A 72,089-nucleotide genomic window follows, 5' to 3' on the forward strand; every position below is an offset into this window, starting at 1 on the left:
GGCTGGATCATATGGTAGGTGTACATTTGACTTTCTTAAAACAATTTGTTCTAGTAGCTGTTTTGTAGATTCCCTCGAGTTTTCTGCGCAGGCAATTATGCTGGCTGTTAATAAAGATAAATTCGCTTCTTCCTCTCCAAACTGTATGGCTTTTGTTCCTTCTACATGCCATATTGCATTGGCTGGAACCTCTACTTCAATATTAAATAATAAGTGGTGAGAGCCAAAACTCTTCCCCTATTTCCCAAACTAAGGAGAAAGCATTTAAGCTTTTATCATCAAGCATGACATTTGATGGAAGTTTTCAGTTGAGCCCTTTTTTCACTGAGGAAATTCCCTTCAATTCCTTATTCGCTAGGAGTTTCTCTCGGGAATGGATCTGGATTTTGTCAAATGCTTTTTCTGTACCTATTGAGATACCCTCATAAATTGCTCATCTGCTATTTGTCAATCACTTCGGATATATTACTGAAAAACTGTCACAACAAAATATTAAAGAAGATATCACTCTCCAAATTTACAAATAATAAAGCAAGCTCAAAAATATCAAGAACTTGTTGGCAGAGCTAATACTTTTGAACACAGAGATGGATGATAGCAAAAACCTGTTCCCTGTTTTTGCCACTATTGTTGTTGACAGAAAAATTGAGAGAGAGATTGGAAAGAAAGATTGGACTTCTTCCCAAACCTTTGAAATATTTTAAGACACTCTTTAACAGGTTCTTTATTATACAAATGGAACTAATAAAGAGATTCAAAAAAGTGCAGGTTTTGCCCCTTTACCAAAGTTGGAAAGAAAATATAATAGATACCCAAACTGCTATTCAGGAGCTGACCACTGGGGAGCGGCTTCACCATTCCATTCAGGCCAGTTATTAACAACTGATTTATGCAATGCAAAGTAGCAAAAGTGGCAAACTCTTCTAGGATTTTGTGATTCACCAATATTGGAGCTCCATTCATGACTAGTGGTCACTCTGTTCCTTGAAACTTGCTTGTGATAACCCAGTCTGGAGCATAGTTGTTCCAGTTAACAAGTATAAATATTTCTCAAAAATTTAGAAATAGAATTGCCTTATGACCCAGCAATCCACTTGTGGTATATACTCAAAAATGGGAAGAATTTGTCTCTATACCCATAATATTGAGATGTTTATGAGTTCCTGTTTCTACCAAAAGGTGGAAAGAACCCAAAAGTCCATCAACAGATAGGAATGGATAAACAAAATGGGATGTGACATACACTGGAATACTATTCAGCTTTGAAAAGCAAAGAAATTCTGTCACATGTTGCAACAAGGAAGAACCCCGAGGACATTATGTCAAATGAAATGTCACAAAATGACCAATACTGTATAATTGACTTCTACAACGTATCTAAAGTAGTTAAACTTGTGGAAAGAGGAAGCATAATGGAACTTCCCAAGGACTGGAGGGATGAAGTAATGGAGAATTATTGTTTAATGAGTACAAATATTTAGTTTTTCAAGATGAAAAGAATTCTAGAAATCGATGGTGTTACTGTTTGAACAACAATGTAAATGTATTTAATATCATGGAACTGTACACACAAAAAATGTTAAAATGGTAAAAATGAATGTGAAAATGGTAAAATTTTATAATAAAAAACAATTTGAGGAGGGGCACCAGGGTGGCTAAGTCAGTTAAGCATCTGCCTTCTGCTCAGGTCATGATCCCAGGGTCCTCATATTCAGCCTGGTGTCAGGCACCCTGCTCAAAATGGAGTCAGTTTCTCCCTCTCCCTCTGCCCTTCCTCCTTGCTCATATTCTCTCTCACTCTCAAATAAGTAAATAAAATCTTTAACAAAAATTATGGGGAGATTCTTGTCAAGATTTTTACTCTACACATCTGCCTTCCAAGCAAATACAAGAGGATGATACAATGCAAGACCAATTATCAACCGTCAATGACCATATGAATTTTAAGGCACTGTGGGAATGAGGTTAGAGGTGGAAGGAGGGAAATGCAGAGAATGAGCATTTGAAGTGTGGAACATTAAACAAACAAAGAGTGCTGGGAAGTGTGCAAACTGAGCCACGTGTTGGCAAAAAGTGATTTTGAAGGAGTTCTGAAATGAAGGGCAGGAAGAGACAAAGGGGAAAATTCACACTCTGCTCCTTCACAGTGTCCCCTTAAGCGCTCCTAATTATGAGCATTTGTGAATAAGACTGGTGAGAAGCAGGTAAACCTCCAGTAGGCACACTGAGCACACCTATGCTAGAGGTGTTAATAAGAAGGAATGAACACTAGTACATACTACATCAGAGAGCAGGCCCCTTAGAAACTAAATGTGAATACAGTTGACTCACAGCAAACAAACCTAATTACACTAAACACTACACACAGCACTCAGTCCGTCACCCATACATCATCCCACCCTGTGGCCTGCCACCAGTGCCCTCAGGCGGGCAACAAGAGTGAGCTTCTGTAAGCGGCTAGTGAGCGTGCGCAGAGAGCAGCCCCACTCTCCCAATTGGGAGAAATCACACAAATGCAGTCAGCACTGTCCTAGAGAAAGCAAACAAAAGAGGAACTGGAGAGGATTATGCTAAGTGAAATAAGTCAAGCAGAGAAAGACAATTTCATATGGTTTCACTCATCTGTGGAACATAAGGAAGAGCATGGAGGACATTAGGAGAAGGAAAGGAAAACTGAAGGGGGGACGTCAGAGAGGGAGATGAACCGTGAGAGACTATGAAATCCAGGAAACAATCTGAGGGTTTCAGAGGGGAGGGAGTGGGGGGATGGGTTAGCCCGGTGATGGGTATTAAGGAGGGCACGTGTTGTCATGAGCACTGAGTGTTATATGCAAACAATGAACCATGGAACACTACATCAAAAACTAATGGTGTGATGTATGGTGACTAACATAACATAATAAAAAAAAAAAAAAGATGCCACATGAGCATCACTGTATTTCAGCAAATACAAAAACAAACAAAAAAAAGAGAGACTCTTCAGCACCCAGTCTGGCTTCACAGGATCAAGAGAAGGCCTTAAAGTTTGTACCACATTGTCCCAGGAAGTAGGAAACAAATAGCCAACCATGCTGAAGGTTTAAAGCCTGAATGTGTCTGGATCTGAGCTATGTACTCACTGCACACTCTGGATAAAACACTTGTTAACTTCCACTGCATCAATTCTCACCTGAGTGTGTACAAGCATTCAAACCTGTAGGAACTGCGCCCTCTCTGCCACTTCTAACTTGATTTAAGAAGAAATAAACTAATAATAGAGAAACATGCTTCCTTCTGATTCCATCATCAGGCTTGGAGGAAATGGACCAATCAAGAGTTGCCTTCCTTCTACTGCACAGGAGCTATGTAAGGAGGGAAAGAATCAAGCCCATTGAGGTGTTGGGCTACAGTCCTAACCTCCTTTGTTCTAAGTGATAAACTGAATTTATTTACCATTGGGGCAACATGGAGACTAAGTTCACTACACTAAACATGCTCTGTGCTCTATTCAGCCCTCCTGTTCCCCTCAACCTTTGGCAACCACAATCTTTTACTCCCGCCAAGTTTGCCTATTCCAGAAAGTCACAGAATCTGAATCATACCTTAGGTAGCCTTTTCAGATTAGCTGTATTCAGTTAGTAAAATACATGTAAGTTTCCCCTATCTCTTCATGACTTTATACCTCCTTTCTTTTTAGCAGAATATCATGTTCCATTGTTTGGATGTAACACCATTATATGTCCCTTCACTTATTGAAGGAATACTGTTTACTTCAGAGCTTTGGAAAACGTGAATACAACTGCTATAAAACACCTGTGTACAGGTGTGTGTGGACATAAGTTTTCAAACCCTTTGGGTAAATACAAAGACCACTGCTGGATCATATCATAAGAGTGTGTTTCGTTGTGTAAGAAACGGCCAAACCACTTAATTGAAATGTCCGTGTATGCACTTTCATTTCGTAGTAATTTCCTGACAATATTTACTACACCCTTTGCTGCCTGTCAAAGCCCCAGCTAGTCCAAAGCAGGCACAGGTACCACAGGTAGCCCTGCCAACTGCTCAGCTCACAGATGTGACCCAGAGCCTGCGCCTCCATGTGTCCCTGCCTGTGTCCTGCTGCCCCGCGTATCTCTCTGCTCAGGCACGTGCTCCTCCCAACTATGGGACTCACTTATACAAGACAAGTACAAAGATAACATTAATATTAATTTCAAGACAGTGATGTCACAGCATTAAACCAAAGGCAGGGTTCCTTGGGAGAGCGGGGGGCTGTGTAACTGCACAGGTCACATGCTCAAGAATCTAGCTCTGCTCCCAGCTTCAGGTAGTCTGTGCATTTAGCTCCATCTGAATTTTCAGGGGCCCAGTCCTTCCTATTAATGCCCTTTCATCAACACAAAAACCAGTGCAGGCTGGAATTCAATTTGTGTTGTAATCCTTACACATGCAAGTTTCAAATTATGGTTTGGGGTCAGCAGTTTTTGTCTCTGGCTACAACAGAGAAGGGGATCATTTAGGGTAGTCCTGGAAGCTTTCTGCTCCCTTTCTCAAACTGGGCATGATGTTATAAAATCATGAGTAATAGATTCATTCAAAATGCAAGGAAAAGCAATGATTTTCATGGAACAGAATGAAAATTTCCATGAGCTCCTCCACACAAGGTGCTATTTAGAAATGACTGAAATGGATACTTTTCTCAGTGATATATGTCAACACATTGTACAAATTGACAATAGAAATCATTCAGATTTTGTGATTCTATAGGGTCTCTATATCAGGTATTCAGAGGATAAGTTCTCATGTCACCTCAGGTTCACTAACTTTGGAATAATATGAGCTCCACCAAGTCATTTATGCTCTAAAATCCTCCCTTTATTCCTGCATAAAATAAAAGTGCCTATTTACTGGGTATTATCTTACTGAAATAGAAAATAAATGTATGAAGATAATTTAAGTGCCTGACCTTCAATAAATTTATTTTATTATATTTGTATTTCCAGGAGTAAAAAGCTGAATACAGACTTAAAAAATATCCTACACATTCTCTTACATTTCTTGGAAAAAGAACCACCTACAGGTAACAAAAAAATATACTCATCTCTTTCTATTTATCTATTTTTTTCGAGACTTCTCCATTTGAATGAGTTACATAAATTTATAGGCTAACTGCCAGGGGATCTGTTTTCCCGGGGTATTGGATGTGGGCATCTCATAAGCCAGCATCACTCAATGTATTTGCCACTACTTTTACAATAACTTCTGATATCATCCATACTTTATACATTGAAAAAAAACTGGTGGTTATTATCAAAAACACAAAATGCAGGTGTTGTCGAGGATATGAAGAGATTGGAATACTTGCAAACTGTTGGAGGCAATGCAAAATGCTGTAACCATGGAAAACAGTATAGAGATTATTCAAAAAGTTTAAAACAGAACTACCATATGATCCAGTAATCCCACTTCTGGGTATATAGCAGTAAGAATTGAAATCAGGATCTCCAAGAGATACTAAGCACTCCTATGTTCATTGCAGCACTGTTCACAATAGCCAAGATGCGGAAACTACTTGAATGTCCAATAACAGATGAATGGATAAAGAAAGTGTGCTATATATATAAGTGGAGTATTATTAAGCCTTAAAAAGAAAAAAAAAGGATATCCTACAATATGAAACCACATAGATGAATCTTGAAGACATTATGCTAACTGAAATAAGCCAGTCACAGTAAGACAAATAATGCATGATTCCACTTAAATGTGGTATCTAAAATAGTCAAATGCAAAGATTCAAAGAGTGAATCAAAGAAGAGGTTGCCATGGGCTCTGGGGAGAGGGTATTGGGGAGTTACTGATCCATGAGCAAGGTGAAAGAATAGACAATTGCTGTACAACTTTGTACCCATAGCCAACAGTCATGTATTGCACACTTAAAATTTTAAGAGTCTCTATCTCAAGGTAAGTGTTCTTTACATGATACAAACTAAATTTAAAAAAAAAAAAGTAAGATACCACAACACTAACACCACCAAATGCTTGTGTGAAAACCTTAGAAATAGCCAAGTCAATCCAATGAATTTCACCAAAGTGTTAATTGGTAAAAGTGTCATGTGGACACCCCAAAAAGACAGTTCATGAACTAGGAGCACTCAAACCAAAATACGGAATGAGGCTCAGTAGTATATTGTTAGAAAGCTGCTGACAGTAAGACAGTGAGTGTCTATTCACACAGTGATTGGTTATAATATCAGAAATGCTGTAAATGATATCAGAAATTGCTCAGTGGGTACCTCATACCAAACTTCAGAAACATTTCAAGTTTCGTTAATGATTTTCAGAGGCACAGCAAAAATGAACATGGTTGAGACTGGAGGAGATTATGCTAAGTGAAATAAGTCAAGCAGAGAAAGTCAATTATCATATGGTTTCACTTATTTATAGAACATAAGGAATAGCATGGAGGACATTAGAAGGAAGGGAAAAATAAAGGAGGGGCATTTGGAGGGAAAGGCAAACCATGAGAGACTATGGACTCCGAGAAACAAACTGAGGGTTCTAGAGGGGAGGGTGGTGGGGGCATGGGTGATCCTGGTGATGGGTATTAAGGAGGGCACGTACTGCATGGAGCACTCGGTGTTATACGAAAACAATGAATCATGGATCACTACATCAAAAACTAATGATGTACTGTATGGTGACTAATATAACATAATAAAATAAAATAAAATTTTTAAAAAATGATGCAGGTCAAGGTAGTCTGGCAAAATAAACTAAATTAAGCTTTAGTTCTAGAAGTAAACTTGTTTTGTCTGCCCAGGGAATTTTCAGTGCTGGTCTCTCTTTTTTTTTTAACACTGGCAAGGATGTCCCACAACAGGAAAACTCAACATGGCTGACGGGAATGCCCAATGGTACAGCCACATTGGAACACAAGCATATTTTCTTACAAACCTATAGAGACTCCTACTGTATGATCTAGCAATGGCAATCCTTGGTATTTACCCAAATGGCTGGAAAACTTCTGTATACACAGCAACTTGAACAAAAATATTTACAGCAACTTTATTCATGATTGACGAAACAGGAAAGCAACAAAGATGTCCTCAGTAGAAGAAAGGGTAAGTAAACTATGGGACAGCCAGAAAAAAAATCTGATTCAGTGCTAAAAAGAAACGAACTGTCAAGCCATGGAGAGACATGGAGGAAAATTACATGCATATTTCTAAGTGAAAGAAGCCAAACTGAAAAGCTGCATTCTGTTTGATACCCACTATATGACATTCTGGAAAAGGCAAAAGTATGGAGACACTAAAAAGATCTGTGGTTGCTGGGGGTTAGAGGGAGGAATTGAAGCACTTCTTTAACTAAAGTAAAGTTGAAATGGTGAGCAAAAATCAAAAAGCTTAGTAATACACAAGATTTGGGGGGAAAATTTTATGTGCTATTTTCAATTCCTCAAAGACCAACATCCAATTTTCTGCTGGGTTTAGAAGTAAGTGATCATTGCTTCTTATAAAGGGCCATGGATGCATGGCTGTTCTATGACTTAGAAATTTTCTCATTCAGCCCACTTATTTTACTGCCTTCCACATCAAAACGCTCAACACACTCACACATGCACACAAGGGAACTCACACACACACACACGCATGCACCAACACTGGCAACACCACCTTCCCCAATTATCCAAAAGTATGTGGTGCTTCTTTCCCTGACCCTTTCCGGAGAGCACAGCACACACTACTGCTTCCGCAGTAGGCCAGAGTTTCTTTTAAGCTAGTCTTTCATGCAAGTTTGCCCCTGTCCACATACAGCTCATTTTCTAAAATTGGTTGGTGTTACTGTCGGCTGAGAGCTTTTTTCCTGTTTCTCTTTCTGTTTGCAGCTTTCTACTCTTTGGGATGTTTTTACTATCTTTTAAATAGAGCTTTAGAGAAATCAAGAGATAAACTTGTATTATTCATCTAGCAAGGGTATTTTTTAAGAGATCTTATTTTTAAGGAATCTCAACACACAACATCTTGCTCAAACTTACAACTCTGTGATCCAGAGCTGCAGCTCTACTGAAAAAGCCAGCCAGGCCCCACTAGTTTACCACATTTATCCAAATATATGAGAAAAATACTTACTATACACCCTTTTGAATTGTTTAAAGCACATTTTGACATGCATTTAAATTTAGAGAATTTTTTAAAAATTATTTTTAACCAATTAAATAAAAAATTAATTTAAATGAATATATAATAAATATATAGAGAAATGTATTAATATTCTGATCATAGCTCATTCATAAAATCTACTGATAAGGGGATAATAATTAAAGATCACAGGGCACCTGGGTGGCTTAGTCAGTTCAGTGACTGGCTCTCGGTTTCAGCTCAGGTAGGACCTCAGGGTCCTGAGATCTAGCTTCATGTCAGGCTCTGCACTCAGCGAAGAGTCTGTAGCACACTCTCACTCTCTCACACTCTCACATTTAAAAAATAAATAAATAAATAAGTCCTTAAAATATTTAAAACATTAAGAAGATTGCAACAATATTGGCAAAAATTCTGACAGTGCAATACAAACATTGCTTTTTCTATTATTTTTTGCCCAACTTTACTTACTCCCATGCATTCTCCAATCCCATGATTTGTGGCTCTCTGTGAGAGGCTGCAAAATGGGAGTTAGAGAAATCTATAAGACTTCCTTCCCAGTGTCACCTATCTATCTATATTGTTAGGAAACATCAGTGCGAGAGCATTTTCTTCCACCATATTTCCTGGGCACTGAGAACGATCTCATTTGAGTTCCTACTGTCAGAAAGCCAACTGATCTATTTAACTGGCCCATGAGCCCCTTCCTCCATTCTGTTTCTGCCCACACCCCTTCATGTTTCATATCAGCCTGAGTCGCCACCTGATTCACTAGAAAAGAAAGCAGGGCAGAGGTCGCTGGCCTCTCTTTTCCTTGCTCAGGTTCATGTGTTCCTCCTCCTTTCTTCCCATCCCTTCTTTTTCTGCTAAAACCTGGTTTGGGACTGAAGCTCTCCCATCACCTCTCCTGTCATACTCTGTCAGCAAGACATTGGGCATCACCACCTTCTCAGGCACACCGTGTGTCTCTAAAACTGTCATAAAGACACAGCAATACCCACCAGGGTGCCCTGAATAACTTGTGGGGCTGGACGTTCACTGTAAGGATGAGCAGGAGACAACTTCATTGTTATGTGATTTTACTTTGAAATTACTTATGCCCTGGCTGAGGAACTCTTGGCATCAAACTGTTCTCAATGTCACTAAGGAACAGCTGGGGTTGGGGGATGTTACTTCTGGTTCCTATGCTCTGATCCTTTGTATGATTTTGTATCAAGCAGACACTGAGGGACAAACAACCACAGACTGTGCTGGAACCAGAGTGGATCAGGCAGACACGCTCAGCATCCAAGCCCTTGTTCTGCTCAGAGTTTGTGCTCAGCTCCCCCTGCAGTCCCCGTCACTGTGTCACTCATGGCACAGTAGTACACAGCGGAATCTGACGCTTGCACTGAGCCTTTCTCCAAGTGGAAGGATTTGGAATCTCTGTCATAGGTGGCTTCAAATCCTTTCTTGCTTCCCTTCTCCTTGTCCCTCAAGGCCTTCAGGAGGAGTTCTGGACCTTCCCCTGGATACTGGACATACCAGAAAAGAGTGGGGGACCCCGTTGTTGAATAAGTACAGTTTATAGTCAGGGAATCCTCTTCTAAGAGGGTCACTTGGCCCTCCGTCTGGGTCACTGAGTTTCCATGGGTTTGTCCTGAGGAAAAAGAAAAGAGAGTTTGTCACCTTGGGCATATAGATCTTGGATAAAATGATAGTTAAACGTTTTGCACACACAATAAAAAAAAGAATCCAAATTTTAAGAGGCATTTTACTTACCAAGCATCAAGAGAACCACAGTCACGAAGACTGGAGAACACTTCATCTCTGGAGTGTCACCTAAATAATGTTCTTCATTCTTACCATGAAGAAAGGTTGGAGTGACAGAGAAATGATCAGTGCAAACCCACATTCCACACAGGAAATGTGATTGTGGTAGGAAGCTGCACCCCCTGGTGGACAGGGACTGAAATGCATGCATGTTGGCCAAAGTCCCCCCCAAAGTCAGCCATCTGTGTCATCCCTGACTTCATGAGTCACATGTCAGTCTTCAGGTGGCCCTTGGAAGTCTGAACAACAACAATCCTCACTTCTCAGGTCTATTTGTTCTTAAGACACTACCTGATGTGGAAGTTCTTTAACACAGCATCCCAGGGCATTTCTGTAGCTGGGAAGATAACAATCTTCTAAAGCATTTTACTACAGTACTTCATATTGTTGTGTCCATGTGGGCCAGTCTCTAACCCACTGGTTGCCAGAAAAGGGGCTAGAAGTTGAATATGGAAAAAGTAATAAGTCAATTCATTGCTGAGTGATTCTGTGTTTTTCTACACTGTACACTGATATTAAGAACAATGACTGTCATTTTTTATATACTCACTAAATATTTGTTATTTAACAAAAATAATGAATAAATGGTCTTTACTTGAAATACAGTATTTCTGTGGTCCTAAAATAATACCAGTCATAAGGAATACTATCTTTTTGATAAAAGCTTTTCAGAAAAAAGTCACAGTATTTGATAGTCAAATATTTTAATAGTCAAATATTCTTAATTTTCAGAATCATTAAAAAGTGAATAATAGCAATTATAGACATAGAAACACCATACATGAAATTGTCAAATCCCTATAGAATGATCTGAGATTCCTATCTTATGTTCTCACTGTTTTGTTGATTCCAACATAAGATGACTAGTGTATTGTGAATCAGCCAACAAATACTAATGCTATACCCTTAACAGGTTTTAGCCTCAAGGATGCTTTCCATTATCATGCCTCGGTCACATTTTGCTGCCAAGATTTAATAAAAAAATTATCTGCACAAAATAAGAAATCAGGATTATCAGGATAAAGTTTTGGAGAGGGACACTTCTTCTGTAAAGCCCTGTAAACATTTATCTCTAGACACATAGCTGGAAACTAGCTCAAGCTGCTTCCTGGAGGCGACTCTCCACAGATTCAGATCAAGGAGTTTTATGAGTCCAGAGCCAACACGGAAACGTTTTCCCAGACACAGAGTTAAGTAAGTAATTCAGTTGTTAGATACTGTTTGGGTTCATGTATCCCATCCCTTCCCTTCCCCACCATCTTCAAATCACATTGTCAGTCCTGCCACAAAACTATGCTAAAAGGAATTTGGGACAAGCCCCTATAAATCTGTATTCAGATATGCAGGAAGAATCCCAAAGAGGTTGGGATGGTGCTGGTTGAAATTAAAGAGGGGGCAACTGGGAGGCTCAGTCGGTTGAGCTTCAGGCTCTTGGTTTTGTCTGGGGTCATGAGATCAGGATTGTTGGTTGAGCCCAGCATGGGGCTCTGCACCCATCAGGAGTCCGCTCCAGATTCTCTCCCTCTCCCTTTCCCTCCCTCTCTGCCCCTCTCTCCACTTGTGCCTGCTCTCTCTCTCTATCACTCTCTCTAAAATAAGTAAATAAATAAAATCTTTTAAGAAAAGAAAAAAGAAAATAAACAATATAGCACATGGTTGCAGAAAGTCATTATCCATAACCTTAAAAACAACCTTCAGACCAATGAAGGCCTACAGGAGAAATATTTTTAATTTTGGGTCGCACAAGAAGACTTGCACAACGTCAAGGAAGATACCACATAGTAAGTTTGGATATTTAATGGCTTTTCTTAATGCATAATTTACATTGTTTAATTTGGTAATTAATTAATTTTAAATTAAACAATTCTATAAGGTTTGTCTCATGTATATATGTGTGAAGCCCTCACCACATTCGAGATAATGAACATATGCATCACCCCAAATGTTACCTTATGTCTCCTTATAATCCTTCTCTCAACCCTTACCACTCTCATTTCCAGGGAACACTTCTGTCATGAATGAGTTTGCATAATTTATAATTTTGAATTATGGAATCATATGTACTCTTTTGTCTGGCTTCTTTCAGCATAATTATTTGAGATTCTTCCATTGTCATAATTATTAAGACATTGTTTCTTTTTGTTGCTGAGTAGTATCCCATCATGTGGCTATAAAACAGTTTGTCTCTTCACCTGTTGATGCCCATACTCTCACAGTGGGGCTCTCAAATATAAAGCTGCTATGAACATTTGCATATGAGATAATTTATACACATATGCTTTCATTTCTCTTGGGTCCATATCTGGGAGTAGAATGGCTGGATCATATGGTAGGAGTACATTTGATTTTCTTAAAACAATTTGTTCTAGTAGCTTCTTTTTTTATAGGTACCCTTGCATTTTCTGCTCAAATATGTTCTCTGTTAACAAAGACAAATTCACTTCTTCCTTTCCAAACTGTATGGCATTTGTTTCTTCTACTTGCCTTATTACATTGGCTCAAACCTCTACTTCAATATTAAATACAACTGACGAGAGCCAAAACTCTTCCCCTGTTTTCCAAACTAAGGAGAAAGCAATTAAGCTTTCACCATCAAGTATGACATTTGGTGTAGACTTTTTGTAAAGCCCTTTTTTAAGGCAACGAAATTCCCTTCAATTCTATGTAATTTGCTGGGAGTTTTAATCAGGAATGGATCTGAATTTTGTCAAATGCTTTTTCTGGACCTATTAAAATTACCCTCCTAAACTGCTCATCTGCTACTTGTCAATCTCTCTGGGTATATTATCGATAAATTGTCACAACAAAATACTAAAGAAGATACCACTCTCCCATTTTACCAATAATGAAACAAAGCTCAAAAGTATCCAGAAAGTTCACAGCAGAGCTAATAGTTTAGAACACAGAGCTGGATGATACCAAAAGCCTGTTCCCTCTTTCTGACACTATAGATTGTCAAATTTGAGAGAGAGACTAGCTGGTAGCAAAGGACTTCTTCCTAAGCCTTTGAGATATTTTAAGAGTGTTTTTCATAGGTTCTTTCTTTATGTAAATGGAACTAATAAAGAAGAATTAAATAATTTCAAGTGTGGCCCTTTTACCAAAAAAGGAAAGAAAAGATATTATAATGGGAACTCAAACTGCTATTCAGGGGCTGACCAGTGGTAGTGGCTTTACCATTCCAACCTGACCAATTATTCACACCTGAAATAAGCAATGCACTGTAGCAAGAGGGCCAAACTCTTCCAGGATTTTGTGATTCACCAATATACTGGAGCTCCTTTCATGACTAGTGATCACTGTTTCTCCGTTCCTTGAAACTTGCTTGTGATAACATAGTCTAGAGCATAGCTGTTCCAATTAACCAGTATAAATGTGTCTAAATTTTTTAAAAATAGAATTACCTTATGACCCAGCCATCCACTTCTGATATATACTCAAAAACTGAAAGAATTTGGATATTTGCCATAAATATTGAGATGTTTTTGAATTCCAGTTTCTACTGAAAGTAGGAAGCAACCCAAAAGTCTATCAATAGATAGATATTGATAAACAAAACATGGTATGACATACACTGGAATATCATTCAACCTTAAAAAGCAAAGAAATTCTGACACATGATGCAAGTGCCTGCATCCTGAGGACATTATGTCAAGTATCAAAAAATGACCAATACCGCATTATTCCACTTCTATGAGGTTTAAAGTAGTTAAAATCATGAAAGGAGAGGCAAAATAGTAGTTCTGAAGAATTAGAGGAATGGAGTGAAGAAGAGTTATTATTTCATGAGTACAAATATTCAGTTTTTCAAGATGACAAGAATTTTAGAAATGGAAGGTGGTGCTTATTGAAAAACAATATAAATGTATTTCATGACACTGAACTGTACACTCAAAAAATCTAAATGCTCAAATGGTAAAAATGAATGTGAAAATGGTAACATTTTGGGGCACCTGAGTGGCTTAGTCGTTAAGTGTCTGCCTTCGGCTCAGGTCATGATCCCAGGGTCCTGGGATCGAGCCACACATCGGGCTCCCTGCTCAGCGGGAAGTCTGCTTCTCCCTCTCCCACTCCCTCTGCTTGTGTTTCCTCTCTCACTGTGTCTCTCTCTGTCAAATAAAATCTTTTAAAAATGTTAAAATTTTATCATTAAAAAAATTTGAGGAGATACTTAAGATTTCTACTCTACAAATCTGCCGTCCAAACAAATATATAAGAGGGTATTAAAATGCAAAACCAATTATCAACCATCCATTACCATCCAATTTTAAGGCTTTGGGGAAATGGAGTTAGAGATGGAAGGAGGAAAATGGAGAGAATGAGGATTTTGGAGTGAGGAACATTGCTCAAAAAGGGGGGCTCAGAAGTGTGCAAACTGAGCCACATGTTGGCAAAAAATGCCTTTGACGGAGTGTAGAAGTCAAGGGCACAAGCAGACAAAGGGGAAAATTCACACTTTGCTCCTTCACAGTGTCCCCTTAGAGCCCCTAATTATGATCATTTGCAGATAAGACTGGTGGGAAGGAGGTAAACCTCCTGAATGCAAACAGAGCACCTCTATGCTGGAGGTGTTAATAAGATGGATGAACACAGAGCAGACCCTTAGAAACTAAATGCAAGTACAGATGACTCACAGCAAACAAACCTAATTACACTAAACACTACACACAGCACTCAGTCCGTCACCCATACATTATCCCATCCTGCGGGCTACCACCATCACACACCGGGGGCAACAACAGTGAGCATGTGCAGAAAGCAGACCCTCTCTGCCACATTGGGAGAAATCACACAAAATCAGTCAGCACCATCCTAGAGAAAGCAAACAAAAGGGAGACTCTCAGCAGTCTGGCTACAGGATCAAGGGCAGGCCTTAAAGTTTGTCCTATCTTTTCCCAGGCAGTAGGAAACAAATATACCAAGCATGGTGAAGGTTTAAAACCTGAGTGTGTCTGGATCTGAGCTATGTACTCACTGCACACTCTGGATAAAACACTTGTTTTCTTCCACTGCATCAATTCTCACCTAAGTATGATCAAGCAGTCAAACCTGTAGCAATGGCACCCTCTCTCTCACTTTTAACTTGACTTAAGAAGAAATAAACTAATAATAGAGAAGCATGCTTCCTTCTGACTCCATCATCAGACTTGGAGGAAATGGACCAATCAAGAGTCGCCTTCCTTCTGCTGCACAGGAGCTCTATAAGGAGGGAAAGAATCAAGCCCATTGAGGTGTTGGGCTACACTCCTAACCGCCTTTGTTCTAAGTGATAAACTGAATTTAATCTGATGCGTTTCCCAATAAGAAAAAGTAGTTGGCAAATAACTCATAACCATAGCTCAGCTAAGAGAAACCACTCTCACCATGACAATTGCCAATTATATCCATCATTAGTTAGGAAGACATCGAGGGACTTGAAAGGAGTCTACCCTTGAGCAGAGGTGGGAGAATGATAGAATTAAATATTTACACAACTTCTTTCACTCCATTGATGTCTCTTCAACACTAGAGAAATAAGGTTTTTTTAAATACTTATTTTTTATTATGTTCACTTAGCCAGCATGTAGTACATCATAAGTTTTTGTTGAGAAATAACTTTTTAAAAAGAAGGTTGTTGTTAGTAATGATTAATTCAGTGAAATGTGAACACGTGGCAGGGAGGCTGGTAGCATGTTATCTCTACATTAGTCATTAGTCCAAATGTCTTCCCGCAATCTACTAAAAATAGTAAGGTGGCTGATACATGCATATAAAAGTTTTCCCATATATCTCAGAAAGAAAGGTTTTCATTATAATCATAACAAAAAATTACAAGCCCTGCAAATAATTGAATTACCTTCAAACAACAGAGCTTTATTAAGAGAGACATATAAATGGAATGAAAGAGTATGTTCTAAAACAATCAAATAATCAGATATATATATTAAGGTCTTTTGTTTTTCACAAATCAATTTATAAACTTAATTCAAACATAAAACTTAAATTAAAACTATGAGTAAGTGGCAGAATTGACCTTTCCTTCTTTCTTTAACAAACATCTACTGATAATTATGTGAAAAAGTTTATGCTAGGTACTGTAAATATAACAGTGAATGGGATGCAGAATTCTGTCTCCTAAGTTGTATGAAAGAGTCATTGCAAATAGATATTTACAGAATTTTGTAAACAAGAATAGATTTCTGAGTTTTATCTGAAGCTCACATTGTCAAATCACTTTCTATCTTAATTTCCCTAAACGCACAAATAGTACATACCGCCCTAGGCTCTAAAGGAAAACCTGTGATACAATTTCTGAACAAGAAAAGGATCAAAGTACATAGAAATGTCTGTCAAATTATGCCCCATTTATGAAGGAAGAAAATTAATATGAAAATGTAATTAATTAAATACCTCACAAAGGTATTATAATGCACTAATTAAATGAAAACTTAAACATGAAATTAAAACAATGCTGGTTTGATGTAAAGAATTGATGAAGTGTGGAATGCTCAAATCAAAATCCATAAAGTGAAAAATTCATGAATCTGATTAAATAAAAACATTTAGAGACCAAAAGAATATTAGCAACATTATATATTACAGAATTATCACTTTCATATTTGTACTTTCCATATTTCTATATTTGGCATGAAATATTTTAGATCACAAAAATTAAAAATGCTACTTTTGAAACACAATATTTAAGTGCCCATCCATAAAAAGGACTGTATATTGGTACCGGGGGTTATTTATAGGACAGGAATCTCAATGGCAAATGTATAGTTCTTTAAAATCTGAATTTCAAAATAAAACATTACTAGCTCCATTCAAGAATCCATTAAACAACAGTCTTCCAACAAAATGTTCTAACCCTGTCTGGGTCATCTCCATCCTAATAGTCTTATTATATGCCTTTAACGTCTGACACATTAGCTTCCATTTGCAGACAAACAACAGCACAAAAGCTATACTTGAAGTTCTGTGTCAGAGGTCAAGGGGATGCCCCAGATCCAGGTTTGAGTGCAGGCAGCAGGTGCCTGGGAAGCAATGTGTGCTTGCTGCACAGAAGTACACAGCTGAGTCTTCAGGCTGGGTGTCTGCGATGTGCAGGGAGAGATGTTTGGCCATCTTATTCAATAAAACAGTGAATCTTTGGTGTTCTTTTGTGGCCGTGGTTGAACGAATGTATAGAAGGAGCTGGGGACCCTTTCCAAACTCTTGCTTATACCAAGGGAAGTAGTCTGAACGACTGTCTGAATAACTGCAGTTGATAACAGAGCTGCTTCCCTGCTGCACACTCAGGGTAGAAGGATGCTGCTCCACCTTCTCTCCTTGGCTGAACCCTGTGCCGAAAGAAAAGATCAGAGAAAGGAGAAGAGATTCCAGGTTAGTCTGCTTCAGAATTCTCTTCTTCTACACTAACTGAAGGAAACCTGAGTAAAGCCAGTCTTGACTTCTGAAGAATATCCACTAATATACTCTGGTTCCCGTACTTTCTCAACTCACAGTTCAGCTGCAGCCATGAGAATATGATTAAAGTTCCCATGGACGTCTTCATGGTTCCTCCCGTTAAGATCAGCTTCAGAATTGCAGGCTCCAGCCAGCTCAGCTCCTTCTCTTGTCAGGCAGTCCCTTCTTTCCTCTAACAGAGTACTTTCCCACATTGTCTACCAGCCAATAAGAAAAAGACATTCTGCCATAGCCTAGTCAATCAGATGCACTAAAATCAACCCTCCACGTGTTCTGCATCAGCACAGGTGCACTACCATCTTGTGGTCACATCTCTATTGAACTTCACTGCAGAAATGTTCTTCTCTTAGCCTGTGCCTCTGAGGGATTCACAAGCAAAAATGCAGCAATTGGTCAAGCAAATTATATCTTGATTAATGATGAAGTACACAGTAAGAATGTGGAGATCAAGATTTATACCTCTACGCACTACTGAGTCACTGTTAGTATATTGGAAAGAGGTAGATGCTATTGCTATTTATACAGTGATGGCCCTGGGGTACATGTTTGAAATCAGGAAGGAATCAAGATTCAGTCTCATCTCTTATACAAAGTAAATAGAAAACCTTCCCTTTCTGCCAAATCTACCATCCTTATTTGTCTGTTATGGAGAAAAACTATTTGTACAACGAACATGGAAGCCAAATATTAGAGTAAGAGAGAAGATCATTTGAAATTTCAAATGCCTCTTTTCTCAGACTCTGCTCCTCTTCTGGTCTTGCTAATGACCTTGCAACTCCCAGAGAGCTGACTGTACCAACAGTCAGAATGTTTAATCTTCCCTCAAATAAGATGACTATGACAAAAGTAAAAGAGCAAATCTCAATGATAAGGGATCAGGAGAGTAACTTAAATCAGTTATTACTATTTCAACTATAGGAAACTTTTGACCCAAGTTTTGAATAATTTGCATAGACAAATTAGACATGAAATCTGTTTGAATGCTGTGTGTCTTATATAATGCAACATATTGAAAGACACAGTAGAAATTCTAAGAAAACATCAAGATGCAAACTCAGAAAATATAACCATATGTAACTTTATACTTGAAATGATTACATTTTTCTCCAATCAAAATAGATGACATGTCCTCCAATGCAATTACTGACCCATAGCCTCAGGAGAATTTCCTCTAAAGTATTAGCCATCTATCCTGTCATGCTTCCCACTTCCTGACCAACACTAAATCACATTCCATATTCCATCATATTTCACCTAGCAACACCAGTACAGTGTTCTTTCCCCAAGACTCATTGATAAAATTCTCCAGTCCTTGAGTTTCCAGAATTATCTCTCTCTGCCAAAACCCCTCTCATTTACATTACTCTCTGGAAATTTCTGATGTCCTCTGTGAGAATATATCCAGGGAAACATAAATATTGTGTGCTCCAGGAAAGGTACCAACAGGAAACTGGCCCTAAAGAACTGATCAGGAGAAATGATCTCTGGGAAACCAAGACTACCTCATTTCCAAAAGTGGAAGCCTCTTTCCTGTGATCCTACTCATGGATCCTCTGAAATGACCAAGAATAAAATTCATCTTCCTTCCACCTCTCCCAACCTGAAAGATTTAAAGACAGCTATGGTGAAGAATATCAACTCAACATATTAATATATGTGTATGTATGAAATACGTTTTTAATGTATGGAAAATTTCTTGATTCGGAGAATCTTCCATTCTTTCATCCATTCCCCATAAGATAAGAATTTTCAAACTCTTCTTTGGGCAAATTTCCCTCTTGTCAGAGATAGATATTTAGGTCAATTTTTTAACTACTTCATAGTTTTGCATTTTCCAGAATATCATAGAATCAGAATCATATCGTATCTACCCTTTTCGGATTGGCTGCTTTCACTTAGTAAAATGCATATAAGTTTTCCCTATCTCTTCGTGACTTGATACCTCATAGATGTACCACCATTTATTTATTCATTCACCTATTGAAGGACATGCTGCTTACTTCAGAGTTTTGGCAATTATGAATAAAACTGCTATAAAACACCTGTGTACCGGTCTGTGTGCGGACATAAGTTTTCAAACCTTTTGGGTAAATACTCACGAAGACCACTGCTGGATCATACCATAAGAGTATGTTTAGTTGTGTAAGAAACAGCCAAACCGCTTTATTAAAATGTCTGTGTATGCACTTTCATTTTGTAGTAATTTCCTGACAATATTTACTACACCCTTTGCTGCCTGTCAAAGCCCCAGTTAGTCCAAAGCAGGCACAGGTACCACAGGTGGCCCTGCCAACTGCTCAGCTCACAGCTGTGACCCAGAGCCTGAGCCTGCATGTGTCCCTGCCTGTGTCCTGCTGCCCCGCGTATCTCTCTGCTCAGGCACGTGCTCCTCCCAACTATGGGACTCACTTATACAAGACAAGTACAAGGATAAAATTAGTATTAATTTCAAGAGAGTGATGTCACAGCATTAAACCAAGGGCAGGGTTCCTTGGGAGAGCGGGGGGCTGTGTAACTGCACAGGTCACATGCTCAAGAAGCTGGCTCTGCTCCCAGCTTCGGGTAGTCTGTGCATTTAACTCCATCTGAATTTTCAGGGACGCAGGCCTTCCTATCAATGCCCTTTCATCAAAATAAAAAACAGAGCGTGCTGAGTTTCAGTTTGTGCTGTAATACTTACACATGCAAGTTTAAACTTTGGGTTTGGGGTCAGCAGTCTTTGTCTCTGGCTACAACAGAGAAGGGTTCTTTTAGGGTAGTCCTGGAAGCTTTCTGCTCCCTTTCCCAAACAGGGCATGATGTTATAAAATCATGAGTAATAGATTCATTCAAAATGCAAGGAAAAGCAATGATTTTCATGGAACAGAATGAAAATTTCCATAAACTCTTCCACACAAGGTGCTATTTAGAAATGACTCAAATGGATACTCTGTCAGTGATATATGTCAACACATTGTACAAATTGATCAATAGAAATCATTTAGATTTTGTGATTTTATAGAGTCGTCTATATCAGGTACTCAGACAGTAAGCTCTTATGTCACCTCAGATTCACTAATTTAGGAATAATGAGCTCCACCAAGTCACTTATGCTCTAAAATCCTTCCTTTATTCATGCATAAAATAAAAGCACTTATTTGCAGGGTGTTATCTTACTGAAATAGAAAATAAATGTAATAAGATGAGTGCCTAAACTTCAATAAAATTATTTTATTATATTTGTATTTCCAGGACTGGAAAAGGTGAATACAGACTTTAAAAAATATTACGTTCTCCTTACATTTCTTTGAACAAGAACCACCTACAAGTAACTAAAAAATTTAGTAATCTCTTTCTGTTTGTTGACAACCATTGAATTTTTTGAGCATTTTCCATTTGGCTATTTACGTATAATTTATATACTAGCTGCCAGGGGATCTGGTTTCCCAGGGTATTAGATATGGGCGTCTCTGTCTTTGGCCCAGTGGCTTCTTCATAGAGCTTTTTATCAGCAAAGAACTTTCTGGGAAGAAAAGGGGCAAGAAAAGCAAGTGAACTGAAAGCCCTGATGGGTCTAATTTTAGAAGGGGAAAAAAAGTGCTGTAACATAAATCTGAAAGTCTGAAAATGTGCAAAGGCTGCTTTGGGGGCAAATGCCTGCTCCAGGGAAGAGCTGGGGCTGCAGGCTCAGCTGCAGTTTAGGTGCAGGCTGCAGATCACCAGGGAGCACTGTGCCTCTACCGCACACAAGTAGGTGGCTGAGTCTTCCAACTGGGAGGCCGTGATGTGAAGGGTGCTGGACCGTTCCTTAGCATTCACTGTGCAATTTAGCCTTCCACTCTGCTTCATCCCCGAGGCTATGTAAAACAGCCGGGTGAGGCCACCACCTCCGAAATTCTGTTGGAACCACTGCACACTGTCTGGAGTGCTAGAAAAGTTGCACTTCAGAGTAGAGCTGGCTCCCTCCTGGAGGCTCAGGGCTGAAGGGCTCTGCTCCACCTCCAGCCCTCTCACCACTGTGTGGGAAGAGAAGAACATACACAAATGATATCTCCGGGGAGTCACTGATGCAGTTTTAAAACATGTAAAAATTCCCACAACACACCCCTGAGGATGTAAGAACATCTAAGAGCTCAGTGTCAGCTTCCCCCACCACTATGGGCTATGGACCACTCCCCAACCCCCATCTGGAATGCCCCCACTCACAGCAAACTTGGATGCACAGGACCCCCAGCAGAGCTCGCCAGTGTCTCCTCATGATTCCTTGTCTAGCTAATGAGGTGCCTTCACCCCTACTCTGCAGAGAGTAGAGTCTTGGATCCAGAGAAACTGTGTTCTTACAACCAATCCATTCCACCAGAATCACTGAGCACCAATCACACCTCAGCCTTGGCATTCACAGAACTCGAGACTCCAACCACAGTGGCCCAGTGACACTGCACAGTAATCTCTCCAAAATTGTGCTTGCCCAAAGTGCAGAGAGACAGGGTCATAATTTCCAATATAGGAAGATATAAGGTTTTTTTTTCTTAAAACACTTTATGTAAGAAATTTGTGGGTTAGTGTGTGAGAAAAGATGAGTGATGTTTCTAGAAGAGTCAGTGATGAAAGGGGGTTACACAGAATCTTGAAGCATTACAGCGAAGAGTGACTCCATTCCCCAAATTGCATATTTTGACAGACAATTTGAGAATTCAGCTTTGTAAAAATACTGACAAAGGAAAACTATCTGATAGCATGCATTGTGTACTGCAGAAGTAAATTCAATTTCTTGAAATCAGGAGAGTTCTAGAAACCAAGACAGACAGTCACCATCTGCATAGAAAATGATTCCAACCAGCATTTGGTTGGTGAAAAATAGAATGTCTGCATAATGTCCCTTCGGATTTAATTTCCACCTCTCCACCTCTCCGGTGCAACTGCTAGACACCACGCTCACCCACACAGCTGAGTCTGGCCAGGCCACACGTTGCTGGTCACAGTCAATATTGTCCTTTCCCTTTCCTTCTATTTTTGTTCCTTATCTTTTCCTCCCTTCTTCTCTTCATTCTTGTTCCTTCCACTCTCAGCAGAGATATATGAATAGGTAGGATGTCTGGGGTATTGAAATAGTTTCAAGGCCAGTAAGTTTAAGCGATTTTATTCGTAACAAATGACAACAAGTAATGGGATGTTTTCTGTTGAGTTTCCATGGTCACAATGCCCAGAAATAATCCTACCATGGTCTGTGAAGAATTATCTGCATAATGGATTTCTAGAGACATGGCTTGCAGGTGTCTGAAGTTGATATGCAGTGGCAGAACTGAAAACCTGAGATCAACTTTACAACTTTACACAAACTCTGTCCCTCCCTCTCCCACCCTCCAATTACCACAGATAGTTGAAAACACACTGGTAAAGATTTTTTTCTTTCAAACCTCCTAACATCCCTTATGTTCTTATAAGATTATCTTAAAATTGTTATCAAGGGATTTTTTTTTAGAGGCTATATTCTAGGAATTTATAATTTATTTATTTTTTATTATGTTCAATTAGCAAACATATAGTACATCATTAGTTTCTGAGGTAGGAATTCATAATTTATGACTATAATGGGACTGGCTCACATGGTTTCTCTTCTCTCTTTAACTGTTTGTTCAACCCTGGACCATCAGAAAGTCTTTGTTTGTGGTAAAGCTTAGAGTGCCCCCTAGAGGAATGAAGCTGTCAGCAAAGACCACTTCAGACCAAGCAACTCAGCAGAGACATACCTCCAACCCCATTCATTCCAAGCTTCCTGATGAAGGAAATGGAGATGGTCAGAAATGAAGATACCTGCTTAGACTGAATGGAGATTACAAGTGAACCAAATCCTACTTTTAAAATGGAATTGCATGGAAATTAATATCAGAAAATAATTTGGAAATCTCATCTTGTCCTATTTATTTGATTTCTTTACCTGAGTTCAAAAAAATCCATAAATATTCATTGAGCTTTTAGTTTCAATGTGGTAATTTACTAGATGTTCAGAATATATAAAGTGTAATGGAATATTATTCAGCCATAAAAAAGAATGAAATGTTGCCATTTACTATAACATGGATGGAGCTAGAGAATATAATGTTGAGGGAAATAAGTCAGTCAGAGGAAGACAAATACCATGCAATTTTACTCATATGGAATTTAAAAAACAAACCGAATGAGCAAAGAGAAAAAGTAAGACAGAGATAAATCAAGAAACAGACAATTAAAGAGAACAAACTGATGGTTACCAGAAGGGAGAGGTTTGGGGGATGGATTCATTGGTGAGGAGTGAAGGAATGACTTTGTCCTGATGAACACTGGGTGTTCTGTGGAACAGGTGATCATTCTCTCCTTTCCTCTTTTTGGTGACAAGAATAGAGGAGAATATGGATAAACCTTTATGATGACTTTTATGATTCTTATTACTTTTAACAATAGGAGAAATTTGTGAATACGTAAATTATTAAAGTAATGAAACATTACCAGTAGAGTAAAATCCCTTTGACTATCACTCCCAATTCTGGCCCTTTCATCACTTATTACTCTAATTCTTTCTTCAGCCTGGCAATTTGGAGTTGATGTTTCCAGATGTTTTACTAGGTTTGAATCAACAGAAAATTTTATTTATAATTTATTACAATACAAATATACATACTGGCTCTACCTTTCTGCACCTTGATTTATAATCTCAATAGTAAATCTTGTAGGTCTTACTGTATTAACCCATATACATCCCTTGTTCCACTACATTTCCATACTGTGGATATACTTCCATTTATACATCCTTTCCTCTACTGACTAAAGGTTAAGATTTATTTTATCTATGAAATACAGCACTACAATAAACTTTATTAAGCATTCCTCACATGAGCACATGTTTTTCTAGGAATAGAGACAAGGAAGAAATGAAGGAATAAGCCATGAGGCTAGCAGGTGAGGAAAGTCAGGGACAAAGGGCCTGAAGAAGAATGAAGAGAATTCATGTTCTGATTCTTGTGTTGGAAGGTTTTCATTTTCTCTTTTTTTTCTTAAAGTGCATTGCAATGGTAGTTTATCAGCTCATTTGATATATTCTTTCTGAAATTCTGTCCTGATACAGAGATAGTATATAGTTTGCTCCATTCAGCCACTGAGGTTTTCTAAGTATAGTAAATCAGCAAAAGCACACCCAAGGAGAAGTCTTGGTATATACAAGGAAAAAAATCTCAGAATAAAATTAGACATAGAAAAAATGTACACATTTGCACACATACACACACACACAATTTGAGGATCCTGTCAATAAAACAGAAAGATACTTTATTTTTCCCAAATCAACAGAGAAAAAGAGAAAATTCTGTCAGTGCAACAGAAGAGAAAAGAAAAGAAAGAAGTGGAAGCATATGGAGCAATACCAAAATATTAGTAATAGGTTCAAATATATCAGTAATCAATCAGAGATAAAAAAAATTATTGAATTGAACCAAAATTTAAAACTATTGCTCCATATTGCTTAAGAGACAAACCTAAAAGAAGACAACCAAGAAACATGAGCAGATAGGACAGTATTTTCCTGCTGCCCCAGTGTGCAAAGTCCAAAGCCCCCTCCTCACCTGCTAAACCCACCACACCCAAGGAGATATCACAAAGAAATGTCAGTTCTGCAAAAAAAGAAGTGTCTAAGAGAACACCTAGCTATCAAACTAGTTAACTCTTACAAAGGGAAGATCTAAGAGAAAAAAAGACAGAAGCTAAAAAAACAAATGAAACTAACAAACTCAGCACAGCAAGGAAAACAATCAACAGCACTAAAAGTCATCCTATGGAGTGGGAGAAAATATTTGCAAACCACCTATATGATAAGGGGTTAATATCCAAAATGTGTAAGAAACTCCTACAATAATAGTTTAAAAAAACTAATAAGCCAATCAAAAGGTATCTAAGGACTAAAATAGACATTTCTTGAAGAAGACATTCAAATGGCCAACAAGAATGTGAGCACTCAATGTCACTGATCATCAGGACAATGCAATCAAAGCCCCAATGAAATACACTTCACACAATCATGCAATTATATGAAAATGGACTATTCAATTAAGTATTTCAGTATTTAAAATGTTAGTATTACCCACAACATAAAGGTGGGAGAAAAAAACACATACTTTAAAATGTGTAATTTTCTAGTTCCTTTTTTTTTAATTTTTTTATTGTTATGTTAATCACCATATATTACATCATTAGTTTTTGGTGCAGTGATCCATGATTCATTGTTTGTTCATAACACCCAGTGCTCCATGCAGAACGTGCCCTCCTCAATACCCATCACCAGGCTAACCCATCCCCCTACCCCCCTCCCCTCTAGAACCCTCAGTTTGTTTTTCAGTTCTAGTTCCTTTTTAATGATGACTATCTCAATGTATTTGCCAGTGTATTTACAATAACTTCTCCGGTATCATCCATACTTTATACATTGAAAAACAAAATTGACAAATATTATCAAAAACACAAAATGCAAGTGTTGTCGAGGATGAGAAGAGATTGGAACACTTGCACACTGTTGGAGGCAATGCACAATGCTGCAACCATGGAAAACAGTATAGACGTTCTTCAAAAAGTATAAAATAGAACTACCATATGATCCAATAATCCCACTTCTGAGTATATATCAAAAAGAATTGAAATCAGGATCTGGAAGAGATATTAAGCACTCCTATGCTCATTGCAGCATGGTTCACAATAGTCAAGACGGGGAAACAACTTGAATATCCAACAACAGACGAATGGATAAAGAAAGTGTGCTATATACATAAGTGGAGTACTACTCAATCTTTAAAAGAAAAACAAATGGAAATTCTGCAATATGCAACCACATGGATGAAGCTAGAGGACATTATGCTAACTGAAATAAGCCAGTCACAATAAGACAAATAATGCATGATTCCACTTAAATTGGCATCTAAAATAGTCAAATTCATAGAATCAAAGAGTGAATCAAAGAAGAAGTTCCCATGGGCTCTGGGGACGGGGTTATGGGGAGTTACTGATCCAAGAGCAAGGTGAAAGAATAGACAATTGCTGTACAACATTGTACCCATAGCCAACAGTCATGTATTGTACACTTAAAATTTTAAGAGTCTCTATCTCAAGGTAAGTGTTCTTTACATGATACAAATTAAATTAAAAAAATAAGATACTACAACATTAACACCACCAAATGCTTGTGTCAAAACCTTAGAAATAGCCCAAGTCAATCCAGTGAATTTCACCAAAGTGTTAATTGGTAAAAGTGTCATGCGGACACTCCAAAAAGGCAGTTCATGAACTGGGAGCACTCAAACCAAAATATGGAATGAGGCTCAGGAGTATATTGTTAAGAAAACAACTTATAGTGAGGAGACAGGCAGTAAGTGTCTATTCTTCACAGTGATTGGTTGTAATATCAAAATTGCTGTAAATATTATCAGAAATTGGTCAGTGGGTACCTCACATCAAATTTGGGAAATCGTTCAAGTTTCTCTTGTCATTTCCAGAGGCACAGCAAAAAAAAAAAGGTGCAGGTCAAGTTGCTCTGGCAAAATAAACTAAATTAAGCTTTATTTGTAGGACTACATTGATTTTTTTAAAAGTGATCATTGCCCAGGGCATTTTCAAGCCTGCTCTGTTTAGTTTTTATTTTAACAAGGGCAAGAATGTCCAGCAACAGGAAACCTCATTCATGGCTGATGAAAATGCACAATGGGGGCACCTGGGTGGCTCAGTTGGTTAAGCGACTGCCTTCGGCTCAGGTCATGATCCCAGAGTCCCGGGATCGAGTCCCGTATCGGGCTCCCTGCTCAGTAGGGAGTCTGCTTCTCCCTTTGACCCTCCCCCCTCTCATGCTCTCTCTCTCTCTCTCATTCTTGCTCTCAAATAAAATAAATAAATAAAATCTTTTAAAAAAAAAGGAAAATACACAATGGTACAGCCACATTGGAACACAAGAGTAGGAGTTTCTTGCATAACTAAACAGATTCCTACCATATGATCTAGCAATAACAATCTTTAGTGTTTACCCAAATGGCTGGAAAACTTCTGCCTACACAAAAACCTGCACAAAATAATTTATAGCAACTTTATTCATGATTGCAGAAACAAGAAAGCAACCAAGATGTCCTCAGTAGAAGAAAGGGTAAGTAAACTATGTTACAGCCAGACAAGGGAATCTTAACTCAGTGCTAAAAAGAAATGTGCTGTCAAGCCATGGAAAGACATAGAGGAAACTTAACATGCATATTTCTTTTCTTTTTTTAAGGTTTTATTTATTTGACAGAGAGAGAGTGAACACAAGCAGGGAGAGCGGCAAGCAGAGGGAGAGGGAGAAGGAGACTCCCCACTGAGCAGGGAGCCCGATGCGGGACTCGATCCCAGGACCCTGAGATCATGACCTGAGCCAAAGGCAGACGCTTAACCGACTAAGCCACACAGGCACCCCCTTAACATGCATATTTCTAAGTGAAAGAAGCTAATCTGAAAAGGCTGCACTCAGTTTGATACCCACTATATGACATTCTGGAAACGGCAAAACTATGGAGATACTAAAAACATCAGTGGTTGCCAGGGGTTAGAAGGAGGAAAGGAAAAACTTCTTTAAGTAAAGAAAAGTCAAACTGGTGAGCAAAAATCATAAAGTGTAGTGTTATACAAGATTTGGGGGAAGTTTTTTATGTGTTTCTCTTAATTTCTCAGTGACCAACATCCAATCTTTGCTGGGTTTAGAAGTGATCATTGCTTCTCATAAAAGGCCATATAGGGGCACCTGGGTGGCTCAGTCATTAAGCATCTGCCTTCGGCTCAGGTCATGATCCCAGGGTCCTGCGATGGAGCCCCTCATTAGGCTCCCTGCTCAGCGGGAAGCCTGCTTCTCTCTCTCCCACTCCCCTGCTTGTGTTCCCTCTCTCGCTGTCTCCCTCTCCGTCAAATAAATAAATAAAATCTTTTAAATAAATAAATAAAAATAAAAAATAAAATTGTCATAGACACAGCAACATCCACCAGAGCACCCTGAACAACTTCTGGGGAAGACCATTCACCACAAGGATGAGCAAGAGACAATGTCATTAGTTTTGTTTGTTTGTTTGTTTAAAGATTTATTTATTCATTTTGGAGAGAGAGAGATCCCAGGAACAGGGGGAGGGGAAGAAGGAGAGGGATATAGAGAGAGTAGTTGACTCCCTGCCAAGTGCACAGGGAGCCTGATGCAGGCAGGATCACAGGATCCTGACCTGAGTTGAAATCAAGAGTCAGACACTTAAGTAACTGAGCCACCAAGGCGTTCTGATACCAATTCATTGTTACTTTGTTTTAACCTGAAATTATTTTCGCCCTTCCCGAGGAAAAATGGACATCAAACGGTTTCAATGTCACTAGGGAACAGCTGGGGTTGGGGGATGTTCTGGTTCCTATGCTCTGATCGTTTGTATGATTTTAGATGAAGCAGACACTGAGGGACAAACAACCACAGACTGTGCTGGAACCAGAGTGGATCAGGCAGAGAGGCTCAGCATCCAGGCCCCCGCTCTGCTCAGAGTTTTGTGCTCAGCTCCCCCTGCAGTCCCCATCACTGTGTCACTCATGGCACAGTAGTACACAGCTGAATCTGACGCTTGCACTGAGCCTTTCTCCAAGTGGAAGGATTTGGATTTGCTGTCGAAGGTGGCTTCAAATCCTTTCTTGCTTTTCTTCTTATCACTAAAGGCATTGAGTAGGAGCTGTAGACCCTCACCAGGATATTGGACATACCAGAAAAGAGTGGGAGACCCTGTTGTTGAATAGGTACAGTTTATAGTCAGGGAAGCTTCTTCTGAGAGGGTCACTGGGCCCTCCGTCTGGGTCACTGAGTCTCCATGGGTTTGTCCTGAGGAAAAAGAAAAGAGACCTGTGTCACCTTGAGCATAAAGCTCTTGGATAAAATTATAGTTAAATGTTTTGCAGACACAATAGAAAAAAGAATCCAAACTTTAAGAGGCATTTTACTTACCAAGCATGAAGAGAACCACAGTCACGAAGCCTGGAGAACACATCTCTGGAGTGTCACCTAAATAATGCTCTTCAATCTTACCATGAAGAAAGGTTGGAGTGACAGAGAAATGATCAGTGGAAGCCCACATTTCACACAGGAAATGTGATTGTGGTAGGAAGCTGCACCCCCTGGTGGACAGGGACTGAAATGCGTGCATGTTGGCCAGAGGCCTCCCAAAGTCAGCCATCTGTGTCATCCCTGACTTCGTGAGGCACATGTCAGTCTTCAAGTGGCCCTTGAAAGTCTGAACAACAGCAGTCCTGACCTTTCTATTTTGTTCTTAAGAAGGTCTTAACCTTCTTAAGGTCTATTTTGTTCTTAAGACACTACCTGATATGGAAGTTCTTTAACACAGCATCCCAGGGCATCGCTGTAGCTGGGAGGATAACAATCTTCTAAAGCATTTTACTGCAATACTTCATATTCTCATGTATCCATGTGGGCCAGCCTATAACCCACTGACTGCCAGAAAAGGGGGTGAGGGTGAACACGGAAAAAGTAATAGGAAGTCAAGTCATTCCTGAGTGATTCCGTGTTTTTCAACATTGTATCCTGATATTCAGAAGAGTGAGTGTCATTTTTTACATACTAAATATTTGTTATTTAACGAAAATAATGAACAAATGGTCTACTTGAAATACAGTATTTCTGTGGTCCTAAAATAGTACCAGTCGTAAGGAATGCTATCTTTTTAATAAAAGTTCTTCAGAAAAAAAAGGAACAGTGTTTGACAGTCAGATATTTTGATAGTCAAATCTTCTTAATTTCAGAATCATTAAAAAGTGAATAATAGCAATTATAGACAGAAGAATCATCATACATGAAGTTGTCAAATCCCTATGGAATGACCTGAGATTCTTAGCTTATGTTCTCACTGTTTTGTTGACTCCCACATCAGGTGACTAGTGTATGTGAATCAGGCAACAAATATTAATGCTATACTCTTAACAGGTTTTAGCCTCAAGGATGCTTTCCATTACCATGCCTCAGTCACATTTTGTTGCCAAGATTTAAAAAAATTATCCTCACAAAGTAAGAAATCAGGATTATCAGGATAAAGTTCTGGAGAGGGATACTTCTTCTGTAAAGTGCTGTAAGCATTTATATCTAAACACAGAGATGGAAGCTTAGCTCAAGCTATTTCCTGGAGGCCACTCTCTACAGATTCAGATCAAGGAGCTTCATGACTCCAGAGCCAACATGGAAACAGTTTCCCAGATGCAGAGGGAAGTAAGACATTCAGGCTTGGATATTTCTTGGGTTCACATGTCCCTTCCCTTCCCCTCCACCTTCCAAATCACATTGTCAGTCCTGCCACAGAACCATGCAAGAAAGGAATTGGAGACAAGCCCCTACAAACTTGTATTCAGATATACAGGGGAAATCCCAAAGAGGTTAGGATGATAATGGTTGAAAATAAACATGGGGCACCGGGTTCTTGGGATGGAGCCCTGCATGGGCCTCTGCTCAAGATTCTATCCCTCTCCCTCTTCCTCCCCGCCTCTGCCCCTGCCCTACTTGTGCTCGCACTCTCTCGCTCTCTCTCTGTTTCTCTCTTACTCTCTATCACTCTATCATTCTCTCTAAAATGAATGAATGAATAAAGAAAGAAAGAAAATCTTTGAAAAAAGAAAATAAACAGCATAGCATATGGTTGCAGAAAGTCATTGTAACTTTAAAAAAAATACGTTCAGGTCAATGAAAGCCTACAGGAGAAATATTTTGCTCTTTGGGTCACACAGAGGACTTGCACGTCATTGAGGGAAGATACTGCATAGTAAATATGGATAATTAATGGCTTTTATTAATGCACATTTTACATAAAAATAAACTGCACCAAATTAGACAATTCTATATAATTTGACATATGTATATATTTGTGAAGCCCTCACCACCGTCGAGATAATAAACATATGCATCACCCCAAAAGTTTCCTCATGTCTCTTTGCAGCCCTTCTTTCAACCCTCATTACTCTCATTTCCAGGGAACGCTTCTGTCATGAATGAGTTTGCATAATTTATAATTTTGAATTATGGAATCATATGTACTCTTTTGTCTGGCTTCTTCTTAGCATAATTATTTGAGATTCTTCCATTGTCATAATTATTAAGACATTGTTTCTTTTTGTTGCTGAATAGTATCCCATCATGTGGCTATAAAACAGTTTGTCTATTCACCTGTTGATGCCCATATCGATTCGTCCCAGTAGGGCTCTCACAAATAAAGCTGCTATGAACATTTGCATATAAGATAATTTATAGACATATGTTTTCATTTCTTTTGGGTCCATATCTGGGAGTAAAATGGCTGGATCATATGGTAGGTGTACATCTGACTTTCTTAAAACAATTTGTTCTAGTAGCTTTTTTTTTTTGTACATTCCTTTGCCTTCTCTGCTCAGACAAATATGCTCTCTGTTAATAAAGATAAGTTCACTTCTTCCTTTCCAAACTGTATGGCTTTTGTTTCTTCTACTTGTCTTATCACATTGGCTCAAACCTCTACTTCAATATTAAATACAACTGGCGAGAGCCAAAACTCTTCCCTTATTTCCCAAACTAAGGAGAAAGCAATTAAGCTTTCACCATCAAGTATGACATTTGATGTAGACTTTTTTTTTAAAGATTCTATTTATTTATTTGACAGAGAGAGACACAGCGAGAGAGGGAACACAAGCAGGGGGCGTGGGAGAAGGAGAAACAGGTCTCCCACGGAGCAGGGAGCCCGATGCGGGGCTCGATCCCAGGACCCTGAGATCATGACCTGAGCTGAAGGCAGACGCTTAACGACTGAGCCACCCAGGCACAGCAGATGTAGACTTTTTGTAAAGCCCTTTTTTAAGATGAGGAAATTCCCCTCAATTCTATGTAATTTGCTGGGAGTTTTAATCAGGCATGGATCTGAATTTTGTCAAATGCTTTTTCTGGACCTTTTAAGATTACCCTCCTAAATTGCTCATCTGCTACTTGTCAATCTCTCTGGGTATAATATTGATAAATTGTCACAACAAAATACTAGAGAAGATACCACTCTCCCATTTTACCAATAATGAAACAAAGCTCAAAACTATCCAGAAAGTTCACAGCAGAACTAATAGTTTAGAACACAGAGCTGGATGATATAAAACAACAACAAAAAAGGAAAACCACAGAGACATTTCATGGCCTTCCTTATTCTAACAATGCCTGTAACATAATATATGCTCAATAAATATATACTGAACAAACTGATCTGAAAAATCTAACAATTCACACACATTATTCCTGACTTTGAGTCAAATCTTTCTAAACTTCCTTAGCCAATTCTTCTAGCTGAATCTAATGCAAAATGGCAAATTGTTTATTGTGGCTATTCTAGTTTTCAATAAACAATTTCAACACAAATTTTCAGGGATGAGGAAGTGTTTGATGCACAATAACTCTTACCTGAAGAGGTATTTTCTTAGAGTGAGGTTTTCCCTCTAAGCCTGAACCTGTGTTGCCTCAACACTAACCACTTCCTGTCGGGGACAGCAATTCCCTACCTTGGGTCCTACAGCAGGGAGATGCATCAGGAAGAGCCCTGGGGTTTGGGTACAACTCTCTCCGTCACGCCTCTCACTGTAGGCTCCCTCGGTGCACAGAAATACACTGCGGAGTCCTCCACCTCTGAAGCTGAGATGACAAGTTGGATGGATTTTCTTGTCTTCTGGAAATTCAGTGAGTAGCGACCTTCTGTGGCATTTTGCTGGCTGTAAGAATCCTGACGAATAAGGAAAATCATCGCCCCCACTGCTGGGCTGCTTGTACCACAATAGACTATAACTTGGGTCACTGGTGTTATATATGTGCATTCCAGAGTGACAGCCCCCTTCTCCTGCACTAACATTGCAGGTTGGGCTTGAGTTACCTTCTGGGCAATACTGGATCCTGAAGGAGAAAACATAGAATCAGAGACTTTGGGAATACATGATGTGGCACAAAGAACTTCTATTTTACACACTGTCATCCCACTTTTCCAAGGTATCCACGAGATCTTGCCTATCTCTCTTGACTTTAGGTCATAGAGGAGGCACATTCCCACAGGGACCATCTTACTTAGCCACATGGAAGCCATGACCACCTTGAGAAGGTTGCAGAGCAACACGTTTGAGTTCTCCCACTAGATGGAAAATGTCTTCTTCTTCTTCTTTAATTTCAGGGTTTGGCACTTTAAGGAAAGCCTGACAGGGTGAGGGAAGGATTGCTGGGTACATGCTGCCGTGGCTCCAGAGCAGGAAACAGGGGTTTCCTGGTGTAGCAAGTTGTGTGGGTCCTGTCATAATTCTCTATGTTCCAGCTGAGAGTCTCACTACCCCACATCCTTTGGATTAAGCATCTTTTTTAAAAATCTAAATTCAATTAGCTGGGGCACCTGGGTGGCTCAATCGTTAAGCATCTGCCTTCGTCTCAGGTCATGATCCCAGGGTCCTGGGATCAAGCCCCGCATCGGGCTCTCTGCTCGGCGGGAAGCCTGCTTCTCCCTCTGCCACTCCCCCTGCTTGTGTTCCCTCTCTCGCTGTCTCTGTCTGTCAAATAAATAAATAAAATTTAAAAAAAATAAATAAAATAAATTCAATTCAATTAGCCAACACATAGTATGTCACTAGTTTCAGACGTAGTGTTCAACAATTCATCAGTTGCATACAGCACCCACTGGGTATTAAGCAACTTTAATTGAAAACATATCTGAAAATAGGCATGAGTGAAATTTATATTGAAATGAGGATTGCAGATCGATGGTTTAGCTAACCGTGATATGCTTCTTCATTGCATCTATGATAAAAGTAGGTGCATGGCACTTACTATAAATATGACAGGTAGGGCCCGCCTTGGCAGCACATATACTAAAATTAGAATGATACAGAGGCCCGTGTGCAAGAATGACATGCAAATTCCTGAAGCATTCCATAATTTCTAAAAACTGCTTATAATTAATTATGTAAACAACATAAAATGTAAGAATTATGAGGAAAAAAGGTGTGAGAGTCATGTATGATCACACTATGTGATTTACCTAAAGTAGAAATAAATCACGTTGTGATAAGAAGACAAAGTGTTTAGACTAATCACAGTAGCTCTTCAATGTACCTATTGTTATGCCAGTGTTCCTCCTCACTATTAATGTCTGTTCAGATGCCTATCTTGGGGCCAAAAGCAGAAAAATCTAATCACTCTTTGCTGAAGAGTTCAGGCTACAACCCTCAGACAATAGATCCTGTCACTGAGGTCTCTTTCTCACTGTTTCATTCCCACAGCTCAACTCTGTTCAGAAAGGCCAGGATAGACACCAGAGTTTGGTCATTAAGTTATCAATCCTTTGAATTTATATTTTTCCCTTACCGCAGCTGAACCACAGTAAGCGTCCATGCTTCGTTTGCTCAGTTCTGAGCAATGGAGGTGACCACTCGGTCTACTTACATCCTTCCTTCCACCCCAATACCTTCAACACACACACACACATGCACACCTGGGCACACACATGTGTGCACCAACGTGGGCAATGCCATCTTCTTCAATTATCCAAAAGCATGTGGTACTTCTTTTCCCTGACCCTTTGTAGAGGGCACAGCACACACTGAGCTGCTTCCACACTAGGCCGGGGTTTCCACTTATCTAGACTTTCATGCGAGTTTGCCCCTATCCATATACAGCCTATTTTCTAAAACTGGTTGGTGTCACTATCTGATGATAGGTTCTTTCCTGTTTCTCTTTCTGTTTATGGCTTTCTACCCTTTGGGATGTCTTTACCAAAGTTCTAAAAGAGTATTAGAGGGGCTTGAGTGGCTCATTCAGTTAAGCTTCTGAGTTCAGCTCAGATCATGACCTCAGTGTCCTGGGATCCAGCCTCCTATTGGGCTCACTGCTCAGTGGGAAGTCTGCTTCTCCCTTCCGCTTCTTCTCCCTCTACTTGTGCTCATGCACTCTCTCCTTCAAATAAATAAATAAAATGTTTATTTAAAAAAGAGTATTAGAGAACTCAAGAGATAAACATGTATTATTAACCTACCATGAGTTTGTCCTTTTTTAGAGATCTAATTTTAAGTAATCTCTACCCAACATGGGCTCGAACTTATAACCCGGAGAACCAGAATTTCAGCTCAAACCACAGAGCCAGCCAGACACCCCTAGTCTACCATGTTCATCCAAAAGTCTGAAAAAACTCTTATTATATACCCTTTGAGTACTTTAAAGTATATATTCACATGCATTTATATTTACACAGGTTTGAAAATAAAATTTACACTTAAAACCAATTAAATAAAGAATTAACTAACCAAGAATATAAAACAAATATGTAAGGGAATGTATTAATATTCTGATCATAACTCATTCATAAAATATGCAGATGAGATGGTAATTAAGATTGCAACAACATTAACAAAGTCTTGCACTGCAACACAGACATTGCTTTTTCTATTATTTTTTGCACAACTTCACTGACTCCCATACATTCTCCAGTCCCATGATTTGTGGCTCTCTGTGAGAGGTTGCAAAACAGGAATTAGAGAAATCTATAGGATTTCCCTCCCAGTGTCACCTATTGATCTATATCGTTAGGAAACATCAGTGCAAGAGCATTTTCTCTCACCGTATTTCCTGGGCACTTTCAAACAACCTCACTTGAGTTCCTACTGTCAGAAAGCCAACTGATTTATTTAACCAGCCAGGACATGAGCCACTTCCTCCATTCTGTTTCTGCCCACACCCCTTCATGTTGAATATCAGCCTGAGTCGCCACCTGATTCACTAGAAAAGAAACCAGGGCAAAGGTCTCTCCTTTCCTTGTTCGGGTACTTCCTAAGTCTGCCACCTGATTTACTAGAAAAGAAAGCAGGGCAGAGGTCACTGGCCTCTCCTTTCCTTGTTCGGGTACTTGTGTTCCTCCTCCTTTCTTCCCTTCCCTTCTCTCTCTATTAAAACCTGGTTTGGGGCTGAAGCTCTCCCATCACCTCTCCTATCATACTCTGTCAGGAAGACCCTGGGCATCACCACCTTCTCAGGCACACCGTGTGTCTCTAAACGTGTCATAGACACAGCAATACCCACCAGGGTGCCCTGAACAACTTGTGGGGCTCCACGTTTCCTACAAGGATGAGCAAGACACCACTTCACTGTTATGTGGTTTTACCTTGAAATTACTTATGCCCTGACCAAGGAACTCTTGGCATCAAACTGTTCTCAACGTCACTAAGGAACAGCTGGGGTTGGGGGATGTTACTTCTGGTTCCTATGCTCTAGTCGTTTGTATGATTTTGTATCAAGCAGACACTGAGGAACAAACAACCACAGACTGTGCACCTGTCCACCGGAGTGGATCAGGCAGAGACGCTCAGCATCCAAGCCCCTGCTCTGCTCAGAGTTTGTGCTCAGCTCCCCCTGCAGTCCCCGTCACTGTGTCATTCATGGCACAGTAGTACACAGCTGAATCTGACGCTTGCACTGAGCCTTTCTCCAAGTGGAAGGATTTGTAATCTCTGTCATAAGTGGCTTCAAATCCTTTCTTGCTTCCTTTCTCCTTATCCGTCAAGGCACTCAGGAGGAGCTGTGGACCTTCTCCTGGATACTGGACATACCAGTAAAGGGCAGGATACCCTGATCCTGAATAAGTACAGTTCACCCTCAGGAAACCGTTTTCTGAGAGGGTCACTTGGCCCTCCGTCTGAGTCACCGAGTCTCCATGGGCTTGTCCTGAGGAAAAAGAAAAGAGTCCTGTGTCACCTTGGGTATAAAGCTCTTGGATAAATTATAGTTGAAGGTTTTGCTAATACAAAAGAAAAAGAACCAAATTTTAAGAAGGATTTTACTTACCAAGCATTAAGAGTATCACAGTCACGAAGCCTGGAGAACACTTCATCTCTGGAGCATCACCTAAATGATATTCTTCATTCTTACCATGAAGAAACGTTGGCGGGACAGAGAAATGATCAGTGGAAGCCCACATTTCACACAGAAAATGTGATTGTGGTAGGAAGCTGCACCCCCTGGTGGACAGGGACGGAAATGTGTGCATGTTGGCCAGGGTCCTTAAAACCCCGAAAGGGACAATACCATACTGGTCATGCAATTACTACTCCAGACCCCTTTATAAAATCTAATCCCTTGAGAAGCATCATTAAATCAAGTAGCTGAACTAATGAATATCTATTGGATATGTCAATTTACAAAAAATCATGTGGTTGTTGTCAGTGAGTGTTTTTAAGGTAGGTCACAGCTTCCAAATACTATAAAGACAATGAGGTTTCTTAACATTCTAACTTTTCTTAACCCTTTCATGTATTTCCTGCATTCTATTAGGAAGGCACAGTAAATAAATTAATTATTTGATGTATTCATGAAATTTAAAAAATTTTGTCAAAAAAAAGTCTCAGATTTAAGAAGACACTGTAGAAGCTAAGAAAAAAATACTTGAGCAGGTCATCGTAAACATGAATTCCAATGATGATCCTTATGTAAGCACTTCTTTAAAAACATAAAGACAAAACCATGAAAAAGTTCAATTAATTCCATCTTGGTTGCAGAAAATTTGGCACTAAATTTTGTAAAGAATCACTATGAATGGTTGATTTGCTTGATCCATGAGAACAAGATACACCAAAGCCCAGACAGCTGCCTGCTGCAGCCAAATGATCTCTACTGAGTACTTGCTACAATCCACCAGAGATAACAATTCACACTGGGAATACGCTGTATGCAACATTAAACAAACACTAGTGGGGAGAATTTCCTAGGATGGCAGACAATGGCGCTATCCATGCCTTTCTCGGAGTCAATGAAATCCCATAAAATCTGGAAGGTAGAATATGCTCTGAAATACTGTCCTAAGGAAACATTTGAGTATCTCCAAAAGGATCTTACACATTTGCATTCCCTTCATGAGCTGTGAGTATGGACGGGTAATAGTATTTTATTTTCTACATGGATTGAACCACTCTCCTGTCAGAAAACAACAGCAATCACGAGAGTTAAATATCAATTGGATTTTGTGTTTAATTCCTATGCTATTTCAAATACTCTTTAGATAGCAGAGCAAATTTCTCTGGGAAAGTTAGGTAAGGTTAGGCCTCACACAGAAAGTTCACTTCTCCTGTCATACACCAATCCTGTGATAAAGTGGAAACAACAAATAAAATATTAAAACTGAAATGAGTTATTATAGCAGTTATCCTTGAACTACTGTGGCCTGGTACAGCCTTAGCCCTCATGGCCCTGCATCCTTCCCTTACAAAGTGCTAGGCTGTCTCATTATGAACTGTTCACTGTGGCCCACATAACTCGGATGTCCAACCCATACATATTTCAACCTTCACAAACTGAACTAGATAAGTAAACCCTTGACACTCTTCCTTTCATCCCAGGTACAGGCTGCTCTGTGGCCATTCATTTAATCACCATTACATGACCCAAACCTTTGGTGCTCTGAACAAAATCTCAGAACAAGATTGCCATTGAGATGTATGAAATGACCTTATATATACAATTTATTACGAGTTTGGCAGATAAAGTACAAGAAATGGATCCTTGGTTACATGTTTATCAACTGGTGTGACATTATGCATCCTTCACTGACAAGAATTGAAAAAGTTACTCATATTAAAGATCTTAAACTGAAGTTCTCTGGAGAATCAGCAGAAGCAGACAGTCCACAGATGAGTGTACATGCAATATCCTAGAAAAAAACATGTAACTGCATGACAGACAGCTCCATCTAAGGCGATTAGAAGAGAATTCTCCTATAGGTATGGAACCATCGATTTTAATACTTTCTTTTGCATTCTACTGAGGTTATTTTTATCCTTTTAGAGGTATTTTCTCATTTTAATGGTAAAATGTTAGGTATTTCTGGTTATCCTGAATTGTTCTCTCACTAATAAAATAACTTGCATGGGTATATACTTTAATAGACACAATACCTACCCTAGTGCTATAGTTCAGCTCTCCACAGACACTGCTAGTGCAAAAATGTTTAAGAATTATTGGATATGTTATTTCATATCTACTCCTGGAAAAAAGAGGTAATAACTATACCCTAATTAGTGCTACTAGAGTGAATCTTCATCAATTAAATTACCCTTGAAATCTGAGAAAGTATCTGTTGATAAAAATTTATAATGGAGTTTGTACAACTAAACTTGTGTACAGAACATGACTCAACTTGATTATGAGTTGATCCAACTTTCAACACCACCTCTCCATTATCAATTGCCAAATATATTCTGTAGAACTATATATCAAGTCTCTAAAGGAATTCAAACACTTCAAATGATGAGCTTTTCCTATGAAAATAACTCCAAATTTCAAAACCTCAGGGGTAGGAAACACTGAGAGTGGAGACAGAGGTGGGGTCATCCATGTGCCCTATGGCATGTGCTTCCACCCACCAAGACACATGGTTCTCAAAAGCTTACGGGTTGTATTCTCTCATCAATATGACATTCTTAAAAACACAAAAATAAGAATAGACCAATATTTGCAAGGATTTGGGAATATGGAAGTGTGTAATGGCAAAAGAATAGCACAAAGGACTTTGGGGGAGCAATTAAACTATTTTGTACCACGATCTTAAGATGGTTACAGGACGTATACAATGCACTAAAATTCAAAATTCACAGACCTGTACACCAAAAACAGTCACTTTTCCATATAATTCTTTTAAAATTAAAAATTTAGGGGCACCTGGGTGGCTCAGTTGGATAAGTGTCTGCCTTTGACTTAGGTCATAATCCCAGATCCGGGATTGAACCCCACATTGGCTCCCTGCTCATCAGGGAGCCCACTTCTCCCTCTCCCTCTACCCCTCCCCCTAGCTCTTGTGCTCTCCCTCTCTCTCTCTCCCTCTCTCTCCCTTGCTCTGAAATAAATAAATAAAATCTTTTTTTTTAAGATTTTATTTATTTATTTGAGAGAGAGAGAATGAGAGAGAGAGAGAGCACATGAGAGGGGGGAGGGTCAGAGGGAGAAGCAGACTCCCTGCTGAGCAGGGAGCCCGATGTGGGACTCGATCCCGGGACTCCAGGATCATGACCTGAGCCGAAGGCAGTCGCTTAACCAACTGAGCCACCCAGGCGCCCTAAATAAATAAAATCTTAAAAAGATTTCAACACTGAGATAAAAATGGCAAAATAGGAATTTTCTACCATATCCACCCCCCAAAAAAATCCACTGATCTTCATAATCTTACACTAAACTAAAGAAAGTGCCTATGAAGAAGTCCAGCAGAAAAGACACAGCACACCGTGGAACAAAACAAATCTGAGATTGGATAGATTGAGGAGGGCATGAAGAACAATTTCACTTTACCCTCCTCACCCCTGCCCAAGTGGCACAACTCTGAGCCAAGAGAAACCTTCCAGCCTGTGATTTCCTCGTGGAGGGAAGTGAGAACATGTGAGTAAGCACATGGCTCCCCAAGCTCTGGAGGATGCTGCCAAAGAGAACGCTCTTTCTAGCCCACATCCAGAATACTGAGGTGTACCGCTCCCTGGGGAGTGGGGTGCACCTAGCAGAACAGCACCCAGGGCTCTTGGAGGGCAGTAAACCAACATGGACCCTACAAACATTGGCACAGACTCCATAAGGAATCTGCCCATGAGCCACTGGAGATGGCTTGCCAATCATGGTGAAATCCTGAATGTGTCTGGATCAAAGCTATGTACTCACTGCACGCTCTGGCTAAAACACTTGTTTTCTTCCACTGCATCAATTCTCATCTAAGTATGATCAAGCATTCAAACCTGTAGGAACTGCACCTTCTCTCTCACTTCTAATTGATTTAAGAAGAAATAAACTTATAATAGAGAAGCATGTTTCCTTCTGACTCCATAATCAGGCTTGGGGGAAATGGACCAATCAAGAGTCATCTTCCTTCTACGGTACAGGAGCTAGTGGTACAAGGAGGGAAAGAATCAAGCCCATTGACATATTGGGCTACAGTTCTAACCTCCTTTGGTTAGATGTGACAAACTGAATTTGATCTGAGGACTTCCCAGTAAGAGAAAGCCAGTTACCAAACACCCAGCAATCATAACTCAGCTAAGAGGAAGCACTGTCACCGTAACAATTGCCAATTATATCCATCGTTAGTCACGAAGACTTGGAGGAACCTTGAAAGGAGCCTACCCTTGAGCAGGGGTGGGAGAATGAGGGAATTAAATATTTACTCAATTTGTTTCATTCCATTGATTTCTCCACAGCACTAGAGAAATAATTTTCTAAAATAAAGGTTGTGGTTAATAATGTTTAATTCAGTCATACATGAACATGTGGAGGGAGGTTGGTAGAACCTCATCTCTATGTTAGCCATTAGTCCAAATGCCTTTGTGCAATCTACTAATAATATAAGGTGGCTGATATATGCTTATAAAAGTTTTTCTATATACCTCAGAAAGAAAGTTTTTCATTACAATGATAACAAAATTACAAGTCCAAGAATAAATTGAAAAACCTTCTAACAGCAGAGCATCATTAATAAAAAGAGACATAAAAATGGAAAGAAGCACTATGTTCTCAAACAATTAAATAATCACATATATACTTTAAGGACTTTAATTTTTCACAAATCAATTTATAAATATAATTCAAACAGAAAGCTTAAATTAAAATTATGAGTCAGTAACAGAATTGTCCTTTCCTTCTTTGGTTAACATCGACTAATAACCAATTATGTGGAAAAGTTTTCCTAGGTACTGAAAGTATAGAAATGAATGAAATACAAAATTCTGTCTCCTAAGTTTTATGAGAGAGTTATTATGAACAGATACAGAATTTTGTAAATGAGAATAGATTTCTGAGTTTTATCTGAAGCTCATATTGTCAAATCACTCCCTATCTTAATTTCCCTCAAACACACAAATAGTACATACCCTGGGCTCCAAAGGAAAACCTGTGACCTAATTCCTGAGCAAGAAAGTGATCAAAGCACATAGAAATGGTGGTCAGATTTTGCCTGAAATACAGAGTAACCAAATTAAATGAAATTCTATTTAATTAAATACCTCACAAAGGTATTATAATGCACTAATTAAATGAAAACTTTAAACATGAAATTAAAACAATGCTGAAGTTTGACATAAAGAATTGGAGTGGGGAATGCTCAAATTGAAATCCATAAAGTGAAAAATTCATGAATCTGATTATAATAAAAATAGCTAGAGACCAAAAGAATATTAACAACATTATATATTACAGAATTATCACACTCATATTTGTACTTTTCATATTTCTATATTTGGCATGTAATATTTTAGATCACAAAAATTAAAAATGCTACTTTTGAAACACAATATTTAAGTGCTCATCCATAAAAAGGACTGTACATTGGTACTAAGGGGTTATTTATAGGACAGTAGTCTCAATGGCAAATGTATAGTTCTTTAAAACCTTAATTTCAAAATAAAACATTACTAGCTCCATTCAAGAATCCATTAAACAACAGTCGTCCAACAAAATGTTCTAACCCTGTCTGGGTCATCTCCATCCTAATAGTCTTATTATATGCCTTTAATGTCTAACACATTAGCTTCCACTTGCAGACAAACAACAGCACAAAAGCTATACTTGAAGGTCTTTGTCAAAGGACAGGGGGCTGCCCCACACCCAGGTTTGAGTGCAGGCAGCAGGTGCCTGGGAAGCAATGTGTGCTTGCTGCACAGAAGTACACAGCTGAGTCTTCAGGCTGGGTGTCTGCGATGTGCAGGGAGAGATGTTTGGCTGTTTTATTCAATAAAACAGTGAGTCTTTGGTCTTCTTTGGTGGCCATGCTTGAACGAATGTCTATAAGGAGCTGAGGACCTTTTCCAAGCTCTTGCTTATACCAAGGGAAGTAGTCTGAACGACTGTCTGAATAACTGCAGTTGATAACAGAGCTGCTTCCCTGCTGCACACTCAGGGTAGAAGGATGCTGCTCCACCTTCTCTCCTTGGCTGAACCCTGTGCAGAAAGAAAAGGTCAGAGAAAGGAGAAGAGATTCCAGGTTAGTCTGCTTCAGAATTCTCTTCTTCTACACTAACTGAAGGAAACCTGAGTAAAGCCAGTCTTGACTTCTGAAGAATATCCACTAATATAGTCTGGTTCCCATAAACCCTCAACTCACAGTTCAGCTGCAGCCATGAGAATATGATTAAAGCTCCCGTGGATGTCTTCATGGTTCCTCGCGTTAAGATCAGCTTCAGAATTGCAACCTCCAGCCAGCTCAGCTACTTCTCTTATCAGGCGGTCTCTTCTTTCCTCTAACAGAGTACTTTCCCACATTGTCTACCAGCCAATAAGAAAAAGACCCTACTTCTGCCATAGCCTAGTCAATCAGATGCACTAAAATGAACCCTCCACGTGTTCTGCATCAGCACAGGTGCACTGCCGTCTTCTCACTGGGGAAATGTTCTTCTCTTAGCCTGTGTCTCTGAGGGACTCACATGCATCAAGGCAGCAATCAGTCAAGCAAATTATATCTTAAATCAGGGATGAAGTGCACAGTGAGAATGTGGAGATCAAGAGTTTACCTCTGCACACTACTGAGTCACTGTTAATAAGCTAGAAAGAGGTAGATGCTATTGCTGTTTATTCTAGGATGGGCCAGGTGTACATGTTTGAAATCAGGAAGGAATCGTGATTTACTTCCTTAAGCAAAGAAAATGTAAAACCTTCCCATTCTGCCAAATCTACCATCCTCAATTGTCTATTATGGAGGAAAAACTATTTCTAAAAGGAACATGGAAGCCAAGGATTAGAGTAAGAGAGAGAAGATCATTTGATATTTCAAATGTCTCTTACCTCAGACTCTGTTCCTCCCACTTGGTCATGCCCATGACCTTGCTATTTATTCCCAGAGGGCTGACAATACCAACAATCAAAATGTGGAATCATTAGTCAGTTAAGTTGACTGTGACAAAAGTAAAGGACCAAATCTCAGTGATAAGGGAGCTGGGGGTAACTTCCATCAGTTATTACTATTTCGACTATAGGAAACAATTTGACCCAATATTGGACAGTTTGCATAGAGAAATCTGACATGCTTCAAGAAATCTATTTGAATGCTATGTGTCTTATATTCTGCAAAGTATTGAAAGAGAAGAAATTCTGAGAAAACATCAAGCTGCAAACTCAGAAAATATAACCATATGAGTTTATTCTTGAAGTGATTTCATTTTCCCAAATCAAAATAGATGGCATGTCCTCCAATGCAATTACTGAGGAGGGAAAAGGTGTCATTAGGTAATGTTTCTAGGGAAGCCATTTTTTAAAATACTTTAACTTTTCATACACATTAGTTTCATGTCTCTGATTTTAATGTTTTAAAGACTTTGTTCTTTTCAACCATCTCAACCAGGTTCAAAGAAAAATGAGACAGATGTACTGAGGCTTCCAGTGTACCTCGTGCCCCCACACAGGAATAGCCTTCCAGCTATCACCTTCCCCGTGACTCTTTCACAATGGATGAGCCTATGCTGCCACATCATGTCACCCAAAGCCCACAGTTTATCTGGGGTTCACTCTTGCTGTTGTACTTTCTATGGGTGTGAACAAATGCATAAGGAATGTATCCACAATTATACTATCAGAGAGTGTAGGTTCACTATACTAAACATGCTCTGTGCTCTATTCATTCCTCCTGCTCCCCTCAACCCTGGCAACCACAATCTTTTCCTCCCTCCATAGTTTTGCCTTTTCCAGAATGTCATAGAATCGGAATCATATCCTATGTAGCCCTTTCAGATGGACTGTATTCACTTAGTAAAATGCATACAAGATTCCCCTATCTCTTCCTGGCTTCATACCTCCTTTCTTTTTAGCAGCAAATCATATTCCATTGTTTGGATGTAACACCATTTTTTTATTCCTTCACTTATTGAAGGACATGCTGCTTACTTCAGAGTTTTGGTGATTGTGAATAAACTGCTATAAAACACCTGTGTACAAGTGTGTGCGTAGATGTAAGTTTTCAAACCCTTTGGATAAATACTCAGGAAGCCACTGCTGGATCATACAGTTAAGAGTATGTTTAATTGTGTAAGAAACTGCCAAACCACTTTATTGAAATGTCCATGTATACACTTTCATTTTGTAGTAATTTCCTGACAATATTTACTACACCCTTTGCTGCCTGTCAAAGCCCCAGCTAGTCCAAAGCAGGCACAGGTACCACAGGTGGCCCTGCCAATTGCTCAGCTCACAGATGTGACCCAGAGCCTGAGCCTGCATGTGTCCCTGCCTGTGTCCTGCCGCCCCACATATCTCTCTGCTCAGGAACGTGCTCCTCCCAACTATGGGACTCACTTATACAAGACAAGTACAAAGATAACATTAATATTAATTTCAAAAGAGTGATGTCACAGCATTAAACCAAGGGCAGGGTTCCTTGGGAGAGCGGGGGGCTGTGTAACTGCACAGGTCACATGCTCAAGAAGCTGGCTCTGCTCCCAGCTTCAGGGAGTCTGTGCATTTATTTTTTTTTAAGATTTTATTTATTTATTTGACAGAGAGATAGAGAGCACAAGTAGGCAGAGAGGCAGGCAGAGGAAAAAGGAGAAGCAGGCTCCCCGCCGAGCAGGGAGCCTGATGCGGGGCTCAATCGCAGGACCCTGGGATCATGACCTGAGCCGAAAGCAGCCACTTAACCGACTGAGCCTCCCAGGCGCCCCAGGGAGTCTGTGCATTTAGCTCCATCTGAATTTTCAGGGGCCCAGTCCTTCCTATCAATGCCCTTTCATCAAAATAAAAAACAGAGCAGGCTGGGTTTCAGTTTGTGCTGGAATCCTTACACATGCAAGTTTCAACTTTGGGTTTGGGGTCAGCAGTCTTTGTCTCTGGCTACAACAGAGAAGGGTTCTTTTAAGGTAGTCCTGGAAGCTTTCTGCTCTCTTTCTCAAACTGGACATGATGTTATAAAATCATGAATAATAGACTCATTCAAAATGCAAGGAAGAGCAATGATTTTCATAGAACAGAATGAAAATTTCCATGAACTCTCCCACACAAGGTGCTATTTAGAAATAACTGAAATGGATACTTTTCTCAGTGATATATGTCAACACATTGTACAAATTGATCAAGAAAATCATTCAGATTTTGTGATTCTATAGGGCCTCTATATCAGGTATTCAGAGGATAAAGCTCTCATGTCACCTCAGATTCACAAACTTTGGAATAGTATGCTCTAAAATCTTCCCATAATTCGTGCATAAAATAAAAGTACTTATTTACAGAGTATTACATTACTGAAATAGAAAATATATGTAATAAGACAAGTGGAGTGCCTGACTCTCAATAAAATTATTTTATTATATTTGTATTTCCCAGAGTGAAAAAGCTGAACAGAAACTCAAAAAACATACACGTTATCCTTACTATTTTTTGAAAATAAAACCATCTACAGTAACTAAAAAATTCAGTCATCTCTATTTGTTGAAGACCATCTAATTTTCAGAACCTTTTCCATTTGACTACGTACAAATAATTTACATGCTAGCTGCCGGGAGATCTGGTTTCCCAGGGCATTGGCTATGGGCGTCTCGGGCACTTGCTCCAGCGGCTCCATGGTAGAGCTTTTTACCTGCAAAGGACTTTCTGGGAAAGAAAAGAGCAAGAAATGCGAGTGAAGTGACAGCCCTGAGGGGTCTAATTTTAGGAGGAAAAACATGCTGTAACATTAATCTGAATATCTGAAAAATGGAATGCCTACTTTGGGGACAAATGCCTGCCCCAGGGAAGGGCTGGGGCTGCAGGCCCAGCTGCAGTTTAGGTGCAGGCTGCAGATCACCAGGGAGCACTGTGTCTGCGCCGCACACAGGTAGGTGGCTGAGTCTTCCAGCTGGGAGTCTAGGAGGTGGAGGGTGCTGGACCGTTCCCTAGTATTCACTGTGCAGTTTAACCTTCCACTCTGCTTCATCCCCGAGGTTATGTAAAACAGCCGGGTGAGGCCACTGCCTCCAAAATTCTGTTGGAACCACTGCACACCGTCTGGAGTGCTAGAAAAGTTGCACTTCAGAGTAGAGCTGGCTCCCTCCTGGAGGCTCAGGGCTGAAGGGCTCTGCTCCACCTCCATCCCTCTCACCCCTGCGTGGGAAGGGAAAAACAAACACAAGTGATGTCTCTAGGGGGTCACTGATGCAGTTTCCAAATTTGTAAAATATCCTGAGACACACCCCAGAGGATGTAGGACCCTCTAGGAGCTCAGTGTCAGCTCCCCCCACCACTGTGGGCTGTGGACCCCACCCGAGTACCCTGAGAAAATCTATACTCACAGCAAACATGAACCCACAGAAGCCCCAGAAGAGCTCGCCAGCGTCTCTTCATAATTCCTTGTCTAGTTGATGAGGTACTTCTGCCTACCGTGCAGAGTGTAGAGTCTTGGATTCAGAGAAATTGTGTCTTACAGTCATACCGTTCCAACAGAATCACTGAGCACCAATCACACCTCAGCTCTGTCATTTATGGACCTCGAGACTCCACCCACAGTGACTCAGGACACTGCACAGTAATCTCTCCAAAATTGTGCTTGCCAACAGTGCAGGGAGGTAGGGGCAATATTTCCAATATAGGAGGATAAGAGGGGTTTTTTGCTTGAAACACTTTATGTAAGACATGTGTGGGTTAGTGTGTGAGGAAAGGTAAATGATATTTCTAGAAGAGTCAGGGCCCAATGGGGGTTACATAAAACCTTGAAGAATCATAGCGAAGAGTGTCTCCATTCCCCAATTTGCACAGTTTGACAGACAATGTGAGAATTCGATTATATGAAAATACTGATAAAGGAAAACAAACTGATAGCATGCATTTTGTATTGCTGAAGTAACCACAATTTCTTGAAATCAAGACAGTTCTAGAAACCAAGACAGACAGTCACCATCTGCATAGATTATTACTGCAATCAGAATTCGGTTGGCGAAAAATAAGATGTCTGCATACTGTCCTCTAACTTTCACCTCTCCACTCCTCCTTTGCAATTCATGGACCCTGCTCACCCACACAGCTGAGTCTGTCCAGGCCACACATTGCTGGTCACAGTCAATATTGTCCTTTCCATTTCCTTCTCTTTTTCTTCCTTATTTTTTCCTTTCTTCTCCTCTTCAGTCTTGTCCCCTCCACTCTCAGCAGAGATACATAAAAAGGTAAGATACCTGGGATTTTGAAATAATTTCAAGACCAGTAAATTTGGGGGATTTTATTCATAACAATTGACAACAGGTAATGGGATGTTTTCTGTTGAGTGTCCATGCTCACAACGCCCAGAAATAATCTTATTCTGCTACCTGTGAAGAATTATCTGCATAATGAGTTTCTAGAGACATGGCCTCCAGATGTCTGAAGTTGATATGCAACAGCAGAACTGAAAACCTGAAACGAACTTTACACAAACCCTGCCCCCGCCTTCCCTAACCTTTGCTATCTATAATTGGACTGGCTCACGTGATTTCTGTTCTCTCTTTAACTGTTCAACCCTTGCACCATCAGTCTTTGTTTCTTTTAAGGTCTAGAGTGCCCCCTAGAGGACTGAAGAGGTCAGCAAAGACCACTTCCCACCAAGCCACTCAGCAGAAACAGCCCCCAACCCCATTCATTCCAAACTTTCTGATGAAGGTGATGCAGATGGTCAGAAAAGAAGATACCTGCTTAGATTGACTGGGGATTACAAGTGAACCAAATCCTACTTTTAAAATGGAATTGTACGGAAATTGATATCAGAAAATAATTTGGTAAATCTCACCTTGTGCTCTTTATTTGATTTCATTACCTTAGTTCAAAAGAAATCCATAATTACTTAATGAGCCTTTAGTTTCAATGGGATAATTTACTAGATCTAAGAATTTATAAAAGAGTAATGAAATATTATTCAGCAATTTAAAAGAATGAAATCTCGCCATTTACAACGACATGGATGGAGCTGGAGAATATAATATTGAGGGAAACAAGTCATCAGAGAAAGGCAAATACTATATGATTTCACTCATGTGGAATTTAAGAAACAAACCAAATAAGGAAAGAGAAAAAATAAGACAGAGAGAGATAAGTCAAGAAACGGACACTTAATTAAACAGAACTGATGGTTACCAGAGGGAGAGGGCTGGGGATGGGTTAAATAAGTGAGGAGATGAAGGAGTGCCCTTGTCCTGATGAGCACTGGGTGTTCTGTGGAAGTGTCGAATCACTGGGTTGTACACCTGAAACTACTATAACACTGTATGCTAACTAATTGGAATTTAAATAAAAGTGGTAAGTGAGGGGATGAATGAATTTTTTAAAATAATACATAAAAGTGGATAATATGCTAGTTTACAGGCTACAGGGGAGGCAAAAATGTATATAACTAATAGAATCAGTGAGTAGGACCCTAAGGAGCGTGAAAGGTAAAAACTACCTGATCCCAGAGGAGGTAGAAATGCTTATACTTTGGGTCATTTTACAAAATTTTATGAAGAATGTGATCATTTTCTCTTTTCCCCTTTCTGGTGAAAGAATAGAAGAGAATACACATAAACCTTTATGATGGCTTTTATGACTTCTAACAATAGGAGGAATTTTGAATATATGAGTTATTAAAAGTAATAAAACATTACCTATAGACTAAAATCCCTTTTATTACCACTCCCAATTCTGGCCCTTTTGTCACTTATTACCCTAAGTCGTTCTTCATCTTGTACGATTGGAGTTGATGTTTCAAGGTGTTTTACTAGATTTCAATAACCAGAAAACGGGCAGTATTTTATTTATACTTTGTTATAATACAAATAAACATTTTCGGTATACCTTTCTGTAACTTCCTTTATAAACTCAATAGTAAATTTTGTAGGTCTTAGTATATTAACCCATATACATCCCTTGTACCACTATATTCCATATTGTGGATATACTTCCATTTATACATCCTTTACTCTCCTGAGTAATAGTTAAGATGATTTTTTTAAATATGAATACTACCCTGCAATAAAATGTATTAAGCATTCTTCACTATGAACACGTTTTTCTAGGAGCAGAGACTAGGAAGAACTGAAGGAACAAGCCATGCGCCTACTAGGTGAAAATTACTCCAGGAAAAGGAAAGTCAGGGACAAAGGGTCTGAGGAAGAACGGGGAGAACTTGTTCTGATTATTGTGTTGGATGGTTTTCTTTTTCTATTATTTTTCTTAATGTGCATTGCAACTGTAGTTTATCAGCTCTTTTGGTGAACTCTTTCTGAAATTACTGTCCTGATAGGAACATAAGTGACAGTTTGCTCCAGCTAGACACTGAGGTTTTCTAAATATAGTAAATCAGCAAGAGAAAAAACACACCCAAGGAAAAGGAGTAGTATATAAGAGGAAAAAATGTTACAAAATAAAATTAGACATATAAAAATTGTACACACTTGCACAAGCACAAACACACACAATGTAAGGATACTCATCATTAGAACAGAAAGAAAATTCTACCAGTGCAACAGAAGACAGCCTAGAAAAATAAAGAAGGAAACAAAAGCATATGAAGCAAAACCAAAATATTAGAAATGACTTCAAATACATCAATAATGAAAACATTGATAAAAAGAAATTATTGGATCGAACCAAAATTTTAAAATCTTGCTACATATTGCTTAGGAGACAAACCTAAAAGAAAACAGCCCAGAAAGATGAGCAGATAGGATGGGATTTTACTGCTGCCTCTGTGTGCAAAGACTAAAGACCCCTCTTCTCCTGCCAACCCCACCACACCCACCAGAGAGATCCCAAGGAATGTCAGTTCTGCTGAAAAAGAAGTCAAAGCTGTCTGAGAGAACACCTAGCTAGCAAACTAAGGGAACTCCTGCAAAGGGAAGATCTAAGAAAGGAAAGACAGAGGTTAAAAAATTTAATATTCCAATAGAAAAGAGAACAGAAAAGAGAAGAAAACTGGAAGAAATGAAATACCAAGAAGAAACTGAGATTTACAGAAAAGGATGAAAGTAAAATTAAGCAAATCCCACATCTTGATAGAGCACAGGATAAAAACGAGTGTGAATAACAGCTTCCACATTTTCATCAGTGGTCCCTCAAGTCTCCATTCTTTCACAACTGGGAATGCTTTAAGAACAATTGAAAGTGCACAATTCTAATTCCTCTAAAAACACATTAAGAGAAGTTAAGAAACCATCACCAAAATTGTGTATAATCGTTCTCTGCACAAGAAATCAAGTGCAAATTTGCATCAAGGGAGACTTCAACTCTCTTGTTTACGAACATCACACTTATTTACTAGGAGGGTCAATTGTAGTATCTTATTAAATGAAATGTATCACAAAAAGCAATCTTGGAGTCATACCTACACATACAAATATCTTAAACTTTTTAACAATATATCTTTTATATGTTTCAGTGCATTGTTTCCTAAATAAAAGTGTTCCTTTGTCTTAGATATCCCCCTAGGAACTATGTATGAAGGTCTAATATCCCAACAAAAGATTCCCACTTACAGCTCAAGGAACTAGGAAAAGAATAAAGTAAGCCCAAGGTCTACAGAAGGAGTGAAATAACAAAGATTACTGCAGAAATAGCAAAACAGTGGAAAAAATCACAAACTAAGAGTTTTTTGTTTGTTTATTCTTTTAGAGAAAGAGAGTACATGCAAGCTAGGGTGAGGGGCAGAGGAAGAGGGAGAGAGATTATCTTAAGCCGGCTCTGAGCTCAGCCTTGAGCCCAGCAAGGCTGAATCTCATGACCCTGAGATCATGACCTGAGCCCAGATCAAGAGTTGGACGCTTAACCCACTTAGCCACCCAGACACCCCTAAAAGTTATTTTTTTGAAAAGAGAGCACTTGTGAATTATCAATGATGAGAAATCTAAAGCCCACAGAACAGAAGGAAAAATTAACACTGGGGACTACATCAAACTGAAAAGCGCAGTACAGTAAAGAAAACAATCAGCAGCATCAAAAGTCATCCTACAGAGGGGAGAAAATATTTGCAAACCACATATATGATAAGGGGCTAATATCCAAACTATAAAGGGAACTCCTATAACAAAAATTTTTTTTAAAACCACTAATAACAATAAAAAATTTTAAAACATAAAAAAAATAAAAATAAAAAACCACTAATAAGCCAATTAAAAGCAGTCTAGGGACTAGAATAGACATTTCTTTAAATAGACATTCAAATGGCCAACAAGCATGTGAGAAAATACTCAATGTCACTGATCATCAGGACAATGCAAATCAAAGCCCCAGTGAAATATCACCTCGCACTGTCATGCAATTATGTGAAAATGGACATTCTTATTATGTATTCCACTATTTAAAATGTTGGTACTAGCCACAACTTAACAGTGACAGAAAAAAGAACATACTTTAAACATGTGTAATTTTCTAGTTTCTTCTTTTTTTTTATTTTTTATTGTTATGTTAATCACCATACATTACATCTTTAGTTTTTGAGGTAGTGTTCCATGATTCATTGTTTGTGCATAACACCCAGTGCTCCACGCAGAACATGCCCTCTTTAATACCCATCACCAGGCTAACCCATCCCCCCACCCCCTCCCCTCTAGAACCCTCAGTGTGTTTCTCGGAGTCCATCGTCTCTCACGGTTCGTCAGACATGCTCTTATCTCTTCTCTGACAATCTATGATCAAAGTTATCATCCCGCCATAATCTCTGGGTGCTATAGGATCTTGGAGCACAATTATTTGGTAGATTCAGATAAACCCGACTGACCTTCTGATCCTCCTCATAATGGTTAATGGCCTGCACAAGCATGGTGTCAGCATTTCAAGGGAAAACAGTAAACACTATATTTAATTTTCCTATATTACAACATCCAGGGATGCAGAGGGAAAATGCCCAAGGTAGGAGAACCTTCATTAAACAGATCCTAGGTTTTTGACATGGTTACTATTGCTATTTCCAAAAGATGGAAATATCACTCTAGCTTCTTCTTAATAATGATTATCTCAATGTATTTGCCAGTACTTTTACAATAAATTCTCTGATATCATCCATACTTTATACATTTAAAAAACTGATGGCTATTATCAAAAACACAAAATGCAAGCATTGTCGAAAATGTGAAGAGGTCGGAACACTTGCACACTCTTGGTGGGAATGCACAATGGTACAACCATGGAAAACAGTATAGAGGTTCTTCAAAAAGTTAAAAGTAGAACTACCATATGATCTAAAAATCCCACTTCTGAGTATTTATCAAAAAGAATTGAGGAGCCTCTGGATGGCTCAGTCAGTTAAACATCTGACTCTTGATACGGAATCAGGTCATAATCTCAGTGTCCTGAGATGGAGCCCATGGTAGCCTCTCTGCTGAGCGTGGAGCCTGCTTAAGATTCTCTCTCTCCCTTTGGCCCTCTCCACCCCCAACTCACTCTCTCTCTTTCTCTCCCTCTCAAAAAAAAAAAAAAAGGGGGGGGCACCTGGGTGGCTCAGTCAGTTCAGTGTCTGCCTTTGACTCAGGGGGTTATGATCTCAGGGTCCTGGGATCAAGCCCTACATCAGGCTCCTTGCTCAATGGGGAGTCTGCTTCTCCCTATCGCTCTGCTGCCCCCCATCCCTCTGCTGCCCCCTGTTTGTGCTTGTTCTTTCGCTGTGTATGTGTCAAATAGATGAATAAAATCTTTTTTTAAAATTTGAAATCAGGATCTTGAAGAGATATTAAGCACTCGTATGTTCATTGCAACACTGTTCACAATAGCCAATTAGGGAAACAACTTGAATGTCCAACAACAGATGAATGGATAAGGAAAATGTGGTATATACATAAAATGTAGTACTATTCAGCCTTAAAAAGAAAAAAAAAAGGAAATCCTGCAATATGCAAGCATGTGGATGAATCTTGAGGACATTATGCTAACTGAAATCAGCCGGTCACATTAAGACAAATAATGTATGATTCCACTTAAATGTGGTATCTAAAATAGTCAAACACTGTAATATATGGTGATTAACATAACAATAAAAAATTAAAAAAATAAAATAAAATAGTCAAACACATAGAATCAAAGAGTGAATCAAAGAAGAGATAGCCATGGACACTGGGGATGGGGTAATGGGGAGTTAATGATCCATGAGCAAGATGAAAGAATAGAGAGTTGCTGTAAAACATTGTACCCATAGCCGACAATCATGTATTGTACACTTAAAAATTTAAGAGGTTCTATCTCATGGTAAGTGTTCTTTACATGTTACAAATTAAATTTTAAAAAAATAAGACACTGCAGGTCTCACCTGTTAAAATGGCAAAAATCTAAAACACTAACACCACCAAATGCTGGTGTTAAAAACTCAGAAATAGCCCAGGTCAATCTAATGAATTTCGCCAAAATAGTAATTAGTAAAAGTGTCATGTTGCACACATCAAAAAGGGAGCTCATGAACTGGGAGCACTCAAACCAAAATACGGAATGAGGCTAAGCGGTATATTGTGCTTCTCCCTCTCCCACTCCCCCTGCTTGTGTTCCCTCTCTCGCTGTGTCTCTCTCTGTCAAATAAATAAATAAAATCTTTAAAAAAAAAAAAGAAAAGAAAGAAAGCAGTTTGTATAATGAGAAGACCAGGAGTATATCTTCTTCACAGTGGTTGGTTACAACGTCAGAGAGTTGCTGTAAACGATATCAGAAATTGGTCAGTGGGTACCTCACATCAAACTCAAGAAACAGTTTGTTTCGTTAATGATTTCCAGAAGCACAGCAAAAAAAATGATGCAGGTCAAGGAGTCTTGCAAAATAAGCTAAATTAAGCTTTATTTGTCTGACTAAACTAGTTTTGTCTGCCCAGGGAATTTTCCTTTTTAAAAAATATTTATTTATTTGTTTGTTTGTTTGTTTGTTTGTTTTAGAGAGGGGAGGGACTGGCAGAGGAAGAGGGAGAAAGTGTCTTAAGCAGATGGCAATGAGCACTGAGCACAGAGCATGCTGCAGGGCTCCATCTCACGACCTGAGCCGAAACCAAGTTAGAAGCTTAACCATCCGTGCCACCCAGGCACCCTGCCCAGGGAATTTTCAAGGCTGGTCTATTTGTTTTTTATTTTACATCAGTAAGGATGTCCAGCAACAGGAAACCTCATTCGTGGCTGATGGGAATGCACAATGGTACAGCCACATTGGAACACAGGAGTATCTGCTTCCTACACAACTAAACATATTCCTACTGTATAATCTAGCGATGACAATCCTTGGTATTTACCCAAATCACTGGAAAACTGCCTACACAAAAACCTGCACAAAATAGTTTATAGAAATTTTATTCATGATTGCAGAAACAAGAAAGCAACCAAGATGTCCTCAGTAGAAGAAAGGGTGAGTAAACTATGGTACAGCCAGGTAAGGGAATCTTACTCAGTGCAAAAAAGAAATGAGCTACTATGCCATGAAGTTCTTAAAAGAAAGCCAAACTGGTGAGAAAAAAAATCAAAAAGCTTAGTAATGCACAAGATTTGGGGGAAATTATTTTTAATATTTTTACTTATTTACTTGACAGAGAGAGAGAGAGCACAAGCAGGGGGAGCACGAGAGGGAGAAGCAGGCTCCCCGCTGAGCAGGGAGCCCCTGTGGGACTCGATCCCAGGACCCTGGGATCATGACCTGAGCCGAAGACAGATGCTTAACCAACTGATCCACACAGACGCCCCCGGGGGAAATTTTTTATGTGCTTTTCTGAATTCCTCAAAGACCAACATCCAATTTTCTGCTGGGTTTATTTTTTTTTAAGATTTTATTTATTTATTTGACACAGAGAGATAGAGACAGCAAGAAAGGGAACACAAGCAGGGGGAGTGGGAGAGGGAGAAGCAGGCTCCCCGCTGAGCAGGGAGCCCTTGTGGGACTCGATCCCAGGACCCTGGGATCATGACCTGAGCCGAAAGCAGATGCTTAACAACTGAGCCACCCAGGCGCCCCTCTGCTGGGTTTGGAAGTGATCCATGCTTCTTATAAAGGACCGTGGAGTGCATGGTTGCTCTGTGACTTAGAAATTTTCTCAGTCAGTCCACTTATTTTAGTTCCCTCCACCCCAATACCCTTAACACAGGCACACACATGCACACACAAGCACACACCCACGCACGCACACACCAATGCTGGCAACACCATCTTCCTCAATTATCCAAAAATATGTGGTGCTTCTTTTCCCTGACCCTTTCTGGAGGGCACGGCACACACTGAGGTGCTTCCACAGTAGGCCCAGTTTCTCTTAAGCTGGTCTTTCATGCAAGTTTGCCCCTATCCACATAGAGCTCATTTTCTAAAATTGGTTGATGTCACTGTCTGCTGAGAGCTTCTTTTCTCTTTCTCTTTGTGTTTGCAGCTTTCTACCCTTTGGGATGTCATTACTATCTTTTAAATAGAGTTTTAGAGAATTCAAGAGATAAACGCATATTATTAAAGTGGGTTAAAAATTGGATTTTTTTAGAGATTATATTTTTAAGTAATCTCTACACCCACCATGGGGCTCAAATTTACAACCATGAGATCTGGAGTCACAGCTCTACTAACAGAGGCAGCCAGGCACCCCCCCCAAGTCCAACATTTTATCCAAATGTCTGAGGAAAACTCTTATTATATACTCTTTTGACTTGTTTAAAGTATATTTTCACATGCATTTATATTTACACAGGTTTCAAAATAAAATTTACATTTTAAACTAATTAAATAAAAAATTACTTTAAACCAAGAACATAACAAATATAATAGGGAATGTATTAATATTCTGATCATAGCTCATTCATAAACTCTGCAGATGAGGAGATGATAATTAAAGAAGATTGCAACAATATTGACAAAGTCTTGCACTGCAACACAGACATTGCTTTTTCTATTATTTTTTGCACAACTTCACTGACTCCCATACATTCTCCCAGTCCCATGATTTGTGGCTCTCTGTGAGAGGTTACAAAAAAGGAGTTAGAGAAATCTATAGGATTTCCCTCCCAGTGTCCCCTATCGATCTATATTGTTAGAAAACATCAGTGCAAGAGCATTTTGTCTCACCGTATTTCCTGGGCACTGAGAATGATCTCACTTGAGTTCCTACTGTCAGAAAGCCAACTGATCTATTTAACTGGCCAGGACATGAGCCACTTCCTCCATTCTGTTTCTGCCCACACCCCTTCATGTTTCATATCAGCCTGAGTCGCCACCTGATTCACTAGAAAAGAAACCAGGGCAGAGGTCGCTGGCCTCTCTTTTCCTTGCTCAGGTTCATGTGTTCCTCCTCCTTTCTTCCCTTCCCTTCTTTCTCTACTAAAACGTGGTTTCGGGCTGAAGTTCTCCCATCACCTCTCCTGTCGTACTCTGTCAGGAAGACACTGGGCATCACCACCTTCTCAGGCAAACTGTGCGTTTCTAAAAGTGTCATAAGACACAGCAATACCCACCAGGGTGCCCTGAACAACATGTGGGGCTGGACGTTCACTACAAGGATGAGCAAGAGATCACTTCACTGTTACATGGTTTTATCTTGAAATTACTTATGCCCTGGCTGAGGAACTCTTGGCATCAAACTGTTCTCAATGTCACTAGGGAACAGCTGGTGTTGGGGGATGTTACTTCTGGTTCCTATGCTCTGATCGTTTGTATGATTTTGTATCAAGCAGACACTGAGGGACAAACAACCACAGACTGTGCTGGAACCAGAATGGATTCTGGTTCCAGTGGCAGAGACGCTCAGCATCCAGGTCCCTGTTCTGCTCAGAGTTTGTGCTCAGCTCCCCCTGCAGTCCCCGTCACTGTGTCACTCATGGCACAGTAGTACACAGCTGAATCTGACGCTTGCACTGAGCCTTTCTCCAAGTGGAAGGATTTGGAATCTCTGCCATAGGTGGCTTCAAATCCTTTCTTGCTTCCCTTCTCCTTGTCCCTCGAGGCTTTCAGGAGGAGTTCTGGACCTTCTCCTGGATACTGGACATACCAGAAAAGAGTGGGTGTTGTGTAACTTCTCGTTGTGTAAGTACAGTTTATAGTCAGGGAAGCCTTCTCTGAGAGGGTCACTGGGCCTTCCATCTGGGTCACTGAATCTCCATGGGTTTGTCCTGAGGAAAAAGAAAAGAGACTTTGTCACCTTGAGCATAAAGCTCTTGGATAAATTATAGTTAAAAGTTTTGCCGACACAAGGCAAGAAAGAATCCAAATTTTAAGAGGCATTTTACTTACCAAGCATCAAGAGAACCACAGTCACAAAGCCTGGAGAACACTTCATCTCTGGAGTGTCACCTAAATAATGCTCTTCAATCTTACCATGAAGAAAGGTTGGAGTGACAGAGAAATGATCAGTGCAAACCCACATTCCACACAGGAAATGTGATTGTGGTAGGAAGCTGCACCCCCTGGTGGACAGGGACTGAAATGGGTGCATGTTGGCCAGAGGACTCCCAAAGTCAGCCATCTGTGTCATCCCTGACTTCGTGAGGCACATGTCAGTCTTCAGGTGGCCCTTGGAACTCTGAACAACAGCAGTCCTGACCTTTCAGGTCTATTTTGTTCTTAAGACTCTACCTGATATAGAAGTTCTTTAACACAGCTTCGCATGGCATCTCTGTAGCTGAGAAGATACACATTTTCTTGAGCATTTTAAGACAGTTTTTTTATTTTATTTTATTATGTTATGTTAATCACCACACGGTACCTCATTTGTTTTTGATGTGACCATTTTTTATATTTTCATATATCCATTCAGAGCCAGCCAATAATCCAATAGAATGTCAGAAAAGGGTTTTAAGTTGAAATCAGAGGAAGTAATAAGAAGTCATGTCATTATTCTTCACTTTTCAGCCCTGCATCCCCCATGTGGAACAGGGACTGTCATTCATTACACACTCACTACATATTTTCTAAATTAAACAAAAATAATGAATAAACAGCCTTTGAGGAATCACTACTACTAGAATACAATATTTCCTCAGTCCTAAATTATACCAATTGTAAGGAAAGCAATATTTTTAATAAAATCTTTCTTAGGAGGAAAAATGTCACATTATCTTGTCAATATTCAAATATCTTGCATTTCAAAATCATTTAAAAAGTGAAAAATATGAATCCTAACCAGAAAAAATCATAATCACAGTTATCTAATCCTTATAGAAATTATCTAAGATCAATACCTTATTCCACCATTTCAATGACTCCAAGATAACATAACTAGTATATATGAATCAGGCAACAAGTACTAATCATATACTTAGTGGTTATCTAGCCTCAAGGATGCTTTTCACTGCTGTCGTGTGTATCATTATGTTGCCATACTTTAATCAAATAATTTTCCTCCACAGGGTAGGGAACCCTGAAGATGTGGATTTGCATCAAATGCCTGGAGCATGATTTAGGATTTTCTTCTTCCCAGCTTTTGAAATTGTTAAAGACATAACAGCTTACAGTCACACAATAGCTGATAGTAAAACCAATGTACCAGTGATTTAAAATTACAGATTCTATGATCCCACCACTAACTCCAGGAATATTTTGCAGGATTGACACCCACAAGTTTGTGATTTTTGAAGCTCCCCACCATGGTTTTGTGAGATTTCATTTGTGATTACTGCCCTCCAGCCAAGATGGTCATCAAAGATCAGGGGAAAAGGTCTGGAGTCAGCATGGGAAAATGTCCCTGTGACTATACAAATTTTAAAAAACTAGTCTTTTTCTACAATGCACCAAAGACAAAAACAAGCACTTCCTTAGCTCCCATTTTATGACCATTTGTTTTATAAAACAAAATAAAACAGAAAACTTCTGAGGATTATCAGGATAAAGTTCTGGAGAGGGACACATCTTCTGTAAATCCCTGTAAACATTTATCTCTAGACACATAGATAGAAGCTTAGCTCAGGCTGTTTCTTGGAAGTGACTCTCCACAGATTCAGATCAACGAACTTCAGGAGTCCACAGCCAACATGGGAACAGTTTCCCAGATGCAGAGTGAAGTAAGAAACTCAGGCCTGGAAATTTTTGGGTTCACGTATCCCTTCCCTTCTCCTCCACCTTCCAAATCACCTGGTCAGAACATGCCTCAAAACTACACTAGAAAGGAGTTTGGGACAAGCAGCTACAAACTTCTATTCTGATAGACAGGGAGAAAGCCAAATAGGTTGGGGTGATGCTGGGCTGAAAATAAACAGTATAGTACATGGATGCGGAAAGTCATTATCTACACTAAAAAAAAACAAAAAGAAAATAGTTTTAAGCCAATGAGAACCTAGAGGAAATGCAATCAGGGGTTTCAAAATAAGTGATGTGGCACAAAGAATTCTATTTTACACGCTACTATCCCCCCTTCCCACAACACCCACAAGACACTGACCATCTCCCTTGTTTTAGATCATAGAGTAGGCACATTCCCCCAGGGGCTCTCCCTACCTAGGCACATGGAAGTCATGACCACCTTCAGAAGCCTGGAGAGCAACATGTTTGAGTTCTCCCTCTAGATAGAAAATGTCTTCTTCTTCTTCTTCTTCAATATCAGGGCTCGGTACTATGAGGGGAGCCTGACAGGGTGAGGGAAGGATTGTTGGGTATGTGCCCCTGAGGCCCCAGAAGAGGAAAGAGGGGTTTCCTGGTGTAGCAAGTTGTGCGGGTCATGTCATAATTCTCTATGTCCCAGTGAGAGTCTCACTACCCCACATCCTTTTGCATTCAAGAACCCTTAACTTGGAAACAATTACATCTGAAAATGAATGAGCTTGGGGTACTAATAACAGCATTTTACTTACTACATGGATTGAAGCCCTCGCCTTTCAGAAAACCACACCAATCACAAAAGTTAAAAATCAATTGGATCTTGGGGTACTGGATGGCTCATTTGATTAAGCGTCTGCCTTTGGCTCAGGTCATGATCTCAGGGTCCTGAGGTTGAGCCCTGCATTGGGCTCTCTGCTCAGTGGGGAGCCTGCTTCTCCCTCTCCCTCTGCTGCTCCCCCTGCTTGTGCTCTCTTTCGCTCTCACGCTCGCTCTCGCTCTCTCTCCTGCTCTTTGTCAAATAAATAAATAAAATCTTTAAAAAAATAATCAACAGGATTTTGTGTTTACTACCTGTGCCATTTCAATTAATCTCCATATAGTGGAACAAATCTCTCTGGGACAGTTAGGTAAAGTTAACCCTCACATAGAAACTTCACTTCTCCTATCACCCCCATCCCCAGTCCTCTCTTATAGTGGAAACAACAGATGGAATATGAAAACTGAAATGAGTTACTGTGGCAGATACCCTTGGACTACTGTGGCTTAGTACATGTTAGCCTTAGCTGCATCCTTCCCTCATAAAGTGCTGTGCTGTCTTACCATAAACTGTTCACTGTAGCCCATGTAACTCAGAATGTCCCAACCCAACTCTTCACAAACTGAACTGGAGAAATAAACCCTTGACACTCTTCCTTTCATCCCAGGCACAGATTGCTCTACTGGCCTTTCATTTAATCAGCTCTAAACAAAATCCCAGAGAAAGAATGATATTGAGAGGGTGAAATGATCTTATTAGGCACTTTTTATTACCATTTCAGCAGATAAACTACCAGAAATGGATCCTTGGTTACATGTGTACCAACTAGTATGGCATCACGCATGCTTCATTGACAGGAATGGGAAATGTTGCTCATATTAGAGATCTTTCTTTTATTTTTTTAAATCTATTCTCCATACCCTGTGTGGAACCTAACACAAGGCTTGACATCCCCACCCTGAGATCAAGACCTAAGCTGAGATCAAGAAGAGGCGTAACTGCCACCCAGGTGCCCCTCATGTTAGAGATCTTAAACTGAGGTTCTCAAGAGAATCAGCAGAAGCAGAAAGTTCACAGAAGTGAGTGCTGACCCAAGAAATGTGAAACAAACATTAAGTTTGCATGAAGTAGATAGCTTCATCCAAGGCCATTAGAAGAGATATCTCCAGATGTTTGGCAACACTGATTATCATACCCTTCTGTAGATTCTTTTGTTTCTTTGTCCTTTTAGAAATATATTCCCCCTTTAATAATAAATGTTATGTATTTCTGAATTACCTGACTTTGTTCTTTTACTAATAAAATGACTTGAGTATAACCTTTATTTGAGACAATAACTATCCTAATGCTATAGTTCACTTCTACTAAGCCATTGGTAGTGCAACAAAGGTAAAACATTATTGGATATGTTATTTTGTGTCAACTCCTGGAAAAGCCAAATAATAACCATACCCCAGTTAGAACGACTAAAGAGAATTTTGATCAATAAAATTTGTCTTAAAATGTTAGAAAAACTTAGAATAGAGTTGCTATACCTAGACTTACATGAAGAACATGTCTCAACCTGAATATATGAGTTAGTCCAACACTCCACTGAACTGCTCCATTATTGATTGCTATAGTGTGTCTTTTCTAGAACTATAAATTAAATCTTTAAAGGAATCCAAACACTTGAAATGGTAGCTTATTTCTATAAAATAACTTAAAAGTTCATTGGGGCACCTGGGTGGCTCAGTCAGTTAGGCGTCTGCCTTCGGCTCAGGTCATGATTCCAGGGTACTGGGATTGAGCCCCGCATTGGGCTCCCTGCTCTGTGGGAAGCCCACTTCTCCCTCTCCCACTCCCCCTGCTTGTGTTCCCTCTCTCACTGTGTCTCTATCTGTCAAATAAATAAATAAAATCTTTAAAAAAATAACTTAAAAGTTAAAAAAATCAGGAATAAGAAACACTGAGAGTGACGGCACAGGCAGAGGTCATGCATGTGCCCATGGCACGTGCTTCCTCTCACTAAGACGCAGAGTGATTAGGTATTGTGTTCCATTCATATGACATGGTTAAAAGATAAAAATATGAAAGAACAAGCAAGGTGTATAAAAAGTTATGGGTGGGAGAAAGTGTGATTACAAAGTTATAGAACAAGGGATTTGTGCGGAGCAATGAAGTTGTTCTGTATCATGATCGTATCATGGTTATATGAATCTATACTATATATTAAAATTCAATATTCACAGATATACACCAAAATAGTCCATTTTTCTATATAGTTTCTTTATTAAAAATTTCAAACACTGAGAAAATAAAATAATTGTGGTTTCTATTTTCATGAATTCACTCTGCCTAATATATATATTATTTTCTCAGTTTGGAAAAGAAAGCACCACCCTGCCAACTGTGATAGGCAAAATGGTAGCAAAAAAAAAAAAAATCAGGTGAAAAATGGAGGGAAAAAAACAAAAATAATTAAAAATATGATTAAGTTAAGGATCCTCAGATGGGTAGATAATCCTGGATAATATGGGTCCAAACGCAATCACATGTACACTTTTAAGACAGAAGTAGAGGGACGTTTGATGACAGGAAAAAAGAGAAATCAGTGAAACCATGGAAGCAGAGATTGGGTGATGTGGTCACAAGCCAAAAAATGCCAACAGCCACCACAGCCAGAAGAGGCAAGAAACAGTTTCTCCCCAGAGCCTCTGGAAGGGGTATAGCCCAGTTGACATCATGATATCAGTCCTGTGAAAATAATTTCAACTTCTGGCCTTCAGAACAATGGCAAAAAGAATTTCTGTCGCTTTAAGCCACCAACCATGTGATAAATTGCCCAGAGACAGTAGAAATAAATCCACTAACCACGATAAAATTTTAAAGCCCGAATGTGTCTACATCTAAGTTATGTATTGACTCTGCACATTCTGACTAGAGCATTATCTTTTCTTCTGTTGAATACATTCCCACCTAAGTATGATAAAGCAGTTAACAGTAACTGTACCCTCTTTCTCTTCTAACTTGGTTTAAGAAGAAATAAAATAGTAAAATATAAGCCATGCTTCCCTCTGACTTCATTATCAGGCTTGGAGGAAATGGACCAATCAACAGCCACCTTGCTTCTACTAGACATGAGCTAGTGGTGTAATCAAATAATCAAATAATCAAAGCTGATTGAAGTGTTGGGCTACGATACTGACCTTTCTTATTCACATATTTTCAACTTATTTTAACCTAATGACTTTCCCTAGGAGAACAAACCAGTTAGCTCATAACTGACAACCAGAACTCAGCCAAGAGGGATCATTCTCATCATACCAAATCACCAGTTATATCCATCCTTAGGAAAAATATGAGATATCTAGAAAATAGCCTACCCCTGAACAGGGGTGGGAGAATTAGGGAATTAATTATTTTTGCAAATTCTTTCCTTACATTAATTTTATCTTCAACACTAAAAGAATTACTTTTTAAAAACTGCAAAAGTAATATTTAATTCAGTCAAAACATGAAGATAAGACAGGAAAATTTGTAGCAAGCTATTTCTACAACAAATATTAATCTCAATGCCTTCTGCAGTCCACTAGTAAGACTTGAGGTGCATGATAAATGTGTATAAAAATTTTCCCACATATGCCAGGAAGAAATATTTCAATAATAAGTAGCAATAAAAATTAAATGGCTAGAAATAAGATTATTTACCTTAAAATAATTGAGCTCTATTGCAAAAGACATAGATAAACCGAAGGAAATACTACGTTCTTCAATAACCAAATACAGACTTTTAGGATTTTATTCATTGCAAGTTAACTTATAAATTTAATTTAATCACAAAGCCTAAATAAAAATTTTAAATACATAGCAGAATTCACTTTTTCCTTCTTTCTTTAATAAATAGCTACCGATGATCAATTATGTAAAAAATTTTGTGCTATATAATAATGATTGAAAGATACAACTTTCCCTTCTAAATTATAAGAGTAAATGTGAACACACACTAACAAAATTTGAAAAGAGTCTAATCCTCAACTCATATTCTTGAAGAAATCACTTCTTTTAATTTCCCTCAAATACACAAATAATATATACCATCCCTGGGGTCTAAAGAAAATTCCAATTCACATATTCTCAACAAGAAAATAATCAGAATGCATAGAAAGGGTTGTCAAATTTTGCCAGAAATATAGAAGAGGAAGAGAATTTAAAACATAATTGTGATTTCTGAAAGTCTCTCACAGAGCTATTAAAAAGCAGGTGTTGGAAGAGGAGACTTAAAATTGAGAATACTCAATTCATGATATAACATTAAGTGGAAAAAAATCAGAATCCTACTTACATTAGATTTTAAGAAGAGAGTAAACCAAACATTAGTAATAAATTATCTGGGTACAGAATTATCAATTTCACTATTTGTATTTTACATATTTTCTATATTTAGCATGTAATGTTTTATAACAAACAAAAAGTAACATTTGCAACATTTGAAAGACAAGAGTTAAAAGTCTATCCATAATAGGACGTGCTAATTTATTAAAAATTGTTTGTATGACAGGGTTCTGAATAGCAAATGTAATCATCTTTAAAACCCGAATTTCAAAATAAAACATTACTAACTGCCTTCAAGAATCCATTAAGCAACAGTCATCTAAAAAATGTTCTAACTCTGTCCAAGTCATCATGAGCTTAATCTTCCTCTTATATGCTTTTAATGTCTAACACATTAGCTTCCACTTGCAGACAAACAATAGGACAAATGCAAACTTGAAGGTCTGTGTCAGAGGACAAGGGGCTGCCCCAGACCCAGGTTTGAGTGCAGGCAGCAGGTGCCTGGGAAGCAATGTGTGCTTGCTGCACAGAAGTATACAGCTGAGTCTTCAGGTTGGGTGTCTTTGATGTGCAGGGAGAGATGTTTGGCCGTCTTATTCAATAAAACAGTGAGTCTTTGGTCTTCTTTTGTGGCCATGGTTGAACGAATGTCTATAAGGAGCTGGGGACCTTTCCTGAGTTCTTGCTTATACCAAGGGAAGTAATTTGAGGCACTGTCTGAATAACTGCAGTTGATAACAGAGCTGCTTCCCTGCTGGACGCTCAGGGTAGAAGGATGCTGCTCCACCTTCTCTCCTTGACTGAACCCTGTGCAGAAAGAAAAGGTCAGAAAAAGGAGAAGAGATTCCAGGTTATTCTGCTTCAGAATTCTCTTTTTCTACACTAATTGAAGGAAACCTGAGTAAAACCAGTCTTGACTTCTGAAGAATACCCACTAATACACTGTTTCCCATAAACGCTCAACTCACAGTTCAGCTGCAGCCATGAGAATATGATTAAAGCTCCCGTGGCTGTCTTCATGGTTCCTCCCAATTAAGATCACTTTGAGAATTGCAGCCTCCAGCCAGCTCAGCTCCTTCTCTTGTCAGGCGGTCCCTTCTTTCCTCTAACAGAGTACTTTCCCACATTGTCTACCAGCCAATAAAAAAAAAGACTCTACTTCTGCCATAGCCTAGTCAATCAGATGCACTAAAATGAACCCTCCACGTGTTCTGCATCAGCACAGGTGCACTGCCTTCTTGTGGTCACATCTCTACTGAACTCACTGGGGAAATGTTCCTCTCTTAGCCTATGTCTCTGAGGGACTCAGATGAATCAAGGCAGCAATAGTCAAGCAAATTATATCTTAGATCAGGGATCAAGTGCACAGTAGGAATGTAAAAATTAGATTTATACCTCTGCACACTACTGAGTCACTATTAAGTTCAAAAGAGGTAGATCCTGTTGCTGTTTTATTGGTGATGGGCCTGGTTTACATGTTTTAAAATCAGGAAGGAATCAGGGCACCTGGGTGGTTCAGTTGGTTAAGTGTCTGACTCTTAATTTCGGCTCAGGTCATGATCTCAGTATTGTGAGATTGAGCCCCAAGTCCAGCTCTGCATTGGGCGTGGAGCCTGCTGAAGATTCTGTCTCTCCCTCTCTGTCTGTCCCTCCTCTTCCCTGCTTGTGCTCTCCTGTGTTAACAAATAAATAAATATTATGAAGGAATAATGATTCACTCTCCTAAACAAAGAAAATGGAAAACCTTCCCTTTCTGCCAAATCTACCATCCTTATTTGTCTGTTATGGAGAAAAACTCTAAAAGGGACATGGAAGCCAAAGATTAGATATTTTCAATGCCTCTGATCTCAGACTCTGTGCCTCTAAGCTGGTCTCACCTGTGATCTTGCAATTTTCACAGAATTGACAGCACCAACAGTCAAAATGTGGATTCTTCCCTCAGTTAAGATGACAGTCATAAAAATCTCAATGATAAAGGAGCGGTGGGGGAGGGGAGGGAGTTCCATGAGTTAGGAAACAGTTTGACCCATAGACTTGATTGATTTGTGATGAGAAATCTGGCATGCTATTCTTATTGCTACATGGATTATATACTAGAAAGCACTGGGGGAAAGAGTAGAAAATCTCAGAATACATCGGGCTTCAGGTTCAAAAAATGTAGCCATATATAAATTTATTCTACAGATGCTTTTATTTTCTGCTGTCAAAAGGAATGCCAGGTCCTAAATGCAGTAACTGACTCAAATTCTTAGTGGAATTTCCTCAAAAGTGTAAAGCAACTTTCTGAGCATAGAGCTACCTTGGCCATTGTTGGTTCACATTCCATACTCTGTCATTTTTCTCCCAAACTCCACTACCGTGTCCTTTCCCCAAGACACTGATAAAGTTCCTCAGTCCTGTAGATTTCCAGAATTATCCCTTTCTGCCAAAAACCCTTTCTCAACTACTTTAGTAACTGGATATTTTCCAATTACATCTGTAAGGGAAAAAATCTAGGAAAGCCTAAATATTGCCAATCAAGACTACCTTACCTCCCTAAGTGGAAGCCTTTTTCCTATGATTTATACTCACTGGTCCTCCGGAGTTGTGCATATTAAATACAATCCTCATCCACATTTTACACCATTGAAAATTTAGGGACAACTATGAGAAGAATCAAAATCAACATATAAATTTGTCTGTGAATATAAGATGTGTTTTTACATATGTAAAATTTCTCCATTCTAAGAATCTTCCTCTAGAGGAGGAGCAAGATGGTGGAGGAGTAGGAGACCTAAATTTCGTCTGGTCTCAGGAATTCAGCTAGATAGGGATCAAACCATTCTGAACACCTACAAATTCAACAGGAGATCGAAGAAAAGAACAGCAGCAACTCTCTGAACAGAAAAGTGACCACTTTCTGGAAGGTAGGATGTGCGGAGAAGTGAATCTGAGGCGATATTCGGGAGGATAGACGGCCGGGGAGGGGACCTCCATCAGCCACTACTGGCAAGTGCTAGAGTAGCGGAACACAAAATCAGAACTTCTAGAAGTCGGCTCCGCTGAGGGACGTCGCTCCAGTGGCTAAGCAGGGGTGGAACCCTCTCTGGGATAATGTGGTCCCAGGACCCTCGGGGTCACAGAAAGACCGGGGGTGCCTGAGTGCGGCAGAGCTCCCAGGAATTGGAGCGGGGAAGCCGGCTGCAGAGACGGAGCCGAGGCGTGGGCTCTCAGCTCGGGGTTACCATAAACTGTGATTGGTGACACAGTTGGGCCACTGCTCCTCCAGCAGGGACCCAACAAGCGGCAGATCCAGGGAAACTCCCCTTCCTCCCCCGGGAGGAGCGGCACGGGAGCGCACCACAGGGATCTGCTGGGTTTGGATACCACACCGAGTCGGGTGCCAGAGATAGAAACGCTCGGTCACAGGCCGGGTGAGCACGGAGTGCGGCTGGAGACCAGGGAGATAGGAGTGATTGACTGCTTTTCTCTGGGGGCTCACTGAGGAGTGGGGCCCCAAGTTCTCAGCTCCTCCAGGACAGAGATTGGGAGGCCGCCATTTTCACTCTCGACCTCCAAAGCTGTACCAAGAGCTTGCAGGGAACAAAAGCTCCCGAGAGCAAACCTGAGCAGATTACTCAGCCCAGACCAGCAAGGGTGGGGCAATTCCGCCTCAGGCAAAGACATTTGGGAACCACAGCAACAGGCCCCTCCCCCGATCAGCAAGAACAGCCAGCCAAGACCAAATTTACCGTTCAATGAGAACGGCAGAACTCCAGCACTAGGGGAATACTGCACATAGAATTCATGGCTTTTTTCCCATGATGCTTTAGTCTTTCAAAGTTAATTTTTTTAATTTTCTTTTTTCTTTTTCTATTTTTTTTTAATTTTTCTTTTTCCCTTTTTCAACCAACATCTTGTCAATCCCTTTTTTAAAAAATCTTTTTTACTGCTCACTCGCCTCCGATGGCCTGCCTCACAGTCCGCACGCTCTGCCGCTGCCCCACAGAAATGCTTCGATTACCCTCAGTCCTTCGCCAAATTAGGCCAGTGTCCAGAGCACTGGTTCCTCATCTCACTCGGGCCTATGCCAAAGATGTAAAATTTGGTGCGGATGCCCGAGCCTTAATGCTTCAAGGTGTAGACCTTTTAGCCGATGCTGTAGCCGTTACTATGGGGCCAAAGGGAAGAACAGTGATTTTTGAACAGAGTTGGGGAAGTCCCAAAGTAACAAAAGATGGTGTGACCGTAGCAAAGTCAATTGACTTAAAAGATAAATATAAAAATATTGGCGCTAAACTTGTTCAAGATGTCGCCAATAACACAAATGAAGAGGCTGTGGATGGCACCACGACTGCTATTGTCTTGGCATGCTCTATTGCCAAGGAGGGCTTCGAGAAGATTAGCAAAGGTGCTAATCCTGTGGAAATCAGAAGAGGTGTGATCTTAACTGTTGATGCTGTAATTGCTGAACTTAAGAAGCAGTCTAAACCCGTGACAACCCCTGAAGAAATTCCTCAGGTTGCTACGATTTCTGCAAATGGAGACAAAGAAATTGGCAAAATCATTTCCAATGCAATGAAAAAGGTTGGAAGAAAGGGTGTCATCACAGTAAAGGATGGAAAAACACTAAATGATGAATTAGAAATTATTGAAGGCATGAAGTTTGATCGAGGTTATATTTTTCCATACTTTATTAATACATCAAAAGGTGAGAAATGTGAATTCCAAGATGCCTATGTTCTATTGAGTGAAAAGAAAATTTCTAGTGTCCAGTCCATTGTACCCGCTCTTGAAAATGCCAATGCTCACGGTAAGCCCTTGGTCATAATTGCTGAAGATGTTGATGGAGAAGCTCTGAGTACACTCGTTTTGAATAGGCTAAAAGTTGGTCTTCAGGTTGTGGCAGTCAAAGCTCCAGGTTTTGGTGACAATAGAAAGAACCAGCTTAAAGACATGGCTATTGCTACTGGTGGTGCAGTGTTTGGGGAAGAAGAATTGACTCTAAATCTTGAAGATATTCAGCCTCACGACTTAGGAAAAGTTGGAGAGGTCATTGTGACCAAAGATGATGCCATGCTCTTAAAAGGAAAAGGTGACAAGGCTCAAATTGAAAAACGTATTCAAAAAATCATTGAGCAGTTAGATATCACAACTAGTGAATAAGAAATGGAAAAGCTGAATGAACGTCTGGCAAAACTCTCAGATGGAGTAGCTGTGTTGAAGGTTGGTGGGACAAGTGATGTTGAAGTGAATGAAAAGAAAGACCGAGTTACAGATGCCCTCAATGCTACGCGTGCCGCTGTTGAAGAAGGTATTGTTCTGGGAGGGGACTGTGCCCTGCTCTGCTGCATTCCAGCCCTGGACTCAATAACTCCAGCTAACGAAGATCAAAAAATTGGTATAGAAATTATTAAGAGAACACTCAAAATTCCTGCAATGACTATTGCTAAGAATGCAGGTGTTGAAGGATCACTGATAGTTGAGAAAATTATGCAGAGTTCCTCAGAAGTTGGTTATGACGCTATGCTGGGAGATTTTGTGAATATGGTGGAAAAAGGAATCATTAATCCAACTAAGATTGTAAGAACTGCTTTATTGGATGCTGCTGGAGTGGCCTTTCTGTTAACTACCGCAGAAGTTGTAGTCACTGAAATTCCTAAAGAAGAGAAGGACCCAGCAATGGGTGGAATGGGTGGTATGGGAGGTGGCATGGGAGGCGGCATGTTCTGATTCCTAGAATAGTGCTTTACCATTATTAATGAACTGTGAGAGGAAGCTCAAGGCTCTGCTCCTCAACCATAACTTCAGAGAAGTCAGTTGAAGGAAATGACTGAAGAAAAGGCTGGCTGATGTTTAAGAAAATCACTATAACCATCAGTTACTGGTTTCAGTTGACAACATATAATGGGTTACTGCTGTCATTGTCCATGCCTACAGATAATTTATTTTGTATTTTTGAATAAAAAGACATTTGTACATTCCCGATAACTGAGTGCAAGAGCCATGTACCAATGTACTGTTTTCAACTTAAATCACTGAGGCATTTTTACTACTATTCTGTTAAAGTCAGGATTTTAGTGTTTGCCATCACCAGATGAAAAGTTAAGCAGCCTTTCTGTGGAGAGTAAGAATAATTGTGTACAAAGTAGAGAAATATCCAATTATGCGACAACCTTTGTGTGGTAAAAATTTCTTTAAGTTAAAAAAAAACTTTTTTACTTTTCTTTTTAGAGTCATATTCTATCCCTTCATTGTAGTTAACCTTATTTTTTGTATATATATAAGTTGTTCCCTCTTTAAAATTTTGGGATACAATTTCCTCTAACAGACCAAAATATACCCTAAATCTCTAGTGTATGGCTTTGTTCTAGTCTCCTGATAGATCACATTCTCTCCCCCCCTTTTTTTTATTTCTCTTCTTTCTTTTTTCAACCAACATCTTATCAATTCCTTTTATAAACTCTTTTATAATTTCATCTTTACAGTCATATTCCATCCCTTCATCATATTTACCCTTATTTTTGTACATATATAAGTTTTTCTTTCTTTAAAATTTTGGGAGGCAGTTTCTCCTAATAGACCAAAATACACCCAAAATCTAGTGTGTGACATTGATCTATTCACCAGCCTGATCATATTTGGTCATATTCTTTTTTTCTTTCTTTCCTTCTTTCCCTTTCTTTTCCCCCTGGTTTCAGGTCTCTTCTGATTTGTT

General features: G+C 39.5%; 2 pseudogenes and 1 gene segment (V, D, J or C); 2 read left to right on the forward strand and 1 right to left on the reverse strand.

Moving 5' to 3' along the window:
* The first annotated feature begins 34,241 nt into the window (after positions 1–34,241).
* On the forward strand, positions 34,242–34,336 carry LOC148163920 (U6 spliceosomal RNA; annotated as a pseudogene).
* A 7,306-nt stretch (positions 34,337–41,642) lies between these two features.
* On the reverse strand, positions 41,643–47,805 carry LOC114202125 (T cell receptor alpha variable 22-like). The segment is given in 3 exon segments: positions 41,643–43,347; positions 47,096–47,469; positions 47,658–47,805. Coding segments are annotated over 3 exon segments (471 nt in total).
* Positions 47,806–69,382: 21,577 nt separating this feature from the next.
* LOC114202107 (60 kDa heat shock protein, mitochondrial pseudogene) lies at positions 69,383–71,351 on the forward strand (annotated as a pseudogene).
* The last annotated feature ends 738 nt before the right edge of the window (positions 71,352–72,089 follow it).

The sequence above is a fragment of the Eumetopias jubatus genome, unplaced genomic scaffold, assembly GCF_037043125.1.
Source record: "Eumetopias jubatus isolate StellerSeaLion01/CBP00866 unplaced genomic scaffold, mEumJub1_p1.0 scaffold_7, whole genome shotgun sequence".
NCBI classification, from domain to species: Eukaryota; Metazoa; Chordata; class Mammalia; order Carnivora; family Otariidae; genus Eumetopias; species Eumetopias jubatus.